A 72,089-nucleotide genomic window follows, 5' to 3' on the forward strand; every position below is an offset into this window, starting at 1 on the left:
TAAATAATCTGAGGAAACAGGAGATATATATGCATTAGTTGAAGAGAAAAAATATGTAGAGCCTATGAACATCCCAGAGGATTTGGAACCATTATTGCAGGAGTTCAAGTCAGTTGTGCTTAATAAACTCCTTAATGAATTACCTCCCATACGAGACATATAAGACCACATTGATCCCATCTTAGGGGAAAGTTTGCCTAATTGCCCATATTATAAAAAAGAATGTAAGATCTTGAAGGTAAAAGTGAAGGAACTGATCGATACTAGTCAAGTCAAGGAAAGCATGAAGACATGTATTGTGTTAGCTAAAAAGCTTAATGCCAAGTACAAGAAAGGGCTAATAAACATCGACGTCAGAAGTTATCTTAGAATCATGAGTCAAGTCCCTTGAATAACTCGAGGACGAGTTTTTTTTTTCAAGGGGAGGAGTCTAATGTAGAATATGTCACAGATACGTTCCCAGCATAGTTGGGCCAAAAGAAGGTGGACCGTAAATTAACCGTAACTTTTGATCCGAGTATCTTTATAGGGCGCACAACCTATCAATCTTTATTGAAATGGGCCATCCGAGGTGAACCGACCCACAAAGTGAGTCGTATCTATCCGTTTCATCAGAAAACGCGCGCTTTTAGTTCAAAAATGAATTTTTAGGAAAATTTTACTATTTTTACTAATTCTGATTCATTACTATTTATTCTATTTTTAGATTTTTAGATTTTCTTCCCTTTTAGAAATAACTTTTAATTATACTAGGACTCTTTTAGAGAAAGTTTATTTAAATTTTTTATTTTTAGAAATTAGGTTTTAGAAGAGTTTTATTATAATTAGGATTTTTATTAGAGTTAGAATTTTACTATTTTTGGTAATTACGAATTTTGATTTATTCTTTTCTTTATTAATGGTGTAAGGAGTCACATTATCATTTATTTATTAATCAATTTCGATTTTTTTTCTATTTTCTAGCTTTCTTTCCTCTTGGATTCGAGAAGTCTCTGTGAGGAGTCCAAAGAAGTTCCGTGGATTTGGAATAATTATCCTCTTGAGGAAGACAGTGCTCGATCGACCTCACGTCCTCCCCAGCATCACTAGGGCTAAGCATTGGGTGTCCCACCTATTAGAAGGAGTGGGTGTCAAATGCTTGTGGCAGGCAGGTTGTATTATACAACTATCTATTGTAAGTTAAGTCACATTGAGTTTGGTCAGGTTAGTCGCCAGCTTGACCAGAATACAATCAACTAGGTGAGGTTTGTTTGGGCTAAGTTTTGATAAATTTTAAATGGGTTGCACATGAGAATTCTTGGTCTATTTATTAAATGGGTTGGGCTTGGACTAACGCGGCATGACCCATTGCCATCCGCACATCAACCATCAAAGGTCCATCAGGCCGCACCAAAGGAAAAAACTTTAGGAGAGAGATGTTCACCCTTGATTTCACAGGGCCCACCATGATGAATATGAATTCCACTCTAACTATTACACGCACACCAATATTTAGGCATTGTTCCTAACATCAGGTCCATTGATGATTCAGGTGTGGCTATACCAAAGGAAGTAATTTTGAAGATGAGGTTTTGCCTATACATTATTTCTAATTATGTGGTCCACTTGAATCATGGATGGGGCTGATTTTTAGGCTCACATGTGCCTGGTTGTCGAGGTAGATTTTACATATACATCTCAGCGAGGCCAACCCAAGCTACCAACCCTTTTGTTGGGGTGTTAAAAAATCTAACCAAATGTACTCTAGTGATTAGTACTTAATGGAACTACTTATTGAAAACCCTTTTCGTTTTTAAATGTACCAGAATCTAAATTAATTTTATGTAGATTTCTCATTTTAAAATGATGGTGACTTATGAACCCCATGTATTGCAAACATATGTATTTTCTAGACTATCCAAATTGTTGAGGCAAATATTTGGTTCACCCTCGCCAAGCTCCGAGCATTCGATCAGAGTCCTATAAGCCTGCACAAGAGAAGAACAAAGGAGACCCTGGCTAGGGCAAGGAACCCTCCGATGCCAAAGTGATGTAGAGCAGGTCGCGGACAGTTTCATGGCCAAGATGGATCAGAAAAGGCCCGGTCGACGACAGAAGTGATCCGGACCATCGGACCTTAAATCGAGCGTATCTCGTAATCCGGAATGAGTTAGCTGACGTAAAATATATGATTTTGGGGTAGAACGAGCTCCTTTAGCCAACCAACCCCGCTACGCCGGGTTGCGCAGCCCGAAATTGCAAAAAACCCCTTGATTGACGGTCGTTTCCCTGTTTTAATTTTGTTTTTACTATAAATAGTAAGTTTTAGTTTGATTATAACTCTTCATCCGTTGGGCTTTAGGAGTTGCGCCCAATGTGAAAAGAGCTTAGAATAATTAGGGGAACGGTTTGGTGAAGCCAAATAGGACACTTACTATTTTTGGCCAAAAACCTTGCGCACTAGTAGACATCACGACCGTCTATAAATAGTAAGTTTACTATTTATAGTAAGTCGCGGATTCTAGGAGTTTGAGTTGTAGTTTGATTATGATTTCTTTCCCATTGCTTGATACCCTTATTTAAAGGGTTGTGAACTCGTTTTTAATAATTCATCAATCAATTTCGAATTTATTAGAATTTATTTCTATTTTCTGCTTTCTTTCCTCGTGGATTCGAGAAGTCTCTGTGAGGAGTCCAGAGAAGTTCTGTGGATTCGGAATAGTTATCCTCTTGAGGAAGACGGTGCTCGACCTCACGTCCTCCCCTGCGTCAGTTTGGTATCAAAGCGACGTTTCTCCTCGGGTTGATGGCTTCTAACGACGGGTCGGGCAACAATCCCATGGGCGGTGCTCCAGGGAATTTACCTTTAACGGTGGCAGCTTTCGAAGTAGCGCAACGAGAGAATCAGCAAGCCATGCAAGGGCTGCAGGCTTCCATCGACCGCATAGCGGATCTCTTGGCGGAAAACCTAAGGCAACTTCGTGTTCCTGGTAGCAATCCTCCACCCCCAATTAATCGCCCTGATCGCAGGATAGTACCGACAGTGCATCCAAGGGTCATTCCTGAGGAAGGGGGCTCCAGTGAGGAGGAAATCGACGACATACTCTTCCAACACCCCAGACATGGCGGCGATCGAGTAGATCGAACGGATCGAGAATTCAAGATGAGGGTTGATATTCCTAGCTTCAATGGCCAACTACATATTGAGAATTTCCTCGATTGGCTTTCTGAAGTTGAGCGATTTTTTGACTATATGGACATCCCTGAAGCAAAGAAGGTCAAGCTTGTGGCCTACAAGTTGAAAGGAGGAGCTTCAGCTTGGTGGGAACAACTGCAACTCGGGCGAACCAGGCAGACGAAAGCACCAATCCGCACCTGGCAACGGAAGCAGGTACTACGTGCCCGATTCCTCCCTAGCGATTACGATCGGGTATTATTCTAACAATACCAAAATTGTCGCGAGGGTAGTCGGTCGGTGAGAGAATACATAAGAATTTTATCGCCTGGTGGCGCATAACGATTTGGTCGAGACTGATCGCAAGAAGTCGCCCGATTCAACGGTGGATTGCGTATGGCTATCCAGGATCGGGTCCAGATGCAGTCCGTCTGGACGATGAATGATGCGATCAAGTTGGCTACTCGTGCAGAAGTGCAACTTGAACGTCCTAACACACGGACCTATCCTACTGCAAGGATTCCTGTGGCAGGTCTGCCCCAGGGAACTGCACAGCCTAAAAGGAAGGAGCCCGTAGGAGCACGCACTCAACCTCCTACGTTTGAGAACCGAGATCAGGGAAGTGGGCAAGCTAGACCCCAAAGGGGCGTATCGACTGCTGCTGGTCCAAGTAGAATCCCAAACCCCTATGCTCGGCCAAGGCCCGATAATTGCTATCGTTGTGGCCAACCGGGCCACCTATCAAATACTTATCCCCAGCGAAAAGTGGCAAACCTCGTCATCAATGATGTAGTGCTGATAACGCTTATGAAGATCCAGATATTGAAGAACCGGAGCATACCACCGAGGACGAGGCAGATGATTCAGGTTGGATTCAGCAAGATCACGGCGAGTCGCTTGTCGTGAGGCGACTATTATATGCGTCAAGAAAAGAAGTGCATCCACAGCGGCATAACATCTTCCGCACTAGGTGTACGGTGAATCGAAAGGTTTGTGACGTAATCATTGATAGTGGGAGCAGCGAGAATATCATCTCCAAGGTCATGGTGGAAAAATTACAATTGAAAACAGAGCGTCATCCCTCTCCATATACAATCGGTTGGATCAAGAAGGTCAGCGAAACAAAGGTAACTGAACGGTGCACCATATCCTTTTCAATTGGCAAACATTATAAGGATGAAGTAGTATGCGATGTGGTCGACATGGAAGCATGTCACATACTACTCGGTCGGCCCTGGCAATCTGACCGTGATGCCACTCATAAAGGGCGAGATAATATATATATCTTCGTCAAGGACGGCCGGAAGACCATATTGGCCCCTATGGATCCAGAGGGACCACCTGAAACTTTTAAAGTGGAGGGCCGTTTTCTCTTAACCATACGGGACTTCGTGGAAGAATTAAAGGAAACAGGACAGACTTATGCATTAATTGTAAAAGGGGAAGAACTCGAGCCTACCAACATCCCTGAAATACTAAGGCCCCTGCTACATGAATTCAAAGAAATCTGGCCAGATGACCTTCCTGATGGGTTACCCCCCATGCGGAATATCCAACACCATATCGACTTTGTCCCTGGGTCCAGTTTACCGAATCGTCCCCATTATCGAATGAGTTCGAATGAGTGCGAGATTCTGCAGGGACAAGTAGAGGAGTTGATCCGTAAGGGTCTTATTCGAGAGAGCATGAGTCCATGTGCTGTACCAGCTCTATTAACTCCAAAGAAAGATGGGAGTTGGCGCATGTGTGTCGACAACCGAGTCATCAACAAAATCACCATAAAATACAGGTTTCCTATATCACGGTTGGACGATATGCTGGACATGCTAGAGGGTGTAAAAATATTCTCTAAATTGGACCTAAGGAGCGGCTACCATCAGATTCGAATACGGTCGGGTGATGAGTGGAAAATAGCCTTTAAGACCAAGGAAGGATTATACGAATGGATGGTCATGCCCTTCGGGCTTTCGAATGCGCCTAGCACATTTATGAGATTGATGAACCAAGTTCTGAAACCTTTCATTGGGCGGTTCGTTGTGGTTTACTTCGATGATATTTTGATATACAGTCAAGACGAAACCACCCATATGGAACACCTCAAGAAGGTCCTTCAAGTGCTCACTAAAAATAAACTGTATCTCAATTTAAAAAAGTACAGCTTCATGACTGATAGTCTATTGTTTCTGGGTTTTGTCGTCACATCCACGGGCATTCGGGTGGATGAGAAAAAGGTGAAGGCAATCAGAGAATGGCCGGTTCCTACAAATATTCACGAAGTGCGAAGTTTTCATGAACTGGCAACATTCTATCGTCGGTTCGTGAAAAATTTCAGTACCATTGTGTCACCAATCACAGATTGCATGAAGAAAGGGCAGTTTCAGTGGACTGACGAAGCCGACAGGAGCTTTGCCGAAATCAAGAGCAGATTATCCACGACTCCGATTCTTGTACTTCCCAACTTCGACAAACTATTTGAAGTCGAATGTGATGCCTCATATGTCGGAATTGGGGGAGTTTTGTCTCAAGAAGGTAGGCCGGTAGCCTTCTACAGCGAAAAACTTAGCGATGCACGTAAGAAGTGGTCTACATATGAGATCGAGTTATACGCGGTGGTCCAGGCACTGCGGCATTGGCGACATTATTTGATTCAAAGGGAATTCATACTTTACACGGACCATCAAGCTCTCAAATTCATTAATAGTCAAGCTAACATTAACCATGTGCATGCTAGATGGATCTCGTTTTTGCAGAAATTTACATTCGTACTAAAACATAAGTCAGGGCAACAGAACAAAGTAGCTGATGCGTTGAGTCGCCGTGCAACTTTGTTAGTCACTATGAGCAATGAGGTTGTCGGGTTTGAGCGCCTCAAAGACATATATGCCGATGACGACGACTTCAAGGACGCATGGGTTAGATGCCAAGAAGGTCACCCCGGTGACTTACATATGCAAGATGGGTTCCTTTTCAAGGAAAATTGACTGTGCATCCCAAACAGTTCGCTAAGGGAACAAATAATCCAAGAGCTACATGGAGGTGGCCTCAGTGGACACCTTGGGCGAGACAAGACGCGAGCTCTTGTGGAAGAACGGTATTACTGGCCGCAATTGGTACGTGATGTGGGAAAGGTAGTCCAACGTTGTTATATTTGTCAGACCTCTAAGGGGCAATCTCATAATACATGCCTTTATACTCCATTACCCGTACCTGACGGCCCTTGGGAGGATTTATCTATGGACTTCGTGCTTGGTCTCCCACGAACACAACGCGGCATGGATTCGGTGTTCGTGATAGTAGATCGTTTCTCCAAGATGGCGCACTTTATTCCATGCAAGAAGACTCTCGATGCAACACACGTGGCGAATCTATTCTTCAGAGAAATTGTGCGGCTACACGGGGTTCCCAAGACTATTACTTCTGACCGTGACACGAAGTTCATAAGCCACTTTTGGCGGATTTTGTGGACTCGATTCGATACACGACTTCAGTTCAGCAGCGCCTACCACCCACAGACTGACGGTCAAACTGAGGTTGTGAATCGCACGTTGGGAAACCTCCTTCGATGTATTTCAGGAGAAAAACCGAAGCAGTGGGATTTGGCTTTGTCTCAAGCGGAGTTTGCATTCAACAACATGGTGAACCGCTCGACAGGGAAATCCCCGTTCCAGGTTATTTATGGACGAGTCCCTCGCCACACACTAGACTTGGTCCCTCTGCCCAAGCTCCCAGGCATGAGCATTGCAGCGGAACATATGGCTGATAAGATCATGGGCATTCATGCTGAAGTACAAACCAAGCTACATGCCTCGAACGAAAAATACAAGGAGCAAGCCGACAAGCATCGGCGACAAAAAGTGTTCGAGGTGGGTGACCAAGTAATGGTCCATCTGCGCAAAGAACGATTTCCGACCGGAACGTACAACAAGTTGAAGAATAAAAAGATTGGACCGGTACCAATCATCCGAAAGATCAATGACAACGCTTATGTTGTTGATCTTCCAAATGACATGGCAATCTCACGGACTTTCAACGTCGCGGACCTGACCGAGTATCATGAACTAGCGCAGGATGAGAACTCGAGGACGAGTTCTTTTGAAGTGGAGGGGACTAATGTAGAGCAGGTCGCGGATAGTTTCATGGCCAAGATGGATCAGAAAAGGCCCGGTCGACGACAGAAGTGATCCGGACCATCGGACCTTAGATCGAGCATATCTCGCAATCCGGAATGAGTTATCTGACGTAAAATATATGATTTTGGGGTAGAACGAGCTACTTTAGCCAACCAACCCTGCTACGCCGGGTTGCGCAGCCCGAAATTGCGAAAAACCCCTGAATCGACGGTCGTTTCCCTGTTTTAATTTCATTTTTACTATAAATAGTAAGTTTTAGTTTGATTATAACTCTTCATCCGTTGGGCTTTAGGAGTTGCGCCCAACGTGAAAAGAGCTTAGAATAATTAGGGGAACGGTTTGGTGAAGCCAAATAGGACACTTACTATTTTTGGCCGAAAACCTTGCGCACTAGTAGACATCACGACCGTCTATAAATAGTAAGTTTACTATTTATAGTAAGTCGCGGATTCTAGGAGTTTGAGTTGTAGTTTGATTATGATTTCTTTCTCATTGTTTGATACCCTTATTTAAAGGGTTGTGAACTCATTTTTAATAATTCATCAATCAATTTCGAATTTATTAGAATTTATTTCTATTTTCTGCTTTCTTTCCTCGTGGATTCGAGAAGTCTCTGTGAGGAGTCCAGAGAAGTTCCGTGGATTCGGAATAGTTATCTTCTTGAGGAAGACGGTGCTCGACCTCACGTCCTCCCCTGCGTCACAAAGTCAAGCTAAGAATTTGGGTCTAAATATCATGGGTAGGTTTCAAGTGAGAGATATTGCGTACCTGTAACAATGGGGTCCCCTGGTATTTATACCTGTGGTCCAGACGATCCACATCTGTCAATCTCGTCATGATTCACTCAATCAACGGGATATTATGATCGTGGAGATATTATTCGCAATCTTTGGATCGCGCGGAGTGTCATATCTTAATGGCGTGTATCTTTAGGCGAGATTGTCGGTCACGTTTGCATTTAGGTCGATCTCCAGACTCGGCGGGTGAGGTACCACCACGGGCTCGTCCTCAGCCCCAACACGTGATACGCCCAAGCCTGGGCTCGGCCTCAGCCTCTATGCATGTCCTAGCTCGGCCTCAACCTTGGCATATGGAATATTCGTACTCTGGCTCAGCTTCAAATCATACGGATATGAAGCCGAGTTCCAAAGGTCGGAGTCTGTCAATAGGTTACTGAGGTCAAGATTCGTTGTTTGATTACTGAGAACGAAGATCAGGGCTCGGCTCAACCATTCCTCTTCGGATGAGGACGAGGGTTCACACTAGCGAATCAAAATGGCAATTCCGAGTCGTGATTTGGGAGTCGGCCCCTGATGTCATGTTCTCCCTCCGAAGCTCTATCATCCGAGGCAGGTAGCTCAGGCTGATCCCGATTATCCTTGCACAGATTTTTCCATAACACAAATCATTAGGCCCACTGGGTATGGAAACTAACTCACTGATTCCTTGACTTTTAAATCATAAACTCTCCACATTAAATTTTTTTTTTTTAAAAAAAGGTACCCTTAAGTAAATTAGTTTTATGTAAAAAATTTGTTTTTAAATGATAGTGACTTTCTAACCCTACGTGTTACAAACAAGTATATTTTCCATGTATCCAAATAATCAGCCCCACTGGGGATGGAACAAAATTTATTGATTTTCTGACCTTTCAATCCTAACATCTTCCAATTAAAAAGCTACTGTAATGTAAATTAGTTTTATGTAAAATTCTCATTTATAAATGATGGTGACTTATCAACTCCATGCATTGCAAACAAATGCATTTTCCAGACAGTCCAAATAGTTAACCCCACAGGGGATGGAATATAACTCATTGATTGGTGACTTTTCAATCCTAGCTAGTCTCTCTCATTAAAAAGGTAGAACGTCAATTAGTCTTAAGTAAAATTTTCATTTTTAAATGAATGCGACTTGACGCGTTTCCAAACAAAGTACATGAATGGCCAAATCATTCACTCCACTAGGGATGGAACATGACTGATTCCCTTGACTTTTCAATTCTAAACTCTCCCTTCAAAAGGTACCAGAGAATAAATTAGTTTTAATTAAGAACCATTCAAGTGGGAGTATATGGAGGTAAATGGAAAGAATTGGGAGGGTATATAAGTGAAAGTAAATGACATTTGAGGTGTGCTTGGATAGTAATGCATGAAAATGAAATGAAATATAAGTAAATGGGCTTATAAATGAAATTATCTACTGGAAAGGGAATTTGAAATTAAATGGGTTGAAATGCCTTTTTGAGCTTCCTTGGAATGTCACACAAGTAAACAAGGAGATTACTACACATGGCATGATGATGATACTCCAAAACAATCTAATTGTAGGCTACATCACTAAAATCACACCATGATAGAGTGATCCAAACTGTCCAAAGGTTGGCCATGTACATGGACAATTAAAAATAAGTTGGCAAGTTGCATGTTTGTTATCCTTACATTTGTGGCCCACCCAAGCTCAAAATTTCCTCTGTTTTAGCTAAAATATATATCTCAATGGACTTATTACATTTATTCTATTAAATATATATCACATATGTACACTAATGTGGGATATTAAAGCTAATTTGGGATATCAAAACTAATTTGGGATATCAAATATGTTCCAATGAATATATTGAAATTTTCCAATGCATTCTAATTCCTCCCATTTTCTCCCATCCAAATAGATTATTTGGATTTTTAAATGCATTTCATTTGCTACCTTCCAAACACAACTAAGTCATTTACTCGCAATTCATTTACATCCAATTTCATTTCTCATTTACCTCCATTTACAAGCTCCTAAATGAGCCATTATGTAAAATTCTCATTTTTAAATGATGGTGACTTACCAACCCCTTGAATTGCAAACAAGTATAGTTTCTAGACCATCCAAATCATTGGCCTAGGGGATGGAACATGAGTTATTAATTCCCCTAACTTTTCAATACTAAACTCTCTCTCTCTCTCTCTCTCTCTCTCTCTCTCTCTCTCTCTCTCTCTCTCTCTCTCTCTCTTCATGTAAGTTTCATGTACCATACCTCCTAGTGACTATGAGGGGTTGTTTGGATGCCTTTAACTTTTGAAAATTGTAAGAAAGTTACAGGTAATTAGCTTCTTTCGGTTTGTGTTTGGAGGAGAAATCTTATAGGTGACAATGTTTTAACTCGTAACTATGTATTAGGTAAGGAAGCAAGAAATGTTATAGGACAGTGTGGTGTTTTTCCACTCACAGGTTACTTTCTTCCCGGAAACAGTTACTTGTTTTGAATTTGGAAAAGAGAGCTAGAAACACAACTTGCATCCCCTTCTGTTGTTTGTTTTTTTATCCCTCTTCATCATTTTTTTCTCCCAAGTCAGGGCATCACTGATGTTGTTCGGCTAATGACGCTGCCAATAGTCCGGTGGCCACTGGTTGGTGCCCTATAGGCCCCACCATATTGTATGTGTTTTATCCATGCGGTTTGCCCATTTTTCTAAATCATTTCAGGGCTTGATCTAAAAAAAATGAGGCAAATCTAAATCTCAGGTGGACCATACCATGGGAAAACAATAGTGATTGAAAGCCCACCGTTAAAAACCTCCTAGAGCCCACATAATGTTTATTTGACATCCAACTTGTTGGTGAGGTCATTAAGACCTAGATGAAGTGGAAAAATAAATATCAATTTTATCCAAAACAAATATAGTTGTTTATGCATACGTATGGTTCAATAACCTCAAATTTTGGAATTTGGACCTTATGGTCCCATCTTAGCATTTCTTTCTGTATTTTCAGTATAGTTATAATAATCAATTATGCACTATTGGTAACTTTCTTCTACTCCTTTTATATCTACTCTAATTAATTGCCAATCCACTTTGTCCATTATGTTCTCCTCATGCTCACTGTAGAAATGACAAATCAAGTTGATCAAAAGCTTAGGTGGGTCACAACTTAGAGAATAATGTCAAATCATGCCTAAGACATCAAAGATCACATGGTCTGACCCACCTGGGTTTTAGAATGACCTGATTTCTTTCACTTCATCATACTGAGGCTAGCGTGATGAATGGATTAATTATTTGGCATATAAACAACATGGTGAGCTGTATAAACAATGAAAAAGTAGGCCCTTTGGCTTTTACAAGCATTTCGAATACGCTGGCTCACTTTTATGACCCACCTAATAATTAGTTTAGTCTAATAATCAGTACAACTGTTCATCTAGATGGGCTTAATAAAATGACATACTTTTATCCAAATTTTCTTATGCATCAATCTAATTTTTAAATGATTCTTTACTCCAAACTTTGGTTAGTGTAAATGTATAACATATTATCCATAACTAACTTATATATATATTATCCAAACACAATAATAAATTATTTATAAATTACAGCTTACATCCAAACAATATTATCTGTAACTTTCTTTCACCTTTAAGTAAATCATTTGTAACTTACAACTTAAAAAACTTAGAACATTTAAATGTGGTGTAAATGAGCTAGGAAGTAGCCCTGATGGAATAAGAAAATAAATCAAATTGTAAAGATATTATGATAATGCCAATTGTTTTCAAGATGCGCTGATCCACAGCAGCGCCTACAAATCGATTTATTTTAGATGGATGTGCATACTTGCCACGTATCTGATTAGGGGTGCAAATGATCCGGGTCAACCGGCTTGTCACTGGACCCGGATTGATAGTAAACGGGTCTGGATCTGAAATTTGACCCCCCATGTTAGGTGTCGCCTAAACAACTACCTCAATTATTGAATATGACGAGGCTACAATCCTTCAAAGTGGATCCGACCCCACCTGTGTGATTCACACTCATTACGAAAAACGTGTCCTGCTCCCTTTAATACAATTGTCAAGAAGAGACATGCACCACAAAAATTGTGAAGCCCATTGCAATGTCTTTATGAAATCTAGGCCGTCCATCATTTTTGCTAACTCATTTTAGGGCTTGTATCTAAAAGGCAGGCCTTTTCAAAACTTAGGTGATCCACACCACAAGGAAAAATAAGGATAAGGATGCCATTGAAACTTTCTTAGGCCTGCCAAAGTTGTGGACCAGATTTTATATGGACATTTCCTTCATCATGGTGGGTCTAACCTTACGCAGAAAGGTATCAATGGAGGCCATCCCATTCCCATTGATCCCCGTTATGTTATGATTGTGTTGGCGGTTGCACAAAGGAAATTATTACCCCCTTATGCACTACACCAGTGAATCCGTCTATTATGAAAAAAAATGATCATATTGGCATTGTTACATTCCAATATGAGATTAAATGGCCTATTATAGAAGTTTCTATTTTTTATTTTTCTCTTGTTTGTCTTTTTTTTCTTTTTCTTTTTTTTTTTTTCTAAAAAAATTCATTTCAATTATGGAGGAAGTTTGAAAAAGATATCAGCAGAATGGGTAAAACATCAGCGTATGAATGTCTCCCTTTTACCAATGTTGTTATATCGTTGTTGAACTGTACAAACCATAACACTTCTTTTCATTACATAGCCAAAAGAATTCATCAGAGGCATGAATCTCATTTTCTGTAACCCTTGGCTGGATAGATGGCCCGGTCAATATGGAACTCAGTTTCTTGGTATATTTGGCACTGGAAGTCACATTGTACTCGGTTCTATTCGAGCTACATTTGGCTCTAGCATGCCCAACACATACACACATGCGCGTCATAATTACATCAGTGACTGAATTTGACCCAAACAGAAGGTAGAAACAAACTCGGACGGAAACTTCTCCTTCTCTCATCCTTTCTCCACTGGTTGCTGACTCTGCGCCTCTTCTTTTATATGCAACCAGAAACAAAATTGCATGGAATCCAAATCCAAATAAGTAGCTGCCATGAATACACTTCAAAATGCACTTATTTTCATTTTTCTCTGCCTTTTCTCTCTTTCCTCGCACACATCAACAACATTGTCAGCATCAGCTACAACAGAAGCAGAAGCTCTCATGAAATGGAAAACTAGCCTAACTTTCCATTCCCTGAATTCATGGTCCATCATTTTCACCTAACTCATTTTAGGGCTTGAACCACCAAAGCAGGCTTATTCAAGACTCAGGCAATGCCACAGCACAGGGAATAGCAGTAAGGATAAGGACATGCACCACCACTAAAACTTTCATGCACCTGCTAAAGGCGTGGACCAGGACTTTATATGGGTTTTTGCTACATCATGAGTTGTCTAACCTTATGAATGGGTTACTCCTTCACCAGGAAAGCATCAATAAAGGCTGTCGCATTCCAATTGTTCCCCTGGTGTGGGCTTGATTTCTAGGCTCCTATCCTAACATGGAATGGAGAAATTGAACGCAGAGTGTATTTTATACAAACATGATGGTGACTCACCAACACTGTGTTTTTTGTTGCCTGTGTCTTGGTATTTAAATAATAATAATAATAAAATTTGGTAGGTAATGGCCTTATCATCCATTGCATAATGGAAACTGTCACCCCCCTAATGCAACACAGGAGTGAGTTGGTCTATTATGGGAAAAAAAAAAAAGGGCCATATTGGTACTGTTACAGCTATGAAAGTTTTTATTTTCAAATTTTCACACACTCTCTCTCTCTTTTTTTTAAACCTTTTTTTCTTCATTTCAATCATGAAAGAAAGAAGCTTAGAATATAATTTTAAACTAAATCTTAACCTATTTTGAGAATCAAAATACAAAATCGAGTGAGATAGAATTGAAGTCGATGGACCAATTTGAAAAATATCAGAAGTGGTCAGGAATTCCTGCTCACATTAAATATGGTAGTACACGTTGCATTACAAGATTGACTTGTCATGGCATTACTCTTGGAGTCAGGCAAACAGCGAGTGGCAACCTGATGGACGATGTAGATCTCCTGCACACAGAGTCCTCATCCCCCTTAGAAATCTAAGGTAGGCACGTGGGGCCTACGTTTCACGTGCCCACCCAAAGTCAGGCAAGAATTTTCTTCCTTAAAATGTGACCAACCATTGTCTCCAACCAAGCCTGAAATCTTGACCAAATTATCAAACCTGTCGCGTCAGGAACTCGACCCTTTTGCAGAGCTGAAACAAGTCAAAGACGTGTGGAAAGTTTAAACATGCTCGGAAGGAAACTTCCCCCTTTCTCATCCTTCTCAGTTTTCACACTGCTTGCTCTGTATCTCTCTTATCCAATCTCTTTTATATGCAACCAGAAACAGAACTGCTAGGAATCCAAATCCAAAAAAGCAGCTGCCATGAAACCACTTCAAAATCCGCTTCTTTTAATTTTTCTATGCCTTTTCTCTCTTTCCTTGCACACATCAGCAACATCATCAGCATCAGCTGCAACAGAAGCAGAAGCTCTCATCAAATGGAAAACCAGCCTAACTTTCCATTCTCTCAATTCATGGTCCATCACCAATGCCAAAAATCTCTGCCATTGGATCGGCATCCGCTGCCACCACAACTCTTCCACTGTTGTCAAAATAAATCTCCCCGACTCCGATCTCAACGGCACTCTCGATGAATTCGACTTTTCATCTCTTACCAACCTCACCCACCTCGACCTCAGTTTAAACAACCTCCACGGTGGGATCCCACCCAACATCTCTGCTCTCTCGAAACTCACCTACTTGGACTTCAGCAGCAACTACTTCTCTGGACAAGTCCCACCCGATATAGGAAGCCTCTCAGAGCTCATCGAACTCCGTCTCTCCGAGAACAGCCTCACAAGCCCAATCCCGCACCAGCTTCTCAGCCTCCAAAAGGTACGGCACCTCTCACTCTCCTTCAACAAGATATCATCGGAATTCCCGCCATTCATTCTCAGTTGCAGGAATCTGACATACCTTGATCTTAGAGCCAACTCGTTTAGCGGACCGATTCCCACCGATCTTTCTAAACTTCCTGGGCTCAAAGTCCTCCTACTGGGGAAGAATAGATTCACCGGCACAATCCCACCACAGCTGGGATCAATCTCAAGTCTCCGTGCCCTCGAACTTAATGAAAACCTGTTAGGTGGACAAATTCCGTCTTCTCTAGGTCATCTACGATCACTTCGACGGCTCAGTCTCAACAGCAATGGATTGAATTCTACCATCCCCTCTGAGCTCGGCTTCTGTGCTAACCTTGTCTTCGTAGATCTCTCTATAAACAGCCTCACAGGCATCTTACCTCCTTCTCTGTCCAATCTAACCAAGATATCTGAGCTCGGGATCTCAAACAATAAGCTCTCAGGCGAGATTTCACCTTACTTAATCACCAATTGGACGGAGCTGGTCTCATTGCAGTTACAGATCAATGAACTCAATGGAAGGATCCCGCCTGAGATCGGCGGATTGTCCAAGCTCAAAATCCTTTTCCTCTATCGGAATAAGCTCTCAGGTCCGATCCCACATGAGGTGGGGAACTTAAGGAACTTGTTAAATTTAGACCTTTCCGATAACACGATTACCGGTCAGATCCCACCAAGTTTAGGAAACCTGAAACAGCTCAAGATCTTGAATCTCTTCTCCAACAATCTCACAGGAAACCTCCCACCTGAGATAGGAAGCATCGCATCCCTACAACACCTTGAGCTTCACACCAATCGGTTGCAAGGTGAGCTGCCGAAAACCATCTCTTACCTCAAAAAACTGAAACTCTTCTACATCTACACCAACAACTTCTCCGGCAGCATTCCGAAAGATTTTGGGCAGAAGAGTTCCCTGGTCAATGTCAGCTTCTCCGACAACAGCTTCTCTGGCAAACTGCCACCATCGATATGCAGTGGACTCTCCCTCATGCGTTTCACGGTGAATGGAAATAATTTGTCGGGTCCGTTGCCGAATTGCTTGCGAAATTGCTCGAATTTAATCAGAGTGCGGTTCGAAAGGAATCGTTTTACAGGGGACATCTCGAAGGCATTCGGAGTCCATCCGAAACTAGGGTACGTCGATCTCACCGGGAATCAGTTCACAGGCGAGCTTTCACCTGAGTGGGGAGAATATAACGCACTCACTAAGTTGCATATAGCAGAAAACAGAATTTCAGGCAAAATTCCAAGAGAGCTTGGGAACCTTACTCAACTGCAAGATCTGAGCCTGTCCTCAAATCGCTTGACAGGAACCATGCCTCCTGAACTGGGTAACTTGAGTATGCTATTCAAGCTTAATTTGAGCAACAACCAGATATTAGGCAATATCCCTTTCAAGATTGCCGACTTATGTGAGCTCCAAGATCTCGATTTGTCAGCAAACATGATTACTGGCAGTATTCCTGAAAACCTTGGAGATTTCATTCGCTTAATAAATCTGAATTTAAGCCATAACCGATTATCAGGAGAGATACCGTTTCAGCTTGGCAATTTGGTTTCTTTGCAGTCACTTCTAGACCTCAGCAGCAATTTTCTATCTGGGGTGATCCCTGAGAACCTGGGGAAGCTAACATCACTCGAAAATCTCAATCTCTCTCATAACAATCTCTCAGGCAGAATTCCATCGGCGTTGTCTAGGATGATTAGTTTACAATCTGTCGACTTGTCATATAACAAGTTAGCGGGTCCCATCCCAGACACCAAAGCATTCCAAGATGCTTCATCGGACGCATTCATCGGGAACTCCGGCTTATGCGGTGATGATGCCAAAGGAGTGCCCCCTTGTTCTACTACTTCCCACGGCAGTTGGAAACTGAAGAATCACATGAAGATCATCTTACTCGTCACCATCCCAATTGCCACCATTACGTTACTAGCGACCGCCATCTTAGTATTACTTCTAAGTAGGAAACCAGTGCGATCAATGGCCAAGATCGAGAGTCCCAAGGAAGAGACAATCCAAGTCTCGATATGGGAAAGAGAAGGCCGATTCACGTTCAATGACATCGTAAAATCAACTGATCGCTTCGACGAGCGTTACTGCATTGGGAGAGGCGGGTTCGGGAGTGTCTACAAAGCAGAGTTGCCAACGGGTCAGATTGTCGCAGTGAAACGCCTCCACATATCGGATTCGGGCGACGTCCCGGCCCACAACATGAGGAGTTTTGAGAATGAGATCCGAGCATTGACGGAGATCAGGCACAGGAACATAGTCAAATTGTACGGCTTCTGTTCGAGCAACGGGCGCTTGTACTTGGTGTATGAGTATATGGAGAAGGGTAGTTTGGGAAAAGTGCTATACGGAGAGGAAGGGAGTGGGAAGTTGGATTGGGTGACGAGGGTGAAAGTTATCCAAGGGCTGGCGCACGCTATCTCCTACATGCACCATGACTGCTCGCCTGCTATTGTGCATCGGGACATATCGGTAAATAACGTGTTGTTGGAGGCCGGATATGAAGCTCGGCTATCCGATTTCGGAACTGCGAGGCTGCTGCGCGCTGACTCGTCCAACTGGACTACTGCTGCCGGGTCTTATGGCTACATGGCCCCAGGTGTGCGTTTCTTCTACACATTCTTCACATTGCTTTTTCATCATACACTTAAGCTTGCTTGCTGGCTTCCAAGCTTATTACTAAGGGAAAACGCGCTAGCGCGCCTGAATTGATAGTCGTTTTGAAGCTGGTTCCTTTTCATTCATTCATTGATTGATTCAAGATAGCTTTACCTTGCTTCCAAGTCGAAGCGCTAGCTGTAGAAGCTAGTCGCCAGAAGCGAAGCGATCTTCCCGGCCCGGAAGGAGGCCTTTTTTCTGGCGCGGAAGCTACCCCTTATAAAATGAATAAGGAAGAAGGAATTAGCATTAGAAAGACTACAGAGGCATTCCGGGCCGACTACAAGACTACAACTATACAATACAAGTCATGAGCGATAACAAACCCAAGCCGGATAGGCTGAAGCCTTTTTTAATTTTTAATGTCGAAAGCCCCACAGCTTGTGCTAATTCCACGCGTGGCCCAGCTTACACACTTGATGCCACTTCTGCAATATCGGATCTGTACATCAGGTGGGTTTCATTCCATTTGCTGCCTAGATCAAGAATCTGGCGAGGCCGTTTATCAGGTGGATCACAACATGCGAAAGGAGTGTATGGCTGAAGAAACGGGACCAAGTTTCATATAATTCAGCCCGCCTGATGAGTGGATACTCTGATTGCACTCTGATTGTCGGGAAAGAATTTCTAAGCAGTAAGCCCCATCTGATGAACATATTAGGTTATGCTAGATACGTTGTGCACGCACCCTTTCCGATTTTCGAAATGGTAAAGCGGTGCCTGAGAAGGGATTCTTAGCAAAATAACCACATGGTATGGCCATGTAGCAAATGGCCTCCCTTACAAAGTATTACTTCTTTTAGTCACTTTACAGTAAATGGAAATTTTAAGGGACAATGCCCTGCGTGGGGCCCAACACCCGTAATGATGCGGGAGGAATTTGGACTGCATGTTGCGTAAGTGCGTGGGGCCCAACACCCGTAATGATGCGGGAGGAATTTGGACTGCATGTTGCGTAAGCCTAGGGGGTAAACACTGTGGAGGCCACCATGGTGTTTATGAGAAATCTATGCGCTTCACGCGTTTTGCTAAATTATTCTACCACATGACACCAAAAAAATGAGTTAGATCTAAAGCTCAAGTGGGCCACACAACAGAAAATTGTGGAGATATTACGCCTATTGTTGAAACGTATGTATGGATGTAGAAGCTTTGAATTAGGCTAATATTTTTATTCTTTTAGTTCATCCCAATTATAAGGACTGTGTGAAGAATATTCGGGCCATTTTATAAAGGGTTACAATTGCATATAAACATCACAGTAGAACCCAAAAAGGTTTGAATGGTAGGCAATCCCTTTCCACCATTTCCAGTCATGTGGCCCATTTAAGTTTCAGATCTATCTAATTTTTGTCTTACATTAAGACATGATCTCCAAAGATGGATGGACAGAGTGGATTTCCCACAAGCATCACGGTGAGCCCAACATAGCTTTGGGTGGTAGAAACTTCCTACGAAAGGCTTTTGCTGGAAATCCATGTCATGTCATGGGACATAAAGGGAACTGGGTAACATGACCTAGCTAGAGATGTATGGCCCCATGGGTCCCATTGTGATATATATAGTTTATCCATTGTGATATGCCCCAAAATTATGTATATTAGAGGCTCAAGTGGACCACACCACAGAAAGCAGTGAGATTTAAAACCTACCATTGAAAACTTCACGGGGACTATAAAATTTTTTAATGTAACTCATTATTTGGCCCATGCCATGGTTTTAAATTAAATTTTGAATCCAATGGACAGAGTGGATTCGACACATATCTCATGATGGGCCACATAACCATTATCATACGACAACCATGACCCAAACCCTTAATTGACACATAACTACTTTGATTGACATATGTTAAAGGTTGAAGTTGATATAATTGTTCACCTAAAGTAGTGCATTACAAAATCCAAATTATATCTCCTTCATTGTCTTACACATGACAACCACAACCATTCCTCTCACCTCAAACCTCTTCCGACAATCACTTCTTCTCACGACAACAACCATGACCATCCCTCTTTATCCACAACTCAAAGTGACTTTCATATATAAGAAAATACTATTTCGCAAAAAAATAAAATAAAACAATCCATTCAAAATATCTTCCATATATCAGTGGCTTTCATATCTAAGAAACGTGGTTGTCGAAGCAAAAACAACACTCGTTTTTAAGGTATAAAAGTTGTTGGTTGTGCCCATACATCAAAGAAGTTTATGGCAGTGACTATGCGCCTGAAAATGCAGTTGAAGGGGTGGTGGTGGGTCTTAGAAAGATGCATTTGAAAAAGAAGAAGAATATTTTCAAGAAAACAAATGAAGAAGAAGAAGGAGGTCCGTATGATTATTAGGTTCCAAAGCAGGGGCATTTTCGTTCGCTAATTCTCCAAAAAGTAGTTAGAAGACTAAAGAAAGAACATTTTGTAGAGAGATATGTGGGTGCATATATCCTTGTCCAAAGTAACTTTGATACTCTAATGGGAAGCTATCACGAGAGGATAGATGGGGATTGAACGACCACCGTTGAAACATTTATATGGCCACCTAAGTTTTGTATCAAGCTAAGTTTTATGTGTTTTCAGTTTATCTTAGCGTGGTGGAGGTCATATAAACATACAATGTGAATGGCAAGAAGGCTTCAACGTAGGCATTTCTTTCCCCACTTTTCTCTCCCGTGGCCTCCCTTAAATTTAGACCCATCTCATTTTTTGTCTTATGTCCTGAACGGATGGACAAGGCAGATTTCTCACAAGCATCACTATGGGCCCCGCTTATTTCCCAACACAGGAACTTCTCACCAAAGCTTTTCCCAGGCAATTCGTGTATAATTTTATTCATGTTAGATAATAAAGAGTTGGTGCACTGGTTTGTACTAATGGATCCATACTCCCTAGGTTGGTGGAAAAAGGGAGTGGATTGGGCGTTGATTGGGTACTACCCCCACCAAGACCTAGCTAGAGATGGGCAGTCCTGTTGGGGTCCCCTCCTTTTTAGGTTCATGCCCTAAGATGTTCTGTTAAAATGGACAGACAATGTGGATACAACATGTAGATTACAGTGGGCCCCATAGAGCCCCTGATAGGTTTGTCCATCTCTGGATAGGTCCAGTACCCAATTTGCATTTGAGCAGATTAGGTGAGACCCCAGACTCACCCTAAAGAGTGGGGCCCTTACCGTGGGGCCCACCTTTATGTATGTCTTTTGTATCGACATCGTCCTATGGTTTTTTCCAAATCATTTTAGGGCATTATGCAAAAAATGAAGCAAATTCAATCATCAGGTGAACCATACCATCAGAAACGGTGGTGATTCAATGCCATATGGCTAAAGACTTCTCAATGGGCATATCATTAAAAGCTTCTTAGGATGCACTTTAATGTTTTCGTAGCATTTATTTGCCATCCAATTTGTTGATAAGGTCACATAAGCCTGGATGAAGGGAAAAAACAAATATCAACTTGATCCAAAACCTCTGTGGCCTAGTAATGGCTAATCACCATTGTTTCTTATGGTATGGTCCACCTAATCATAAAAAACTTCTGTGTAGATAATGCCATAAAATGATGTGGAAAAATAGATGGACGGTGTGGATACGGAATACATACATTTAGGTGGATCCTGTGGTAAGGGCAACACCATCTTGAGTGAGTCAAAGGTCTCACCTAATCCGGTCCTATGGAAGAGGCCACTAATTTATGGGCCCTACTTAGAAGCGTGATGCCTCAATGAGACCTTTTAAATTACTGGTATGCATTCCTTCCGTCAGTGCCCCATAAATAAATGGTTAAAGAAAAAAAAAAAGTATAGCAATGATCAATTAGAAGGCGCAAAAGAATTAATGGCTAAAATCTTTCAATCATAAAGGTATTTGGTTCCTTGTGAGAAAATTGAAGAAGTTTTATATTATCATAGAGTGGGATGGAAGATATGCACATACTTAGAAATAGTTGGTTCTAAAATACAAAGATATAGCAGAAAATCCAAAATAATAAACCACAAATAACAAGAGATGAATCTAGAGAGGTGAGGAACGTTATTGTCACTATCTTAAAGACATATTTGCCCCCGTAGGAAGACGACCCCTGATGCACTAGGTCCAAGAAAGTCTGCCCCAGGATACAACAACTCTCCTCCAAGATAAGCAGCTTGGATCAGGTACACTCACGATCTCAGTCACACGAACTCAAGAAAACTATAGTTATTTTACCTGGAAAGAACTCGGAAAAAAACCATAGAGACGATAGATTTTCTGAATAGATTTGTAATGGTGAGGAGATGTCTTTTGTTAAGGAAAAGTAGGTGATCGTTGGGATCGAGGCGCATGTGAGCGGTGTAATAAATGCATGTCGGCGCATACCTGCTCATTAATTATCAAGTAGATGTGTAACAGCTCTTTATCTTCTCATACATGATTAAGCCAAAACATATGCAGAGAAAATCAAAAGTATCCTATCAATGACACACCACACCTTGCCGCGGCGCATATGCATGAGGTTTCTCCCATGCCATACCTTTGTTTTCCAATGCATAGGATAAGTGAGGGGTTTTAATATAAATACTTAGTTTTCGTAACAACTTTCTAATGTGGAATAAAACTAAACATAATTAAGGTAAGTTAGTTAACAAAGGCAAAAACCAATTGTTTCTAGATTTTTCAAATCTAATTTAAAAACATTTCAATCCAACTGAAATTACTTAAAAATTGCACACGTGGGGTACAAGTTAAACTCAACTATCTAAAAATTACACTATTTAATTACCTAACTATTAGATTGGTGGATATTTATTGTACGGATGGGAATGAAAAAAATATAATATGACCCCTAAATATCTGGAAATCTTTGCAGGTTAGCTTTAACACCTAACCCAATAGCGCAATGTGTGTTTTCTGTGGTCCACTATGATGAGGGCATGAAAACCAATCCATCTGTCAAGTGTGCACCGTGTTGTGGGCCACACCACACGGTACAGTTGGGATGGAGAGGCTCACCATTATAAGCCTTCCAGATGATGTGTGGGCCCATTGTTTTTCTTATATGTCATCCAATCCATTTAGAAATTGTCCCCCACCAGGGTTAACGCACACTAAGCGCTTTAGCATCTCCACTCTAATCCAATAAAAGCTTTTCAAATAAGAGCCACTCTAATAAGTTTTTTTTTTTTTTTAAATAAAAATAAAAAATTCTAACTCTTGTTTTAAATAAGCCTATTTAGTAAACTAGTTTTTAAAAATAAAAAATAATAATAAAAACAAAAACTCTTATATGAAATAAGCATGTTTGGTCAAACATTTAACTAAGAGTCTTTCTAGGGGTAGTTGATATCATTTTTAAATATTACAACAACTTTGGTATAAGAGTAATCTAGATGATTGTTTTGATAGATCTTATCATAAATTGACCGTGCCCCAAATGGCAAAAGAATGAATGCGTAGTACCTTCATGTTTTAAGACATTTGGGCCATCCATTATGTTGAATGTTGGATGTGGATCCTCCATTATATGGAGCCCACCTTTGATGTTGATCCTCCGTCATATAGGCTAAACCTTCAAAGTGAGTCGTCTATCATGCGAGGCTTGTCTTGGATGTAGACCGTTCATCATTAGGGGTTGACCTTTGACGTGGACCATCCATTATGTGGGGACCATCTTGATATAGGTCATCTATCATGTGGGGCCTACCATCAATGCTAATTGTCCTTTATGTGGGGCTCCTCAATGTCCAGTACGCACCACGTGGAATCTACATTTGATGTATCCATCGTGTGGGTCCGACTTTCAAAATGGGTTATCCATCATATAGGGCCCACTCTTGATGACCACCATCCATCGTGTGGGGCACACCTTCTATGTGGATCATCCATCATGTTGGGCCACTTTGCATATGGGTTGTCCATCATGCGAGACCTTGGATATAGACCATCCATTAGGTGAGGCCCACTTAATATGGATTGTCCATCACAAGGGACCACACTTTGATGTGGAACATCTATCATGTGTGGCCCACTCCATCCATTATGTGGGCCACCTTGATGTGTACCATTCATTATGTGGGGCCCCCCTTCAATACTGATTGTTCATCATATGGGCCCACCTTTGATGTCAACAGTCCATCACGTGGCCCCACCTTTGATGTCCATAGTCCATCATGTGGGCCCACCTTTGATATCCATCATACATTATGTGCGTCCCGCCTTCGATGTGGAACGTTCATCAAGTGGGGCCCACTTAACGTGTATGGTCCATCTTGTTGGGCCACCGTTTGATGTGGGTCATCCATCATGTGAGGCTCACCTTTGATGTGAACCATGCATTATGTGGGCCCACTTAATATGGACCATTTATCATGTGGGAGGCACCTTCAATATGGGCCGTTTATCATACAAGCCCACCTTTGATGTCCATCATCCATGTGGGTCCCACCTTTTCTATGAACTGTCCATCTTGTGGGGCCCACTTGATGTAGATAGTCCATCATGCAAGGCCACATTTTGATGCAGGTCATCATCATGTGGGACCCACCTTAATGTTCACCATCCATCATGTGGGTCCCACCTTTGTTGTTGACCGTCCATCATGTGGAGCCCAACCTTCAACATGGGTTTTTCATCATATAGGCCCACCTTTGATTAGAGGTGGGCACTGGACGACTCGATCCGTCTAACTCGACTCATCTAACTCGTTCAAATCCGACTCAACCCAAATCGATTGGGTGAGTCGGTCTGAACCGAGTATGCTTCGCCCAATCCAAACTCAAACCAAGTTGAGTTCGAGTTACCCAGTAACTCGACCCGAAACTCGATCCGTTTAGACTCGACTCAATCCAAAACCCGACTCTCTAACCCTACCGCCTCACCATACCCCAACTCGATCCCAAACACACACACACACACACACACACACACACACTCTCTCTCTCTCTCTCTCTCTCTCTCTCTCTCTCTCTCTCTCTCTCTCCCCCTCCTCCTCCTCCTCTTCCAAGCCCGACAACCCACCACCATCACCCTCTTCCTCCTCTCTCTCTCCTCTTCACTCCCTCCCTCATCCTCCTCCTCTTCCAAGCATGTCAATTACCCACCACCATCACCCTCCTCCTCCTCCTCCCTCCTCTCCACTCCCTCCCTCCCTTCATCATCTCTCAATCCGACTCGATGCCAACTCAACCCGACTCAATTCTTCTGACTGGATCGGACTTAGTCCGAATCAATCCAGGCCAGATCGAACTTAAATCAATTCAGGCATGCTGAACTCAGTATCAAGTCAGATCGAGTTTGGGTCAAGCCTATTTCAAAACCAAATCGAGTCGAGTCAGCCCTAACTCGGTCCGACTCGACTCGATGCCCAACTCTACCTTTGATGTCAACCTTTTATCATGTGGTCCCACCTTCAATGTCCACCATCCATCATATGGGTCACAGCTTTGATGTGGGTTGTCCATCATGTGGGTCCACACTTTGATGTGGGGCATCCATTATATAGGGGGCCACCTTTGATGTGACCATGCATTATGTGAGCCCGCCTTGATCTAGACCATTCATCATGTGGAGCCCCACCTTCAAAATAGGTTGCTCATTATGTGGGTCCATCTTAGAGAGACTGTAAAGAGAAGACAAAAGGGTAGGATGGGAATTACTTCAAAAGTTTGAGGACAAACTTGTTCAAAAATTAAGTAAAAATGTTTACCGGCTTAAGCCAAACAAGCTCTAAAAGAGAAAGTAACCTCCCCTCACTTATTTTTTAAGAACTTTTAAACTTATTTCAAAAAAAAAAAGCTCTAAAATTAGAGATTTACCAAATACTTTAATTAAAAAATAAGAACTTTTTTAAATTAGTAAATATTTTTAGAGTAAACAAATAAGCTCTTATAAATAGAGATGCCAAACACCTCCTAAAATCAGCCCATTCAAAGGTTCAGGTGGTCCGCACCACTAGATTTTAGAGGTTTAGCATGATTTAAATGGTGTGGCCCATCTAAGTTTTGGATTTACATTATTTATTTATTTTTATTTTTTTTGGGCGCCAAGGAAAACTTAGGTGGAGAACATGATCAACTGATTGCAGGTGATGCACGAATTACTGTGGGCCCCACACATCGGATCGTAGGTTAAACTCAACCTACAAACTTCTTGTTCATTCGGAGATGGACTAGTCTGGATTCATCACCACGTGGTTGTACGATTGATGAATCCAAATTCTCTATTTGGTGGGCCTCACTCTAGATGGTCCACAATAGGTAAACCACAGATCAGGCAGTCCCAATCGATGGGATGGTGAAAACAGAATGTTTTATCGCCCAGATTCAAATGAAGAAACTCCATCAATTATAAGATAGCTAGTATAATGCATTACTTGAGGGTCCTACCAGGTGGTCTAGATTCAGTGAGCAGAAATTTTCTAAAATCGAAACCAATACAACCCAAAAGACATAAGCTTTCTTTTATAGGTGTTTTAACCTTTAATTAGCAATTCTAGTGATATTAGTGTGGTAATGTGCAGAGCTTGCTTACACAATGAAGGTTACAGAGAAATGCGATGCATATAGTTTTGGTGTGGTAGCACTGGAGGTTTTGATGGGTGCACACCCAGGGGAGCTCATCACCTCCCTATCATCATCATCAACATCATCCAATGCCCAAGATGCATTGTTGAAAGATGTACTGGATCAACGTCTTCCGCCCCCGACTGGCCAGTTGGCAGAGGAGGTGGTCTTCACGGTTAAGATGGCCCTTGCATGCACGAAGGCCAACCCTGAGTCACGGCCCGCAATGCGTTTCGTGGCGCAAGAGATGTCTGCTCACACCCAGGCGTATCTATCTGAGCCCTTCCGCACCATTACCATCAGTGAGTTGACCAGCTTTCAGAAGTGAGCCTACATTCTCTCTTGGGTGCAAAGATTAAAAAAAAAAAAAAAATCCGCTACGTTACACCTTATGCGTCGCGTGAACGGGTTGCGTCAGGAGGGAAGCAGATTACATGCTCAGTAAACTCTATGGGGCTCACTGTCTTTTATGTATTACATTCATTTTATCAATATTACATATTACTTTTGTAGTTGGAATGTTATGCAATATTACATATTGCTTTTGTAGTTGGAATGTTATGCATGCATCTTTCCTATCAGTAATGCATCATTGGATAGATATGAAGAATGTATTTTGTTATCAGTAAAGGATATAGGATTTTGGACTCATATATGGAAGGTATGACTATTTAGAGTTTGTTGGATATTCATATGCATATTATGCTAGCTTCATTGATACTAAGAAGTTCACCTCAAGTTACATCTTTATGATGGTTGATCAGTTTGTGTTTTGGAAGAGTGTGAAACAGCCGACGACAACCCCATCTACTATGGAAGCTTAGTTTATTGATTGTTATTGTTGATGCAAAAAATCGGTACACCTCCTTCTGAGTTGTCACCTACACAAGAAAGATAGAAAAGGGACCCTGGCTAGAGCCGGGGAACCTGCGATGCTTAAGTCAATGACTGGACAAGAAAGGAGGAGTTTTTGAAGTATTTTTTTGCATACCTTTCATCTTAGAAAGTCCTTCTTTTATAGGAGCAAGAGGTCCTAGCGTGCGAGGATTCTCTTTCCCGTTTTTAGGAGATTTGATTTGGTTATAATCTATTCATGGATTCTGCCCAATTCCGAGATCTTCGAGGTTGGGAATCCTTTTACAAGATTTCCTGGACAGCATTTGAATTTACACTGTCTCTTCCTTACTTGGCTCGGCCGCAACCGACTCAGCTAATAACTGAGCCTCGGCTAACCATAAGGTTTATGCTTTTTGCCTTCTGTCGGACGGAACAGAATCGACCTATGACCGATGTTCTTCCTTAATTCGATAGCCGACGCTATAATCGACCTCATATGGGTCGGTTTTATAGTCGGTCAGGTGGCTTTTAGTTTTAGGGCCTTAATCGGCCTCTTTAAACGTTGCTACCTCATTAGCTGAAGCAACTTCATATGTCTTATGTATCTCGCCTATGGCTCGTGACTCTTTTACTCTCGGTCAGGATTCATTTCCTACGAATCCGAGCTAAGTCTCTGCTTTAGGCTTCGTTTTTCCTCGGTCACCCCTGGAGCCTCAGATTCTTGGACAGTGTTAGTAGAGTTGGTCTATTACATAACCGGATCTCTAGACTTATCATATTTTTTCCCCAACAGTAAGCGCCCTACTCCTTGTGTTAGCCATGTCGACACTAAGGAGTAACGAGCTTTTAAATCGGTGTGCATTGAAAACCGAGGTTATGATGGAGCATTTAATACTTCTTGTGTCGTTCTCAACGTACATCGGTTCGTTACTCAAGGTCGCACGAGCGGACAGCCGTCAGACTGTTCTGTTCGCTTATGAGAGTCGGACACGTGGCGAGAGCGTTAGTTACATCAATCGGCGTGCGCCACGCGTCGGGCGGGGGAGTCGAAGAAGGCGTTGATTCGACTCCTCCTTAAATGCCTCTGCCACATTGCAGGGCTACAAAAGGGAGGAGTGAGATTCATTTCCCATTTCCGCACGTCCGCTCCTTCAATTCTCGTTTGCTTTCCTTCTCTTCTTCCTGTCCACGCATCCCGCCATTTTCTCCATTGTTTTCGTCCTTCTTTTCCTTTTTACTTCTCCAGCTGTACACTTTTTGCCTCTTTGGTGAGTCCTTTCCCTCCCCTTCCTTTTCATTTTTTTAATGGCAATGCATTCTTCAAGTCCCCGGGAGGAGATTTCTGGTGATGAGGACGAAACGAGACATGTCTAGAATGTCTCAGAATCGCCCTCATTGCTGACGGAGATGGCAATAGGCGCTAATGAGGCCTTCCAGTACTCTAAAAGAGTGTTTGGAACTTCAGCTGAGCGTCCCGCTTCGACAGGTCCTTCTGGCGAAGGGGCGTGTCTGGTGACTGCCCCTGGTAGACCTAACCCCCGTTTTCCTGGGGATGAATTGGAAGAAGAGGATGAAGAGTTCGAGGAAACCACTGAATCGGTTCCTCTTAGGAGATCAGCACGCACCGTTGAGTCGGCAGATGTGGAAGAAGAGGAAGCTGAGGGAGGGGAGGCTAGAGACGAGCAGAGGGGTCCGATTCCCTCGGTTTTGACCGAGGCAGACTAGGACAAAATTCGAGTCGGGTATCACATCCCCGACTCAGTAATTCTTCGTCTTTCCCTCCCGAGCGAATTACCCAACCATCCTCCTCCTGGGATGGTCGCAATTTTCAAGTTGCCATGCAATGTGGCCTGCGTCTGCCCCTTAAACCCGTTGCTCGGGATTTTCTTTCCCGACTCTAAATTGCTCCCGAGAAGATAGTTCCAAGTGGGTGGAGGAACTTATTCGGATGTTTAGTGCTGTGGGCTAAGGCAGAGCAGCCCCCACTGACCATTGATGAGTTCCTCTATCTGTACTAAGTACAGCCAAACCCTCAGCAGCCCGGATGATACTTTTTGAGCACTTACGGAATAAAGGCGGTTCTTTGATAACCGACCCTTTTACCTCTAACAAGCACTGGAGAGAGAGGTGGTTCTGGGTATGTGGTCGTTAGGTGATTGCCGAGTCTGGGCTCTTTAAACCTCGCATTCCTCGGCCATTCTCTGAAGCAGGTGACTCGGCAGTCCTTTTTGTGTCTTTTCTTACTATGATTCTTCTGAGTCTGACTGAACGCGTCTTTGTAGACATTCCCAAGAAAAGGCCGAAGTTAGGCGCCAACGCTTTAGATCGGATCAAGGAGCTGAAGGCGCTTAGTCCGAAAGATCGGTCTTGGAAGAATCTTCTCCAGCCAAAAAGTCTTCTTCTCTCGAGCCTTGACTCCTCCGTAATAGGTATCCTCTAATTATTCCGACGTGTTTCTTCTGGATTTTTCTTAACTTTTTTACCTCGTCTAATACAGATATAGCTGAAGCTCAGCCTCTTCTGAAACCAGCGTCCAAGATGAAAGCTCCACCAAGGTCGGTGCTTCTTTCGGAGTCTCGACCATCGAAGAAGCATAAGTCGGCCCCCAAAGCTATGGAGCCATCCGCTCCGGCCGACCCTGCTCCGGTCGTCCCGACCATTGTTGTCCTCTCTGACCATGAAGAGAGGGCGGAAGAGGTGGACGCGGTTCCTGCCGATTCCCAGGCGGCCCCTGAGCCAAGACCCGTTGCTGAGCGGGTCTCGGAGCCGAGAGAGGAGCAGAAAGGGGAGCCCGCGGGAGGGAGGGCGATTCAACAGGAGTCTTCGCCTTTCTAGCGGATCGTGTCAGGGATGGTCCCTTAGGCCATTGGTCATGGGAGCGAGAGAGACTTTGCTAGTCTCTACAATGCTCCTTCGACACAAACTCTCGGTCATGCGGCAAAGATACTCCTTGAGGTAACGCTTGTGGTCTTTTTTTGTTTATGATTTCTTATATCGGTGACTTAGTCTTGCTTCACATTCTTCTTTTACAGTTGGCCCCTTGTTTGGTTAAGGCCTGCTCAAATCTAACTGTGGCTCAAAAATAGACAGCTGAGGCGGAAGCTAAAGCTGAGGTTGCCATGACTTGGGCTAGCATTCTGTCGAGTGAGTTGGGACTCGCTAAGAAGGCCACTGATGACGCCAAAGCCGAGTGTACTCGCGTGGCAGTGCTACTAACAGAGGCTCAAGAAGAGAGTCGGCGAGTCCATCAAGCTCATACCTCTTACGCGGATAAGTTAGTTCAGACCAAGGGTGAGGTTGAGGCAGCCATTTAGAAGGCCATAGACGAGGCTACGAAGGCCAAAGAAGCCAAGGATCAGGCTGTACATGCCTTTCTTGAATTCCAAGAGTTTGAGGAAGAGAAGGATCGCTTGTATCAGAGTGGATACACAGCTTGTATCATGGTGATGAAGGAATCCTTTCCTAACCCCGATCTCTCGGGATTTGAAGAAGGTGTCGCAGATTCTGAGGAGCCGGAGGCTGAGGCCGCTGAGTCTGCTGATGCTGCGGCTAGTGTCGAGGTCGAGGCAGCTCCTGAGGTGGCTGAGATTGCTCCAAGTTGTGGTAGCTGAGTCTGAACTACTTAGCTCCTGGTGGACCTTGGAGCTAAATTTTTGGTACCATCATCAGCTCTATTTTTGCACTCACACTAGCTTTTGGCACTGACACTAGCATTTGGTTTTTGGCACTCACACCAGCAAGCATACCAATCTTCAAGGCCGACTCGAGAGCATCCGCAACCAAGAGAGGATTTCTCATGTTGAAGTCGAATATCTCTGCCTTTATTTTTGTTACTTTCTCAATGTAATGCGGCAGTAGAGCCTGATGTAACCCAATGTAAAATACTTGGAGTGATCAATGAACATACCTGGTTTTATTCAATTGACTCGATTTACATGTTTGTAGTTTTTGAGTTCTCTCTTTTTTTAAAAAAAACATATTGCTAGGCCGACTTAGGGGTAGTAGATTTTTAGATGCTCGCATTCCACGGATGAGGCAGCAATCGTCCGGTTAGGTCTTCCAACCGGTACGTTCCTGGTCGGATGGTGTTTGAGACGACATAGGGTCCTTCCCCTGGTGTGCCCGTGCCAACTCCTTAGTATTAAGGAATGTTTTCTGGAGGACCATGTCCCCAACTCGAAAACACCTGACTTTGACTCTGGTATTGTAGAACCGAGCTACTTGTTGCCGTCGAGCCATTATTCGTAGCCAAGCTTTTTCCCTTTGTTCGTCCACAAGATCGAGTCTAAGGGCTAAGAGTTCTTCATTATCTTCTTCATTGAACGGATTGACTTGAGTTGAAGGCAACCCGATCTCGACTGGAGTGACAGCTTCCAAGCCATAAGCAAGGGAGAAAGGTGTTTCTCCCGTAGCTGTTTGAGCCGTAGTTCAGTATGCCCATAATATTTTTAGGAGTTCTTCAGCCCATGCTCCTTTGGCTCGGTCAAGCTTAGTTAGGGCCTTAATTGGCCTCATTAGACGTTGTTGCCTCGTTAGCCGAGTCAACTTCATGCGTCTTATATATCTCGCCTATGGCTCGTGACTCTTTTACTCTTGGTCGGGATTCATTTCCTACGAATCCGAGCTAAGTCTCTCCTTTAGGCTTTGTCTTACCTCGATTAGGCTTTGTCTTACTTCGGTCTAACATGGTGCCTCGGATTCTTAGGAAGTGTCAATAGAGTTGGTCATATTTTTTCCCCAACAGTAAGCCCCCTACTCCTTGTGTTAGCCATGTCAACACTAAAGAGTAACGAGCTTTTAAATCGGTGTGCATTGAAGACCGAGGTTGTGATGGAGCATTTAATGCTTCTTGTGTCGTTCTCAACGTATATCGGTTCGTTACTCGAGGTCGCACAAGCGGACAGCCATCAGACTGTTCTGTCCGCTTATGAGCGTCGGACACGTGGCGAGAGAGTTAGTTACGTCAATCGGCGTGTGCCACGCGTTGGGCGGGGGAGTCGAAGCAGGCGTTGATTCGACTCCTCCCTAAATGCCTCTGCCACGTGGCAGGGCTATAAAAGGGAGGAGCGGGATTCATTTCCCATTTCCACGCGTCCGCTCCTTCAATTCTCGTTTGCTTTCCGTCTCTTCTTCCTGTCCACGCATCCCACCATTTTCTCCATTATTTTCATCCTTCTTTTCCTTTTTTACTTCTCTAACTGTGCACTTTTTGCCTCTCCGGTGAGTCCTTTCCCTCCCTTTCCTTTTCGTTTTTTTATGGCAATGCATTCTTCAAGTCCTCGAGAGGGGATTTCCGGTGATGAGGACGAAACGAGGCCTTCCAGTACTCTAAAAGAGTGTCTGGAACTTCAGCTGAGCGTCCTGCTTCGGCAGGTCCTTCTGGCGAAGGGGCGTGTGCGGTGACTGCCCCTGGTAGACCTAACCCTCGTTTTCCTAGGGATGAATTGGAAGAAGAGGATGACGAGTTCGAGGAAACCACTGAATTGGTTCCTCTTAGGAGATTGGCATGCGCCGTTGAGTTGGCAGATGTGGAGGAAGAGGAAGCCGAGGGAGGGGAGGCTGGAGACGAGCAGAGGGGTCCGATCCCCTCGGTTTTGACCGAGGCAGACTTAGACAAAATTCGAGTTGGGTATCACATTTTCGACTCAGTAATTCTTCGTCTTCCCCTCCCGAGCGAATTACCCGACCATCCTCCTCCTGGGATGGTCGCAATTTCCAAGTTTCAATGCAATGTGGCCTGCGTCTGCCCCTTCAACCCGTTGCTCGGAATTTTCTTTCCCAACTCTGAATTACTCCCGGGAAGATAGTTCCGAATGAGTGGAGGAACTTGTTCGGATGTTCAGTGCTGTGGGCTGAGGCAGAGCAGCCCCCACTTACCATTGATGAGTTCTTCTATCTGTACCAAGTACGGTCAAACCCTCAGCAGCCCGGATGGTACTTTTTGAGCGCTTGGCGGAACAAAGGCGGCTCTTTAATAACCGACCCTTCTACCTCTAACAAGCACTGGAGAGAGAGGTGGTTCTGGGTGTGTGGTCGTTGGGAGACTGCCGAGTCTGGGCTCTTTGAACCTCGCATTCCTCGGCCATTCTCTGAAGCAGGTGACTCGATAGTCCTTTTTGTGTCTTTTCTTACTATGATTCTTCTGAGTCTGACTGAACGCGTCTTTGCAGACATCCCCAAGAAGAGGCCGAAGTTAGGCACCAACGCTTTAGCTCGGATCAAGGAGCTGAAGGCGCTTAATCCAGAAGATCGGTCTTGGAAGAATCTTCTCCAGCCAGAGCATCTTCTTCTCTCGGGCCTTGACTCCTCCGTGATAGGTATCCTCTAATTATTCCAACGCATTTCTCCTAAATTTTGCTTAACTTTTTTACCTCGTCTAATGCAGATATGGCTGAAGCTCGGCCTCTTCCGAAACCAGCGTCCAAGATGAAAGCTCCACCGAGGTCGGTGCTTCTTTCGGAGCCTCGGCCTTCGAAGAAGCATAAGTCGGCCCCCAAAGCTATGGAGCCATCCGCTCCGGCCGCCCTTGCTCCGGTCGTCCCGACCATTGTCGTCCTCTCTGACCATGAAGAGAGGGTGGAAGAGGTGGACGTGGTTCCTGCCGATTCCCAGGCGGCTCCTGAGCCAAGATCCATTGTTGAGCGGGTCTCGGAGCCAGGAGAGGAGTAGAGAGGGGAGCCCTCAGGAGGCGGGACGACTCAACAGGAGTCTTCGCCTTTCCAGCGGATCGTGTCGGGGATGGTCCCTTGGGCCATTGCTCATGGGAGCGAGAGAGACTTTGCTAGTCTCTACAATACCCCTTCGACACAAACTCTCGGTCATGCGGCAAAGATACTCTTTAAGGTAATGCTTGTGGTCTTTCTTTTGTTTATGATTTCTTGTATCAGTGACTTAGTCTTGCTTCACGTTCTTCTTTTGCAGTTGGCCCCTTGTTTGGTTAAGGCCTGCTCGGATCTGACTACGGCTCAAAAACAGACAGCTGAGGCGGAAGCTAAAGCTAAGGTTGCCTTGACTCGGGCTGGCATTCTGTCGGGCGAGTTGGGACTCGCTAAGAAGGCCGCTAATGACGCCAAAACCGAGTGTGCTCGCGTGGACATTCTACTGACAGAGGCTCAAGAAGAGAGTCGGCGAGTCCGTCAGGCTCATGCCTCTTGCATGGATAAGTTGGCTCGAACTAAGGGTGAGGCTAAGGCAGCCATTTAGAAGGCCATCGACGAGGTTATGAAGGCCAAAGAGGCCAAGGATCGGGCTGTACCGGCCTTTCTCGAATTCCAAGAGTTTGAGGAAGAGAGGAATCGCTTGTATCAGAGTGAATACACAGCGTGTATCATGGTGATGAAGGAATCCTTTCCTGACCTTGATCTCTCGGGATTTGAAGAAGGTTCCGCTGATTCCGATGCGCCGGAGGCTGAGGTCGTTGAGTCTGCTGATGCTGCGGCTGGTGTCGAGGTCGAGGCAGCTCCTAAGGTGGCTGAGGTTGCACCAAGTGGTGGTGGCTGAGTCTGAACTACTTAGCTCCTAGTGAACCTTGGAGCTGGATTTTTGGTACCATCATCAGCTCCTTTTTGGCACTCACACCAGCTTTTGGCACTGACACTAGCATTTGGTTTTTGGCACTCACACCAGCTCTCCAAACAGACTGAGTCTTCAGGGCCCGGGAGAGGATTTCTCATGTTGAAGCCGACTGTCTCTGCCTTTATTTTTGTTACTTTCTCAATGTAATGCGGTGGTAGAGCCTGATGTAACCCAATGTAAAACACTTGGAGTGATCAATGAACATACTTGGTTTTATTCAATTGACTCGGTTTACATGTTTGTAGTTTTTGAGTTCTCTCTTTTTTTAAAAAAAACATATTGCTAGGCCGACTTAGGGGTAGTAGATTTTTAGATGCTCGCATTCCACGGATGAGGCAGCAATCGTCCGGTTAGGTCTTCCAACCGGTACGTTCCTGGTCGGATGGTGTTTGAGACGACATAGGGTCCTTCCCCTGGTGTGCCCGTGCCAACTCCTTAGTATTAAGGAATGTTTTCTGGAGGACCATGTCCCCAACTCGAAAACACCTGACTTTGACTCTGGTATTGTAGAACCGAGCTACTTGTTGCCGTCGAGCCATTATTCGTAGCCAAGCTTTTTCCCTTTGTTCGTCCACAAGATCGAGTCTAAGGGCTAAGAGTTCTTCATTATCTTCTTCATTGAACGGATTGACTTGAGTTGAAGGCAACCCGATCTCGACGAGGGTGACAGCTTCCAAGCCATAAGCAAGGGAGAAAGGTGTTTCTCCCGTAGCAGTTCGAGCCGTGGTTCGGTAAGCCCACAGTATCTTTGGGAGTTCCTTGGCCCATGCTCCTTTGGATCGGTCAAGCTTGGTTCAGAGATGTTGTTTGATGATCTTGTTGACTGCCTTAACTTGTCCGTTCGTCTGAGGATGATGAGGTGATGAGTAGACATTTCTGATTTCGAGTTTATTGCCTATATCACGAAAGCTTATATTGTCGAACTGCTTCCCATTATCGGTAACAATGGTCCAGGGTATCCCGAATCGGCAGATAGTGTTCTTCCACACGAAGTGTCTGATCTTCTGCTCAGTTATCTTCGCCAAGGGCTAGGCCTCGGCCCACTTTGAGAAGTAGTCTACGGCTACGACAGCAAACTTGGTTTGGCCTTTTCTCACAGGGAGTGGCCCTATGATGTCGATTCCCGACTGTGCAAAGGGCCAAGGACCGATCATCGGAGTTAGTTCTTCGGGAGGTTGTCTCAGGATAGTCGCGAATCTCTGACACTTGCACATCTCTGAACGAGCTTACGAGCGTTATGCTGGATAGTCGGCCAGTAGTATCCCTGATGTAAGACCTTGTGTGCTAGTGATCGTCCGCTTGAGTGATTTCTGCAGATCCATTCGTGGATTTCCTGTAGTACGTACTCAGCTTCGCTGGGGTTTACGCATCGTAGCAACGAAGCGTAATAACATTTTTTGTATAAAGTCCCGTTAGGTATAGTATAACGGGAGGCTCAGATTTTCAATCGCCGAGCCTTAGCACGATCTTCGGGTATTTCTCCATTGTCGAGGTATCGTACAATTGGGTCGAGCCAAGTAGGTCCCGAATCAATAATAAGTACGATCGAGCTAACTGGTTCATTAATACTTAGCTTAGCGACGTACTCAATTGGAACGAACCTGGGTATGTCGTCTTCATCGGCAGGCGAATCTTGCTAATAGATCAGCTTTGGCATTTTCTGTTCGAGGGATCCGAGTGACGACACAAAGCTGAAAGCCGCTGATTAGTTCTTTAGCTTTCTCCATATACGCTTTCAGTTGTTCCTTTCGTGTTTAATACATGCTGGTGACTTGATTGACGACTAGCTGTGAATCGCTGAAAACATTGAGATGCGTGACACCTAAACTGGCTGCGAGTCAGAGGCTGAGCAGTAACACTTCATATTTTGTTGTATTGTTCGAGGCTTGAAATTCAATTCTTAAGGCATACTGCATTAGGTTTGATCGGGAGTTTTCAGCACTACTCCTGCCTCGCTTGCCTTAGTGTCAGAGGAGCCATCGACATACAGCCTCCAGAGTATTGGGTCGGGAGCTGACTCGGGTGAAGCGGTCGTCAATTCTTCCATAGACTCGGTAGCATGCTCCACTATTGAATCGGCTTATGATGTCACCTTAATCCAATAACTGACGCTGTAACTGGCCTCATATGGATCGGTTTTATAGTCGGTCAGGTGGCTTTTAGCTTTAAGGCCTTAATCGGCCTCTTTAAACGTTGATGCCTCGTTAACTGAAGCAATTTCATGCGTCTTATGTATCTCACATATGGCTCGTGACTCTTTTACTCTCGGTCGGGATTCATTTCGTACAAATCCGAGCTAAGTCTCTCCTTTAAGCTTTGTTTTGCCTTGGTCGCGCCTAGAGCCTCGGATTCTTGGGCAGTGTCAGTAGAGTTGGTCCATTCCATAACCGGGTCTCCAGACTTATCATATTTTTTCCCCAATAGTTATGAAGCATCAAATTAGGTACTATGGTTACAACATTTCTTCTTAGGGTTTGCATGTATTAGAGCATGTTCCGAAACTATTGAGAATCTTTTGTGATAACTTTTTAAAAAAAGGAGGGGTCTTACCCCTATGATTGATAAAATGAACAGGGGGTGTACAATTCACAAATTCAGGTCGGGCCTCATCTATCATATCAACAAAAAAGCAAAAAATGGAGGCTAAAGGAAAACTTCTGGCATCTGCACAGCAGCCTCTCCAATAAACAAAACCACCTAACCATTCACTATTACTGCAAAGGATGGCCACAAAACCCACAAGAAGAGGCTGCAGCAAGCAAACCTCCCTCACACAATCAACCAGGGCGCAGCCCGAGGAGAAGCCCCTGGTGGACACGCTAGCAATGCTAACCCACTTCCATTTTCAGTTTACCTCTCCTCAGCAGCCCCACATTCGCTTTGTCTAGCAAAAGGGATCCCCTGATGAGATGAGGAAGCGAAGAGCAGGTGAAGAAGATCATGTTCGCAGCTCCACCGCAGGCAATCTTAGCTAGGCCATCCGCCACCGAGTTACCCTCGCGAAGGGTGTGGGAAAAGCGAAAGTTGAGAGACTGAGAGAGCTGATGAATGATACTAAGACGATACCACAGGTTCTAGCCACTAGAGCAAGGAGTGGAGGATACAACTTCAAAAATGATGCAGGAGTCAGTTTCTACGATAATGTTGTTGAGGCCCTTCTTTGAACAGATTAACAGCCCGTTAACCATAGCCTGTGCCTCAGCAATGTTATTCGAGACGAAGCTATACTTCTTATGAAAAGCAAAGATTAGATTGCCAAGATGGTCCCTGCAAACACCTCCCCCTCCTCCTGCTCCTGGATTACCCCTAGCTAAGTCATCTACATTAAACTTCATCTAGCCCTTATCTAATTTTACCCACTTGATAACTTGAGTCGAAGTGCTAGAAGATGAAACGCAGTTTTGAATGCCCAGAACTTGCATGATCAGATCTTTTGTGATAACACAATTATGATTTTTTTCTCAAGTAACAACAAGTATTCATCAAAGTTGAGGTATATCAATATCGAGTATCTTGTTGTGAAGGAAAGATATCAGAATCCTCTAGTGTCCATGAAGTTCATCAGCACTAATAAGATGATTAAAAATTCACTCTCTAAAGGGCTCCCTATCACGATATTTTAAGAGCATGTAACATCCATAGGAGTTATCGATCCCACAGATGTATTCTGTTAGTGGGAGTTGAGTGTGATTTCTTTTGCACAGACATGTATAGAGATCTCATTTATAAAGTTTTGATGATTATGAAATAAAGTTTGTTTCTACTTTTCCTTAAGTAATAGCAGTTTATTTTGAAGCAGAACTAAAGTCTTGTCTCATTTTAGATATTTAAAAGCTCTAAGACATCTTGAGGATAGACACATAATCACACTGTGTGTGTAATTCTCAGGCCATACTTCTTCCTCTCTGATCTATGTCGTTAAGGTTAGTGGTATTTGTGACCATGCTTAGTCTCACTTTGCAATGATTAATAAATGTTGTGTTGGCTACCGCGTTCCAATACTAGTAGTCTTGATAGACTAGATTTGTAACACCCCATGGTTTCCAGTACTCGGGTACTACCAAGTAACCTAACTTAGTACAAACACTAACTTAACTTGGACATTCACGTTCATTACAGCTTAAATCCAATCATCGCAGACAGTCTCAATCCATATATTAAGCCACCCACCCATTAATGTTAAGATGAACCATCACATCATCAGCATAACCTACTTTAGGATTCCAACCACCCTAATAGACTAATCGCTTGATGAACGAATCAAACCGTCCATTGCCATCATCGAACCCTAGATCATCAAATTCACTATTCCTCAGACCTCATCACTCAATATTGAAATCCCTAGCATAACTAGATAATCCAATCATCTGATTAGGATAATAAGCGTTAAATTCTTCTAGAATTAACTAAGAACCACACGAATCATTAATGATCAGATTTAGAATTGATCTGACCATCAAATATTCCCAAATCATAAAATAAGCATCCGATTTTGGACTATGATAACTCACGACACAAATCGTAAGATTTAAGATCGATCTGTCCATTTAACCACCACAACGTGACTAAATTGACCAAGTACTTAAATAAATAAAAATCTCATTTTAGAATCTTGATCATGATGATGTTCCAAAATACACCTACTTACTACAATTAGAACATATAAAGAAAATTAGGGATAACGGTCACAAGATCCACCGTCCATCAAGTTACAACACCTCGTTGGACAATCCATCCTTTAGAAACACAAACTGGATCACCTACGCCCATATTCGACTACCAGATCACACCTAATCACTTCTTAGGATTCCTAGGACTGCTAATAACTAAGGATGAGTCGATCCAACTGTTGAGTTATTTGAATCATTAGGATGTCGAGATTCGATAAGTGGACATTCACTTGGTATGGCTCACTTACCAACCTAAAATGATCTAATCCTTCTTATCAGAGCCCTATAGGCAGCTAATTGAGTAAATAAACGGCATTGATTAAGATGCAAAATATGATAAACAACTTAGATAAACAACTTAGAAAGTAATAATAATGAAAATAATCATAATAATAACAACAAAGGTAATGATATTAAAAACATTGCAAAGGAGGATATTTAATATTATAAGCGATCCACAATCCAGCCACAAAATTTTAGTTGAGTGGTCCCGTGGACCTTTTTATCATTGATGATGAGTTTGGATGCAATCTGGCCATTGAATTGAGGCGAATCCTCAAATAGGATCTGAATCAAGTCGTGGGGCCCACCTAAGCCTTGGATCTGCCCCATCTTTGGTCAAGGGCACTACTTTGGACCCCTAGAGCCTAGTGGACGGAGTAGATTTCATAGAACATCTCTGTAGACCCCATGATGGACTAGGTGTACACCACCGTGATAGTACACTCGCAGTGCACTGAGTTGAGAGGCTCGGTCAGACTGCGCTGACACGCAACTTCTCTAAAAAGAGATTTTTCTCTCTCTCCTCAGTTGCACCAATCGACGGACGTACGTCCGTTCTTTGATCAGTGGCCCACCTACACTATCCATCTGGACAATCCAAACCGTCCATCATGTGAACGACTTGAGGCTGACCAAGACTCCAGCTATTTCACACAAATATGAGCGTGCTTGTGACCACAAATCCAGCCGCTTACGGGCTGTGAAAAACCAACGTTTCCAAAAAAAGAAACTGTTCTCCTTGCCACAAGGGCAATCCACGTGAAAACTCTCCCCTTTCCAATCCCAGCCGTCCATTCTAGAGCATTCCTATCCCTACAAAGTTAGGGTCTCAAGCAAAGAAAGAGAGAGGGAAGCCATAGCCGCACCAACACCCAGTTTCTCCAAAAACAAGCTGCTTCTTCTCAAGCTCGAACCCACCTGCCGATCTCTCCCAACCTTCAAAACCTCACGTCCGTGAGCTTCATGGAGTCCATACGGACTGTCTGGAAGAGGCAGATTGGAGGAAGAACCATCGGCTTCAAAAACGCCATTAATGGCAGCCGTCATCTCCTCCACCAAGCCAAGTTCGGGCCGAGTCAGGCCGGGCCTGATGGCCATTGCTGGATGCTTCCAGCAGCAACGAATGGAGGAAGCACATGAAGAAGAAAGAGAGAGAGAGAGAGAGAGAGAGAGAGAGAGAGAGAGAGAGAGAGAGAGAGAGAGAGAGAGAGAGAGAGAGAGAGAGAGAGAGAGAGAGAGAGAGGGGGAGGTTGCGTGCGTTCCAACCCAAGCTCGAGTCGAGCTCGACCGAGGCTGGTAGACCCTTCCCCTCTATCCTCTTGGATTGAAATACGGCCCCAGCTAGACATCTGGACTGAGGAACGAGCCGAGTTTGGGGCCGGACATTGGACCGGAAACTGGGCTCTAAGACAGTTCGAAATGGGCCTCACCATGCACTACAGTGGGCCAAAACCGGTCCATCAACAGACCGCAAACCACCTTCTCGTAGGCTGCCGTGAGTGGGCCCCAAAACGAGCTGCAAATGGGTCAAACGTGGGTCGTACATGAGGCTGAAAACAGGCCTTTAGACAGACCATGAATCCAAATAGAAGCAGCTCTCAAAGTGGGCCTGGATTCGAGCTAAAAACAGGTCAGGATCTCAGCTGAAACCAGGCCTGGGATCATGCTAAAATTAGGCCTGGAATGGGCCCAGAATCATGCCTGGGATGGGTCTCTATCTGGGCCGAAACCGGCCCAAACCTTGGGCCAGGTTCAGCCAAAACATTGTGGGCCTGGGATCAGCCCCACATACACAAACAGCGGGCCTCACCTTGGATAGTCGTGGGCCGCACCTGAGATCCAATCTCAGTGGGCCGCACGTGGACCACACCACCAAAATCTGGTGGGCCTCACGTCAAAATTCAATGGGCCGCACCACGGGCAGCTGGTGGGCCTAAATGAACCAGCCCACTCTGGGCCTTGCTTGTGTAACGCAAACTAGGCCCAATCTGGACCATGAATAGGAAATAATCTAGTGGGCCTAGCCACTCTAAATCGGGCCCAAATGATCTTAATCATGGGCCCTTCAAACCCCACCAACTTTCAATATGCTTAAGACCTTAGGACTTGTTGTCTAATGCCAACTAATTCTCTAGGAAGCTATTTGCGTAACTTGGGGCCACTAACTACACGCAGGAATTCGGATCAAGGGCAAGACTACAACTACTCAGGTGATGATTCTTTCCCTTGATCTTTCCATTTTCCCATTAGCTTAAGCGATAGTTTTCATTTTAATTTCAATTGATAAATGATATTTCCATGTTATAATCATATGTTAATTATTAGAATTAGATTGCTATATTACCTGCTTATTATTGATCACACATATTGATTTCATGTTTGTGGCTTATTTGTGGATTACTTATGAAACTTAAACTAGTACATCAGTGGAAAACCCCCACTTATAAATGTACACCCATACTTGGGATGTAACTCGATTGATTATGATTGTAATGGACATTCAACTTAGTGGTTATTAAATGGTAGTTTAAATCGAATATTGATGTGGGCCTACCATCAAGGGGTTGTTGTGCCTAAGTAGTTTTTAAGGAGGGTCTTTTATTGCATGGTTTTAATACTTGTCATATGTGGCTTATTTTGATATTTGCCATATGTGGCTTGTTTTGATATCGCCCTAGGTGGTTTTGTTTTGGTATTTGCCTATATGGGTTCGATGTTTTATATTGTGTAACCATGCGATGATAAGCCCCATATATTATAGTATGATTGTCCACTAATCGATGGGTTTCCATTAAACATCCTAAGGTGATAGTATCATGAGCCGGGGATGGTGGTATGAGACCTATGCCTGAGCCGTCGGCTTACGCTAGGTGATAATCCCCCCATATTGATCTTGAGCTTATCTAAATTGGCTGATTGTAATTGGACTAATAAAAGCTTGGCTAATCATGCATGCATGGCACAGACCAGAGTCTATCGCTAACATACGTGATGTATGATGGAGAGTTTGGCACTACGTACGTACTATGTACTTTCGCTGGTGACCGGTTATATTGGTGAGTTTGGCACCACGCACGTACTATATACTTTCGCTGGTGACCGGCCACATTGGAGAGTTTAGCACTACGCACGTACTACGTACTTTCGCTGGTGACCGGCTATATTGGTGAGTTTGGTATTATGCACGTATTATGTACTTTCGCTGGTGACCGACCACATTACATGGGTGACAAGCCCAACTTCTGCACGAATAAGTATCCTTGGGGCGATGATTGCATTCAAGTGTCCATGTATCTAATAAAACTCCATCATGTATTATTTTATATGCCTTGTTAAGTTTTGTATAACTGTGCTTACCTAATGTGGCGGTGTGTAATATTGAGAAAAATTCACACTGATTTGGCTACTTATCCATCAAATATATAACCGTACAAGTAGCATAAGTGATTTAATTGATTTTCAGGTTGAGACTGGTGAGGAGTAGAGTACCACTGTTGAAGATGCATGATTGTATTATCAAGAGTTGCTATGTGGTTTTACAGTTTCAAATTTGTTATAATTTGCTTTGTTTACATGTAACATTATTTCACTTTGTAATTGTAAGTTTTGGGACATTTGTTTATATAAGTCATTATGGGCAACCTCTTGTATATTTTAAATGTAAATGTAAACTTTCATTTATGTTGATTTGTCCATCCTACGCTCATCTACTTACTCTGAATGGAAAAAAAAAATGTGTACTCAAATTTGACCATCATTTAAGGTTAACACTCGAGTTTTTGGGATACGGGTTATATACTCAGGTCCTGAAGAATTGGAACGTTACAAGATTGTAGTAGTGCAGCTCATATTATCCAATAATTGCATTGGTTAACCATTCATATGTTTTATTCAAAATCATAAAATATGTTTTCAAAATATTTTAAAATAAATCTTGAACATTGATTAATGTAGCCCAAGTAGGAGAATTAATATAAGACTTCTATAAGATTGGCCCAATTGATCAACGGTCTAGATCTAGCTAAGGGTTGGATATTGTGATCGAACATACTGTTTGAAATGGAAAGCTTGTGATATCCTGAGGGGGGGGGGGGGGGGGGGAATGAATAGGACAATGTCAAATAATCGAAACAAGTGTTGAATATGTAAATAATACAAAGATCTCAATTACTTGAGTATTGAAACCTTGATTTCAAATAATTCGTAAGACAACCTTCACCTAAAATTTTACGTAGGATAACCTTATTTCACGAATGTTTTCAAAATCAAAACTTCAAACTAGTAAGAGTAAATTAAATAATTATAACATTCACCATACAACTAAAATTAAATACATCCAATTCACCAAAAATAAAAATAAGGCATTCACCACATGACACAAAGAATTATAGTAGTATGGTGCTTTAAAAACAGTCACACTTACTCCACTCTCAAAATTACTTCCCTCGTAATTTTGGCTTTCACTATAAAAAAGTTTTCACAGCATCACCTTAATAACCTGATACATTTCCTTATAATTCTCACGGGCTATCACAATAAAGACCCAAACTAAGATTTTACCAGGCTATCTCAAATAAAACCTTAACTGAGATTTTCACACGAGATCTCAGAAAAAACTAAAAAGAATTATAGAAGATATACTGATCTTTAACCGTAAAAGATGTAGCAAAATCTTATAGCTGAATGACCTTTTTCTTGAATGTAGATAGTCTCGTGTTCAATCAGATAGAAAGGGTCTACGGTTATTTTAATTTTAATTTTGTTAAACTCAAAAACTACTTAATTCAATTCTCTTAGATCTCAAAGAGGAGTGTAATTTACTCTCTTAGATTAAACTTAAAAGATTTGAGACTAAAGGTAATTAAATAAACTATTTAAATAAATTATAAATACCAACTAATAGCTTGTCAATGACTTGAGCTTCTCTCTCTCTTGCAAAAAAAATTTTGATAAGTAAATTATGTAATTTGAAATTAGAAAAAACCTGAATTTATAGGCAAAAAAGTTAGAACTTTGGCTAACCCGAGATGGGCTTCAACTAGCCCAAGTTCAGCAAATTTTGTTCAACGAATTTCGGATATTACGGGATAAGAATTATTCAAAATTTGACTGGCTCAAGATCAAGTTCAGCTAGCCAAACAACACAATTTGGCTAGTCGAATTTGCCCTTCGACTAGCCGAATTCTCACAAATTTCAAAAGTTGATGTTGCTAGAATTTGACCCGAACTTTCTCGAACTAGCTGAATTTCAAGTTCTGGCTAGCCAAACCAAAATTCGGGCTAGCCGAATTTTCAACAAAATTTGTTATTTGCTTCGGGCTTGAACTTGAGCTGGCCAAAGAAGCTTAGGCTGGCCGAACCAGAAGTTAGGTTGGTCGAATTTTAGACAAAAACAAATGTAAAAATCCATGATTAAACATTTTTGAAAGCACACAATCATAAAGTCTTTCTAGGGTTTTATACTACCTGAGATATATCAAATATCTGATTCACTTTGGCTTAAACTTTGTCTCAGACTTCATCTTGAATTTGGGCTTGAACTTTGTCTCGGACTTCATTTTAAATATAAGCCAATCTTGAACTTAATCTTTTCTTGAACATAAAATGATCTTTGAGCTTGATCTTCTCTTGAACATAAAATGTTCTTGAGCTTGATCCTCTTGAACAGAGACCGTTAGTCTTGAAGTGGTTTTTTCTTACGAAATTTGACAACATATTTATGCTCAACATCCTAACACTTACAATCTTGGACCTCAATAAGGTTGTGATTAGTCTCAAATATGCGTAGGGGGTGGTGCGCTTGGATCGTGACTCACATGTAGTGTTCAAGTGGACTAGGAAGCCTAAAATGTGTGGAGCCTTTGAGGAAGAGTTTCGATTGGTTACAAACTCTTCCCTCCTACGATTATTTAAACTAAGTTAGCACCTCAAACCTACACATGTATGAAGCCTTTTATTTTCATCCCATTGTTTCTCTAATGTGTAAGGTGTGAAAGATCATGACGATCTATTCCACAATAGTTTTTCTATTAGGTATGCCTTTATTTAATTTATTTGATCATCATACTTGATGCCTAGCATGATCTATTTCAATTCCGTACTATAAGAAGCTTAATTTTAAACTAAATCTTAACCTACTTTGGGAATCAAAGTGTAATTTTGAGTGAGAAGGAACCCAAGTGGAGTGGACCAATTTGAAAAATATAAGAAGCACTAAAATATCATTTTTCCTCTTTGTTTTTGGATTACAAGCACCGGACAATAAACCACTAAAACAACGCTTGAATTGTAGAATTCTCACAATTTTGAATTTTTACCAATAATTTCTGAATTTTTTTTCAGGTATAATAAGACCCATGCGAAGCCGTATCATTTCCGCCAATAAGCTGATATGGTACGGCACAGGCCTGAGAAGAATTCCTACTTGCGTTGGGTATTAAAAAATTGAATTGTCAGGCATTATTCTCGGAGTTTGGTAAACATTGAACGGCAACTCGGTGGACGATGTGGATCTCCTTCACACGAAGTCATTGCCCCCTTAGAAACGGTAGGCCCGACCCAAACAAGCCAGGCAAGAATTTTCATCCTCACTGACGCTGCCAGCATCATGGTGGCTACTGGACAGTGCTCTGTGGGCCCGTCCATGATGTATGTATTCTATCCATGCCGTCCATCTATTTTTTCAGATTATTTTAGGTGATAACATAAAAAATGAGGTAGTTCGAAATCTCAAGTGGACCACACCACAATAAAACAGTGGTGATCAAATGCCCACCATTAAAAACTTCCCATGGCCTACGGTAATTTTTACTTGCCATCCAACCTTTTTATTACGTCACAGAGACATGGATCAAGGGAACAAAAACAAATATTAGCTTCATCCAAAACTTTTATGGCCCTAAAAAGTTTTTAACGGTGGCCTTTCAATCACCACTCTTTTGCTATAGTGTGGTTGACATGAGATTTGGATCTGACTCGTTTCTGGGTTCCTTCACTGAAATGATACGGAAAAATGGATGGACGGAAGGGATAAATCACATACATCATGGTGGGGCCTACATAGTACCGTCCAGTAGCTGCTGGTTACCGTCTTTAGGCAACCTGCGTCTATTTGCATCTTCTAAAACAGAGCCAAAGACTTCGAGGAAATTGAAACACGCTCGGAAGGTAGCTTTTATCAGAAAATGTAAGCGAGTCAAAGACGTTGAGGAAATTGAAACAGGATCGGAAGGAAGCTTCTTCTTTTCTTATCCTTTTCATACTGGTTGCTGACTGTATCTCAAATGTAGAGCCGGTCACAGACACTTTCATGGCAAAGATGGACCGGAGAAAGCCCCATCGGAGGCAGAAATAATCCTGACTGTCAATACTTCAAAACAATCTTATCTTGTAAATAGGGATGAGTTTTTCGACATATTATAAATGATCTTGGGTAGGAGAACTACTTAAGCCAACCAACCCCACTATACAGTGTTGCCCAAGCCAGATTTGCAAGATTCCATCAGTTCGACGGTCAAAAGTCTTATTTAATTTCGTTTTTACTATAAATAATAAGTTGTAGTTGGAGTATAACTTTTGATCCTCTGTGTTGTGGAAGTCGTACCCAACATGAAAAAATGCTTAGAAAAATTGAGAGAATAATGTGGTTAGGCCAAATTGGACATTTACTATTTTTATTTTTATTTTCGGAAAACCATGAAGCCTAGTAGGAATAGAGGTTGTCTACAAATAGTAAATTGACCATTTATAGGAAGCCAGGTGTTTGAGTTAGAGTCTAAGTCTAAAACTTCATCCTAAGTTTGAGTTCCTTATTTAAAGAGTTGTAATTTCATTTTTTTTTATCATCAAAGTTATTTCAAATTTATTAGAAATTATTTCAATTTAATCCTTTGCTGATTCAAGGAAGCTCTTTGAGGAGTCTAGCTAGACAGCTTCGTGGATTCAGAGTAGAAATCCCTTGAGAAAGATGGTGATCGACCTCATCACGTCTCTCTCTGCGTCAAGTAGTATCAAAGTGAGGACTCCCCTCAGGCCGATGGCAACTAACGATAGAATGGACTAAAATCATGTGCACAGTGATTCATGAATTCATTATCTATAGAAACCTATATAGCGCTTCCAGAATTAAATCATAAGTTTACTATTTATACTAAGCCGCATAAAATTATGTTCTAGGTTTGAATTCTTTATTTAAAGATGTGTAATTTCTTTTTCTTTTTTTCTTTTTTTTTTTCCCTTATTGATCAAATTATTTTGAGTTTATTAAAAATTATTTCTATCTTATTTAACGTGGATCACGGGAAGCTCTTCAGGGAGCTCCGTTGATTCAGAAGTAGCTATTTGACCTCGTAACGTCCGACTCTGCGACAATCTCTCGTACAAAATCTCTTATATATGCAACCACAAACAGAAGTGCAAGGAATCCAAATCCAAACAAGCAGCGATGAAACCACTTCTTCTCATTTTTCTCTACCTTTTCTCTCTTTCCTTGCACACAACAACAACATCATCAGCATCAGCTGCAACAGAAGCAGAAGCTCTCATCAAATGGAAAACCAGCCTAACGTTCCATTCTCTCAATTCATGGTCCATTGCCAACACCACCCATCTCTGCCGTTGGATCGGCATCCGCTGCGACAACAAATCTTCCACCGTCCTTGAAATAAACCTCCCCAAATCCAGTCTCACTGGCATGCTCGATGAATTCGACTTCGCTTCGCTACCCAACCTCACCCGCCTCGACCTCAATTTAAACAACCTGCATGGTGTGATCCCATCCAACATCTCTGCTCTTTCCAAACTCACCTACTTGGATCTCAGCAGCAACAACTTCTCTGGACAAGTCCCACCAGGTATAGGAACCCTATCGGAGCTCCTCGAACTCCATCTCTTCAACAACATCCTCACAAGCCCCATCCCGCACCAGCTTCTCAGCCTCCAAAAGTTACGGCATCTCGACCTCGGATCAAACTACTTAGAGCCCCCAGATGCTTCGAAGGTTCCGAACATGCCTTCTCTGACACACCTTTTGCTCGACGACAACAAGATGGCGTCTGAATTCCCACCGTTCATTCTCAGTTGCAGGAATCTAACATTCCTTTCTCTTTCACGAAATCATCTAACGGGTAACATCCCCTCCGAGCTCGGCTTCTGTACTAACCTTGCCTTCTTAGATCTCTCTTTTAACAACCTCACGGGCATCTTACCTCCTTCTCTGTCCAATCTAACCAAGATATCCCAGCTCGGGATCTCAAGCAATAAGCTCTCAGGCGAGATTTCACCGTACTTAATCACCAATTGGACGGAGCTGGTCTCATTGCAGTTACAGATCAATGAACTAAATGGAAGGATCCCGCCTGAGATCGGCGGATTGTCTAAGCTCAAAATCCTTTACCTCTATCAGAATAAGCTTTCAGGTCCGATCCCGCATGAGGTGGGGAACTTAAAGAACTTGTTAAATTTAGACCTTTCCGAGAACACAATTACCGGTCAGATCCCACCAAATTTAGGAAACCTACAACAGCTCAATTCCTTGGTTCTCTTCTCCAACAATCTCAGAGGAAATTTCCCGCCTGAGATAGGAAACATCACTTCCCTACGAGTACTCGATCTTACCAACAATCAGTTGCAAGGCGAGCTGCCGAAAAACATCTCATTCCTCAAAAACCTTCAGCTCTTCTACATCCACGACAACAACTTCTCCGGCAGCATTCCGGAAGATTTCGGGCAGAACAGTGTCCTGGTCAATGTCAGCTTCGCCAACAACTTCTCCGGCAAATTGCCACCATCGATATGCAGGGGACTCTCCCTCGTGTATTTCACGGTGAATCGAAATAAATTTTCAGGCCCATTGCCAGATTGCTTACGAAATTGTTCGGATTTAGTCAGAGTGCGGTTGGAAAGGAACCGTTTTACAGGGGACATCTCAAAGGCATTTGGAGTCCATCCGAAACTGGTGTACATCGATCTCACCGGGAATCAGTTCACAGGCGAGCTTTCACCTGACTGGGGAGAATGTAGCGCGCTCACTAAGTTGCATATAGCAGAAAACAGAATTTCAGGCAGAATTCCAAGAGAGCTCAGGAACCTTAGTCAACTGCAAGATCTGAGCCTGTCCTCAAATCGCTTGACAGGAACCATCCCTCCAGAACTGGGTAACTTGAGTATGCTATTCAAGCTTAATTTGAGCAACAACCAGATATTAGGCAATATCCCTTCCAAGATTGCCGACTTATCTGAGCTCCGTGATCTCGATTTGTCAGCAAACATGATTACTGGCAGTATTCCTGAAAACCTTGGAAATTTCATTCGCTTAATTAATCTGAATTTAAGCCATAACCGATTATCAGGAGAGATACCGTTTCAGCTCGGCAATTTGGTTTCTTTGCAGTTACTTCTAGACCTCAGCAGCAATTTGCTATCTGGGGCGATCCCTCAGAGCTTGGGGAAGCTAACATCACTCGAAAAGCTGAATCTCTCTCGTAACAATCTCTGGGGCAGAATTCCATCGGCGTTGTCTGGGATGATTAGTCTACAATCTGTCGACTTGTCATATAACAAGTTAGCGGGTCCCATCCCAGCCACACAAGCATTCCAAAATGCTTCATCAGACGCATTCATTGGGAACTCGGGCTTATGCGGTAATGATGCCAAAGGACTGCCCCCTTGTTCTACTACTTCCACCGGCAGTCGGAAACAGAAGAATCAGAAGAAGATCATCATACTCGTCGCTGTCCCAGTTGCCGCCATTACATTACTAGCTACTGCCATCTTAGTACTCCTACTTCTAAATAGGAAACCAGTGCAATCAATGGCCGAGATCGAAAGCCCCAATGAAGAGACAACCCAAGTCTCGATTTGGGAAAGAGAAGGCCGATTCAATTTCAATGACATCGTAAAATCAACTAATCACTTCGACGAGCGTTACTGCATTGGGAGAGGTGGGTTCGGGAGTGTCTACAAAGCAGAGTTGCCAACGGGCCAGATCGTTGCGGTGAAACGGCTCCACATGTCGGACTCAGGCGACATCCCGGCCTATAACATGAGGAGCTTTGAGAATGAGATCCGAGCATTGACAGAAATCAGGCACCGGAACATTGTCAAACTGTACGGCTTCTGTTCGAGCAACGAGCGCATGTACTTGGTGTATGAGTATGTGGAGAAGGGTAGTTTGGGAAAAGTGCTATACGGAGAGGAAGGGAGTGGGAAGTTGGATTGGGTGACGAGGGTGAAAGTTATCCAAGGGCTGGCGAACGCTCTCTCCTACCTGCACCATGACTGCTCGCCTGCTATTGTGCACCGGGACATATCGGTAAATAACGTGTTGTTGGAGGCTGGATATGAGCCTCGGGTATCCGATTTCGGAACTGCGAGGCTGCTGCGCGCTGACTCGTCCAACTGGACTACTGCTGCCGGGTCTTATGGCTACATGGCCCCAGGTGTGTGTTTCTTCCACGCATTCTTTACTTTTCCTTTTTCATCGTACACCTGATATGCTAATTCCACGCGAGGCCCAGCTTCCACACATGGCGCTACGTGTGAACGATCGAGCCTGTATATCAGGTGCATTCCATTTGTTGCGTAGATCAAGAATCTGGCCCATCCATTTATCAGGTGGATCACAACATTTGGAAGGAATGTATATGGCTGAAGAAACTTAACCAAGTTTCATGTAGTTCAGCCCGCCTGTTGAGTGGATAATCTGATTGTACTCTGATTGTCGGGCCAGAATATCTAAACGGTGAGGCCCATCTTATGACATCTTTAGGTTGGAGACGATTTGCACGCACGCTTTCCGGTTTTCGAAATGAGAAAATGAGTGCATGATAGCCGGTTTTCGAAGTGAGGAAGGTAACTTCGATACTCTGGCAAGTGTGATTTGCGTGTGACTCTATGGCTCAGTGGTAGACTCACAAGAGTTTCAACTGAGGTAATAGGTTCGAGCACCCAGTGTGATGTACGTGTGCAGGGGTGTGTGAGTGCGTGTGAAAAAAAATAAAAAAAGAAGGTTTTGCACCATTTGAATGGTGTGGCCCATCTGAGTTTTTGGATTTGGCTTTTTTTTTTTTTTTTTGCGCCAAGGAGAACATCAGGAGGTGCACATGATCAAAAGATTGGAGGTGATGGACTGCTCTGGATTCATCACTATGTGGCCGTACAATTGATGAATCCAGATTCTCTATCTGGTGGGCCTTACTCTAGATGGCCCATGATAGGTGAACCACAGATCAGGTAGTTCCAATTGATGGGATGGTGAAAACAGAAAATGTTTGTGGTGCAGATTCAAATGAAGAAACTCCATCAATTAGATAGCAAGTATAATCCCAAAAGACATAAGCTTTCTTTTATAGGTTTTTTAACCTTTAATTAGCAATTCTAGTGATATTAGTGTGGTAATGTGCAGAGCTTGCTTACACTATGAAGGTTAGAGAGAAATGCGATGTATATAGTTTTGGTGTGGTAGCACTGGAGGTTTTGATGGGTGCACACCCAGGGGAGCTCATCACCTCCCTATCGTCATCATCAACATCGTCTAGTGGCCAAGCTGTGATATTGAAAGATGTACTGGATCAACGTCTCCCGCCCCCGACTGGCCAGTTGGCAGAGGAGGTGGTCTTCACAGTTAAGATGGCCCTTGCATGCACGAAGGCCGACCCTGAGTCACGGCCCGCAATGCGTCTCGTGGCGCAAGAGATGTCTGCTCGCACCCAGGCGTATCTATCTGAGCCCTTCCGCAACATTACCTTGAGCGAGCTGGCCAGCTTGCATAAGTAAGCCTGCAAACTCTCTTGGGTGCAAAGATAGAAAATCCGTAACGTTACACCGTACTGAGTAAACTCTGTAGGGCCCACTGTGATTTATATATTTTATCCACTCCGTCTATACCTTTTACTAGATAATTTTATGGCTTGAGAGGGAAAAAGGAAAGAATATCCAAAGCCCAAGTGGACCACACCACGGAAACAGTGTGAATTGAATGTCTACCGTTGGTAGAAGTTTTGGATAAAGATGATATTTATGTTTTACATTTATTCATGTCCATGTGATCTTATGAACAGGTTGGATGACAAATAAACATCACTGTAGGCGCTAGGAAGGTTTCAACGGTGGAAATTATTATTCCCACTGTTTCATGTGGTGTGGTCCACTTGAGCTTCGGATATGTTTCAATTTTTGGGCTCAACCCCTAAAAAGATCTGAAAAAACTGGTGAATGGTGTGGATAAACCTCATACATTCAAGGTGGGCCCAACAGAGTTAACTCAATACCCAATCTGATATCAGTACTTAGTACTGTGGGCCCACCATAATGTATGAGTTTTATCCAGCCGTCCATCCATTTTTCGCGTTAGCTCAAAATTTAAACGTATCCAATCCTCACTTTAGGGCGTGAGCTCGGAAGAGTTGGAATTGAATGCCTACCATGGATTGCTTCTTTGGGACCATATAAGTTTTGGATCAAGCTGGTATTTTGTGTTTCTGTCATCCATGTATGTATAACCATATGATCAGATTGGATGACAAATAAACATAACTCTATACCTTAGGAAGGTTTCAACTGCGGGATGACGCCCATCCCGTCATCCCATATTTCTTGTGGTGTGGTCCACCTGGGCTTTGGATATGCTTCAATCTTAGGCTCCTACCCTAAAATAAGTTGGAAAAATATATGATAGGAGTGGATAAGACACGTACATCACAGTGGGCCCCACATAGTTTATTCAGTACACAATCTGCGTCCATCTGTCACGGATCGTCTTTACCTGTGTGGACCGTATCGGCCCGTTTAGGGGCCCGGAGGACTGGTATAGCAGTATCATTTACTTTAGGGTGGGAATTGTGATGTGCATTGTTAGTGAAATCCTTGTTACATGTTACCCTACTTTATTATCGTGATTTGGTGTAATATAATTTCTATCGAAGGACGTGTTTGGATGCACAAACATATGGAATTGAGATCATGTAGTTTGATCGATATAGAAGGACATTTAATGATAACAGATCGATGCATGGCTCAGATGTGTGAAAGGAAAGTTAATGGTGGCCCATCTGATGCATGGCTCAAATATGCGAAGGAGAAGTTTGCGCGTGGGCTTCCTAGGCCGTATACGAACTGATATGATATGGACTTCCCTGTCATGTTATGGTAATTTCACTTTCACCACCCACGTGGCAAGGTAAATGGTGGATCAGGACCGTACAATCCGAAAAATCTACAATGGATAGCCCATGGTTAAAATCTTGTCTGTGGCCTTTAAATGAAAGGTAGAAGGTAAAAAGAGTTAACGGTTTGCAATTCAGAGGAGAAAAGGAAAGAGAAAGGACTGGCTACGATTGTCTCGAACATGTGGTTTTTGACCCATGACACATCCAATTTAGAACTTACTAGGTGGGCAGTCTCGATCCACTGTCTACCCGTCCACGTGGGTTGTGGAAGGTGGCTCTATTATACTATAATAGATATGCTAGTAATCTACCATCCAACCGGTGGGTAATCTCCATTCTCTGATATTAGTGTAACATACAATCCATCCAAAAGGGTTGGCCCCACTATAAAAATCACATTGGACAAAAATTAGTTTGATGCAATCATCAAATGGTCACATATGTATTTTTATATATCAACGGCTATTCTTTGTTTCTATCTTATGGTCCACCTAATAAGTTAATCAGGCTGATTTTGTCCATTAAGCAATCCTCATGATGAGCAAAAACAAATGGAAGGGTTGGATTTTGCATAGACAGTACAGTTTGGAACTTATTTACTGGTCGGATGGTAATTATATTTTCCATATAAGGATTTCTGTATTGGGAAACGGATTGGCTACTCCCCCTGACACCAGCTCCGTGGCTGGTGTTCGGTACTCTGTGGGCCCCACCATGATGTATGTGTTTCATCCATTTCGTTCATCCATTTTTAAAGATCATTTTATTTTTTGATCCTAAAAATGAGAGGGATATAATCTCAGGTGGACCACACCACATGAAAACAATAGTGATTGGATATCAACCATTAAACTTCTCCTATGGCCCACTATACTGTTTATTTGACATCCAATCTGTTGATTAGGTCTTACAGGCCCAGATGAAGAGAAAAAAAAAATATCAGCTTGATCCACAACTTTTATGGCCCCCAAAATGTTTTTAATGGTCGACCCTCATTCAACACTGTTTCCTGCAATGTGGTCCACTTGAGATTTGGATATAACTCATTTTTGTAATTATACCGTAAAATGATCTTTAAAAATAAATGGATGGCATGGATGAAACAAATACATCATGGTGTGGCCCACATAGCACCGACCATCAGCCATTGGCTGGTGTCAGGGGGAGTAGCCAATCCGTTCCCTCTGTATTGGTATCTTGAATATTCAAGTACCGTTACTGGCACCTGATCCATGTACTTCAAGTGAAAGATTCCCTGTTTCAACGCTGACGTCTTAGTATCGATAAGTGTGAACTGACAGGGTTGTACTAACAAGCTAACATTAAAAAATAAAAATAAAAATAAAATACCATTACTAATTGGGCTTAACTTGGTTGGGTTTATCTGTTTTGAGGCTAAGTCAAGCCCATCTGCAAAATACCGATCCTAAGGCCAACATGGCAACTGAGCATCTATGGGCCCAAGCCCATCGAGACGATCTCCATTAGTCTAAAAAGAACTTCGTCCGGCAAAGATTCTCAAATCACAGCCGTTGAGAAAGTTAAGGGTCCAAAGAAGTGGCTACCACTCCTCCCACATTGTTTAAGAACTGGGCCTTGTTGCTTGGGCAAGAAAGAGTCTATCCTAGGGCTGAATTGCACCATTGAAATAGCTAAGGTCCTGCATCAGAGCTCGAGAGAAATCCAGTGGCTGTGATGAGAAGGAACAACGAATGGCATTTTAACTGCTTAGATAATTGAAGAAATTTCTTTAAATAGGATTAATAATTACTAAAACAGCTTTTCTTCTAAACAAGATAAACAATAAAGCCTCCAAAAATAGTAGGGACGCTAAATACAGACAAAAATGGCCTGGGCAGGCTAATCAGGCTTTTAGGCCCGTGGCTTGGGTCAGTTTTTGCCTGGTGAACATTATTAGAGCGCAGGCCCTGGGTTTCACTCTATTAAGGCCAGCTAGAGCCTATATACAGGCCCACTAACAAGTGAATTGGGTAAGGGACCTTCATTCAAGTCTGCTTAATAAATGGGTGGGCAGAATTGGGTCAGGGGCCTTCATTCAGGCCTGCTTAATAAATGGGTGGGCCCAATTAATAAACGGACTGCATGCAACTGGTTGAGTCGGCCAGTCTCCTCCATGAGATGATGGGTCCCAGTCATCTAAGTTCAAAAAACCAATACTTTCATTGTGAATGATGAAATTTTCGGTGAGTAGATTTACTGCCCTTAGTTCAAAAAACCCTGAAAATTTGACTAAATCTATAATTCTGTTGGTTTGACTCGAAGACTTAAAATAATCTTAGATTGACTTAGATTAAAATATAAGTTTGGAAATTATTATTGTATTAGAGGAAAAACACTCTCTTTATAGTATGATTATAACTTATTGATAGGCAATATGCATAGCTGTAAGAAAGATCCTAGGTGCTAAATATAGGATATTACATAGCTAGAGAGAATATTACATAGCAGAAGATTTACAATCTAATACTCCCCCTCAAGTTGGAGAGCGAGCATTAAAGACTCCCAACTTAGAGCTCAAATGGTGGAATAGTTCTTTTCCCAAAGGTTTGGTGAATAAATCAGCAATTTGAAGACGTGATGGAACATAGGATGTCCGAAGTAATCCTGATTGAATCTTGTCAGGAACGAGATGACAATCAAGCTCAATGTGTTTTGTTCGTTCATGAAAGACATGATTAGCAGCTATATGAAGAGCAGCTTAATTATCGCAAAATAATAAGGCTGGGCCAACATTGCGAACATTAAGATCGTAAAGCAAATAAAGGAGCCAATTAAGTGAGTTTACAACTCATAGAGGCCATGGAGCGATACTCGGCCTCTGCAGAAGAACGAGAAAAAAGTTGATTGTTTCTTTGTTTTCTAAAAAAGAGGAGAGTCACCAAGAAAAGTGCAATAATCGGTCAAAGAGCGACGAGTCATAGGACAGTTGGCCCAATTAGAATCACAGTAGGCCTTCAAGCTGAAGGGACTGGAAGAAGACATAAGCAAGCCTTGTCCTAGTGTTTCTTTGAGATAACGAAGAATTCAAAGTGTTGCATGCCAATGTGGTCGTCGTGGTTTGCTCATGAATTGACTAAGGGTCTGGACCAATTAGACAATATCGGGTCGAGTAATAGTAAGGTAGATAAGGCGGCCAACCAAGCGACAATAGGGGGTCGGATCAGAGAGTAGATCGCCGATATCATTAGAAAGCTTGGTGTTAACATCCATAGGTAACTCAGTCGGTCGGGCACCAAGTAATCCAGAATCAGAAAGAATATCAAGGGTATATTTACGCTGGTTGAGATAAATACCGCAACGAGAACGAGATACCTCAATGCCAAGAAAGAATATAAGTAATCCAAGATCTTTAATCTGAAACTGGCGATGCAAGAAGGATTTAAGAGCATTAATGACAGAGAGATCGTTACCAGTAATAATAACATCATCAACATAAACCAAAATGGTAGTAAATGTTTTTCCATGGTGCCGAGTGAAAAGAGAATAGTCAGTCTTGCATTGTATGTAGCCTGCAGTATGCAAGGCGGTGGAAAATTTAGCAAACCATTGTCGAGATGCCTGTTTGACTCCATAAAAAGACTTGTGGAGAAGGCAAACTCGAGACTCCCCCTTTCAGAAAAAACCAGGCGGAAGAGACATATAAACCTCTTCATCCAGGTCACCATGTAGGAAAGCATTATGAACATCCAATTGGTAGAGGGGTCATTTGCGAATGGCAGCAATGGCGAGGAGGCAACGAATGGTGACCATTTTAGCGACAGGAGCAAATGTCTCATGATAATTCAATCCCTCTTGTTGAGTAAAGCCTTTAGCGACAAGGCAAGCTTTGTACCTTTCAAGAGTACCATTTGAACGAAACTTGAGTTTATACACCCATTTACAACTAATTAAAGTTTTGCCAGGAGGCAATGAAGTGAGAGTCCATGTCTTGTTGTGCTCAAGGGCTTTTATTTCAGCAGCCATAGCTTCACGCCAATTTGGGTCTTTCATAGCCTGAGAATAGCTAGTAGGTTCGACAAGAGAAGAAATACTAACAAGGAAAGATTTATGGGAGGAAGAAAAATTAGTGTAAGAAAAAAATTAGATAAGGGGAAGGGACGGACCTTCATGAAAATAGACAAGGCCTGGGAAAGAGGCATGGCGGCATTAGAGCACTCAAAATCACGAAGCCAAATTGGTGGATGTCTGGGATGAGCAGTGCGACGAAAGGGAGGAGGAGATGAAGAGGGTACCATTGGCAGTGAGGCAGGGGGTGGGTTGGATAAAGGTTTGTCAAGGATGGAGGGGTCCAAAATATTTGGAGTGGGAAATGGAAGGACTAGAGGAGTAGAGAGGGGAAGATTGGCCAAAGAAAAAATGTCCTCATGAAAAACAACATCCCAAGAGATAAAAAGTTGATGAGAAGAAAGGTAAAAAACTTGATAACCTTTTTGTGTATATGGATAGCCCCAAAAAAGACATTTTCGAGCACGAGACTGAAATTTGTCACGATGGCTAGACAAAGTGGAGGCATAGCAAAAACAACCAAAAACTCGGAGATGTGCATAAGCAATTCTTCAGGGTCGACAAAGCTGAAATTCGATGATGTGATCGGTCTAATTCTCAGTGAAGAATCTAGAAGAAAGGCATCAAGAGTTTCAGGGGATTCAGGGAATGCTTTAAACGTTGAAGGAAGAGAAAGATCGTTGAACAAAGGAGGCAATAAACACGAACGTTCTAAGTCGAGGAGAAGTCCAAGGGACCGAAAGATAAGGACGAGTGCTGGCATTGCGGGAAGAAGGGGCACTTGAAACGTGATTACAAGACACTTAAGAAATAAGAAGGAAGCTCTTAAGATGGGAAGGATTCAGTGAATCTATCTGAGGAGAGTGACACAGAGGCATTGATCTTGTCTCTTGATGCGAGAAATGAGTCTTGGGTTATAGACTTGGGTGCTTCATTTCATGTCACTTCGTATAAGGAAGTTCTACGTGATTATGTGTCAGGTGACTTCGGGAGAGTCTATCTGAGTGATGATGAGCCATGCAGTATTATTGGAAAGGAAGACGTTCATATAAGTCAGAAAGACGAAACGGCTTTAAAATTGAAAGATGTCAGACATGTACCGAATTTGAGACAGAATTTAATCTCAGTGGTGCAGTTGGCCGATATCGGATATGTGACGATATTCACTAGTGATTCCTGTAAGATAAAAAAAGGTACCTTGGTGATATCTTGAGGCAAGAAGGAAGGTACTTTATACGTGACTTTTGGATCGTATAATTCACTCGCAATCGCATCAACTGGAGTGAATGGGCAGTTATGACATCAGAGGTTAGGACATATGAGTGAGAAAGGGATGAAAGTGCTATTATCAAAAGAGAAGCTACTAGGGCTAAAGTCTATTGACTTGAAATTCTGCGAGGACCACGTTTATGGTAAGCAAAAGAGGATAAGCTTCAAGAAAACAGGACGCGCTCCAAAGACGCATCTATTAGAGCTTGTACACACTGATGTGTGGGGGCCGACACATGTATCATCTCTTGGTGGCACACGTTATTTTGTTTCTTTTATTGATGATGCTAATAGAAAACTGTGAGTCTATTTCTTAAAGCACAAATCGAATGTATTCGATTTATTTAAGATGTGGAAAGTAATGGTAGAAAATGAGACAGGTAAAATAATAAAATGTCTCAGATCGGATAATAGGGGAGAGTACTGTGATAAGAGGTTTGAGGAGTATTGTGTAGTAAATGAAATCAAACATCAAAAAATGATTCCATGGACACCGCAGCAGAACGGTGTGGCTGAGTGCATTAACAGGACTATCCTTGAGAGCGCCAGGAGCATGAGATTACATGCGGAGTTTACCTAAGATGTTTTGGGAAGATGCTGTGAATACTGTCCTATATCTCATCAATAGAAGTCCCTCAGCACCATTAGATGATGGGCTACCAGAAGAAATGTGGATTGGAAAAGAAGTGAACTTTGCACATCTCAAAGTGTTCGGTTGCACTTCATATGTAAGACCCGTATCCTAGTCCGTACCGTTCTGTTAACTTCCGCGGTCCTTCCGGTCGAATTTCGACAACCTTCGTACCGTATCCGACAATTGCGCGCAATCCTAAGCCGAGTCCTGCATACCGAAGACAGCTCGACCCGAAACTTGTATCTTAGCGACCGCACCGTTGCCGCGGCTCCAACGCCGCGACTCGTGCACTGAACCGATACCCAGGCCAGGAGATGTAGGCCAACATTTTTTTTGAAGAAAATGCCGCACGTTGTGAATATCGAAGGAATCTCTACGATATGTCTCATCAATCAATCAATCAATGTCAAGTACAACCTTTAACCCAAGGACAACACCCATCCCTCCTTTTCCATAAGTCAACTCTCTCTCTCCCCTCACCATTCCTCCTTTACCAACATTTTAATCCAACCCATACCTCTCCTTACAACCACCACTCCACCCATCCCCTCATCCATTAATTCCTCATTTCTCTTATTTCTTAAAAAACTCTCTCCCAAGCAACAACATTCCATATGTCCAAGCTTCTTCCTTCTAAATGCCAAGTATGACCCACTTTCCTTACCCTCTCATCTCCCATCTCAACCATTCATCTTTCATCAACCACCATCAAAAGTGAAGGCAAGAAGCATAAAAGGCTAAGGGAGCAAGGAGGAGGTCTAGAGGTGGGTGATCGACCGTTGAATTCCATTATTTTGGGCCCACATGTTGTGGGACCCACTTGATATTTGTATTGCATTTGGGAGGGCCCAATAGTGGCGAGGTCCCTCCCCTTCTCGTGTCATCTTCTCTTTCTCTCTTTCTCTCTCTTTATCCTTCCCCTTCAATGAAGTGGGCCTCACCAATTCATGTTAAATCTACTCCATCCATTAAATGGTGTGGCCCACCACATTTCAAGCGAGATGATATATAACATATTATATTATATTAATATTATGTGTACATATATATACATGCATGGTGGGCCACGTCCCTGTGGGACCCACCATGATGCTTGTATTGTATCCACCTGGACGCTAGACGTGGGTCCAAGTGAAGTGTGAACTATCATGGAGTGCGTGTACTGTCATGGGTACGTACTTGCAAGCTTTTTTTAAAAGAGAGAGAGAGAGAGAGAGAGAGAGAGAGAGAGAGAGAGAGCTTATTGGGTGGGCTACTTAAGAGGGCCCTATCTTGATGTAGAAATCAAATCTACACCGTCCATTCCATTCTCCAGCTCACTTTAGGCGTTGAGCCGAGAAATAAAGTCATTCAGATTATCTAGCAGGCCATAGTGTAGAGAACAAGGGTTCTTACTATTAAAATGTACTTTGAAGTCCTCCATACGCCAAAATACCTTGGATATTGGGCTCATTTAGCCTGTAATGAGCCGTAGGATCCAATAGTTGGAGTGGATCTGACTGATGCGGGCCCTACGTATGAAAAACCCCAAAGCTTCCTGATTTTCTAAAAAAAAAGATCAGCAACAGCAACGTCTGCTGCTGCTGCTGGCAGAGGACGCCAGCGGCGTCCTGCGCCACTGACGGACGGACGGTTGGGCTGGCCCTCACGACCCCAGTTGTGGGCCCCACCGTGATGCGTTTCAAACATTGACACCATACATTTGATGGGTCCCCTCAGACCAGGAGGCCGCCCCAAAAATCAGCTGTACACGGAACTCAGGTGGGCCACGCCATTTAAAATCATGTGAAGACATGCCTAAACATATAAAAACACTTCGTGGGGCCTACTTGAAATTTGGATGCGGCTGAAACTTGGTCTGAACCCTGGTCTGAACCCTCAGCCAAGTGGGACGCACATAATGGGTGGACTGGATTTTGTGAGCCACATTACGGTGGGCCCCAGGCCCACCCTAGGTCCATGTGACCTTATAAACAGGTTGAATGGTAAATAAATATTACGGTGAGCCCCTCCCTGATGTGGGCCCCATGGCAAATGAACATTACGGTGGGCCCCAGTCCCACCCCAGGTCCACGTGACCCTATCAACAGGTTGGCTAGAAAATAAAACATCACCGTGGGCCCCCTGGTCCACGTGGCCGAATGAACAGTTTGGATGTCATATAAACCGTACAGTGGGCCCTAGGTCTAAGTGACCTTGTGAACAGTTTGGATGAAAATAAAGATTACGGTGGGCCCAGGTCCGTGTGACCTTATCCACAGGATTGGGTGGAAAAATAAATATTTTGGTGGCCCAGGTCTGCATGGCCTTATAAACAGGATTGGGTGGAAAATAAACATTATGGTGGGCCCCACATGGGACCCACAGATGTATGTTTTATAATTCACACCTTCCATAGCATGTGCGCCACCATGAGGTATGTACCTCATTTATGTCGTCCATCCTTCCCATATGGAATCCGCCATGATGTATGTGTTGCATCCAAAATGTCTAATCATTTTTAAAGGACCATTTTTAAGGCTTGAGACAAAAATAAGACAGATCTATTTATCATGTGGACCTCGAAGCATGGTGAGGATTGAACGGCCACCATTAAAATCCCTTGGGACCTTATGATCAGATTGAATGGGAAATAAATGTTATGGCGAGCCTAGGGAATTTTAATGGTGGGAATCATTATCACCACTTAGATTTGGGCGTGGCCCATTTACCATGTTTATGGCCAGGTTATGGGGCCCATTATGATGCATGCAAGGCCCATGGGTTATGGCCATTGCAATGTAAGGCCCAATTGGCGCAGCCTATTCGATATACATATATGAGGCCCACCTTAATATAGATATGGGGCTCATGCTATGCGGCCCATTTAATGTATTTGGGTCCATGGGTCGAGGCCCAATAGGATATACATAAAGCCCATTGCAATATGTGATTCATGGCGGGCTATGCCTTGGAAGCAATGATGGTTTGATGTCCACATTGTAAAGATAATGTTGGTTAAATGTCTGCATTGTCACTCTCTCCCTAGGGCCCATTAATAAGCCCATACCCGTAGCATATAGGCCGTCTAGGCCCATCTTCGTTTTGATCAGAGCCCATCACCACATGACATGTTTAGTATAAATTCATGATTCATGATCATACGCATCATATGTATGTCTGATATGACGAGTGACCGATTATAGCAAATGCCTTCAGGCGGCTTGTTTATGGGCTCCCTGAGAGGTGAAGTTGCCCTACATGAGCGCGCGGCACGCGCAGGATTGTTCCATGTTTGGTAGGGTGATTCATGCACTTGCATTTGTGTAATCATGATTATTGGATGCCCTAGTGACATCAGGGCCAAAGCCTCCACAGACACATCATGGGTGGCTGGATTGGATACCGAAAATGTTTGGTTCTAGCATACGGGCGCCATTGATGTCCCTGGGTGAAAATTCCTAAACTCGATGGTACCAGAGGATGACTCCAATGTAGAGACCGAGTGGATATATGAGCGCACGAGGGCCGAATACTAGGATGTGGCCTTACTGTGTCGTGGCCGGTTGGAAAGGGGTGTGGCCTTACTCGCCCGAGGGTAGGGGGCAATACTAGGCTGAGTTTGACCAGCTCGTGAATGGGTCCGCTATCGATGTGCCGGATAGGTATTGGCAGACTATTGGCCAGGAGGATAGTGAGGTTTCTTACACTCACTTGGACTGTGCGGCTAGGAGAGCGACAGTGCCATTTGGAGTGTACAGAACCTCGGTGATTATCCAGAATGAGAACTGTACTGATATATGATGAGGATTGGCATGCTTGAGTTGCATCTCATATCGCATGGCCGTGTTATGGCCGATAGCATTCATATCTTGCACCGCATAACCTTGGTACGGCTGATTGCATTCATGTACTCATCACCATGATTCCACATTACTCTGACCTTGCATTCTGAGCACACTTATATTGCGCATACACTTACACCACCCTCTAAGCTTTCTATAAGCTTATATACGATTGATGCGTGCAGGTGAGCCAGGACGCAGCCGTAGCATAGTAGCAGATGGAGTGTGTAGCCGAGCTTCTGGAGTTTTGTTACTTTCGTTATATTGTATTTTTCCTTCATACGCACTGTATCTAAAAGTTTCTTATCATAGTAATTTTTGTGATGGTGTTCTTGTGGTTATTGTTCGTGGGTTATGCTTTTGGTTATGCTCATTACAATTAAACTGATAATTTAAAATCCTCCTTGTAGCATCCCAAGATCGGAACCTGGTGTATGAGTGCCGGGAGCCGAGAATGGGTATTACGGAGGCTGTCGGCGCCAGATTCGGCGATCAAAAATTTTGTGAGCCCGATTTCCGAGTTTGGGGTGTGACAGAAGTTGGTATCAGAGCATAACTTGGGAATAACCGAGAACAACATCACATGTTTGCTATGAGTTTAGGGCGATTAGGTTCCGAGTGTGAAATTTTCCGTTTGAGTTCCCTAACGTGCGATTCTCAAGGTTGATTGGCGTTATTGTTCTTTCCTATAGGACATGCCGCCCAAGAGAGCGACCAGAGCGCACCCCACTCCACCACCTGAGGCTCCAGCTTTACCACTTGCGCCTCCCGTTCCACCACCAGAGATCCCTGCTCCCCTACCTGAGGATGACGTTCCTCCACCTGATGCCGATGCGGACCCGACCGTGCCTGTAAGTGCCTGCAGCTACAGCAGATGTTACAGGCTGTGACGGCTGCACTTCAGGGGCAGGGTAGGCGCTCAGTTATTTCTCCAGCTCAGGCCGAGCAGGAGCGCGCGAGTGCCCTTCTTCGTGAGTTCCGACAGCTCAATCCTCCACGTTTTCAGGGCGAGTCAGATCCGACAGTAGCTGAGAGATGGCACTCCGATGTGGAGAAGATTTTTGATACCATGTCATGTACGACCGAGTAGCGAGTCCGGTTGGCAGTGTTTCTTTTCCAAGGAGGGGCCGAGCACTGGTGGACCTCCGTTACCTACATCGCAGGACCTGATTATGTCTGGACGTGGGATGACTTTATCGACCGATTCGAGGAGTAGTACTTCTCCGACCACATACGACGTCAGAGAGCACTGGAGTTTGAAACTCTGATGCAGGGGGATATGACCGTAGCGCAATACGCGGCCCGTTTTGTGGCGCTATCGAGGTTCGCGCCATATATGGTTGATGATGAGGAGCGGAAGGCCCGCCGTTTTGAGAACAACTTACGTTACGGTCTTCGAGGCCGTGTGATTGGGCACGAGCTCCCGACTTTTCAGGCGGTAGTGCGGAGGGCCCAGATTTACGAGACTGAGTGGGCCTGCTCGCAGAACGACCGAGATCAGAGGAGGGGTCAGAATCAGAAGAGGCAGGCCCCCTCTAGTAGCTCCCAGCAGCATCGACGGCCATAGAGGTATAGGAGTCACCCACCTACTAGAGTACCAGCAGCCCCAGCAGCACCTCCAGTGCCACCCCAACAGCCGTTTACAGGGGCTTGTTTTGGATGCGGTGGGACAGGGCACCGCCTGTCTGAGTGCCCTCGCCCTCATCTCCAGCCGCCGAGAGCACCATAACAGCCTTCACAGCAGCAGCAGAGAGCACCGCAGCAGCCTCTAACACAATAGCAACCCCATCAGCAGCGTCTACAGCCACCTCAGCCGTCGAGACCCCAGTAGTAGCAAAGACAGCAGTACAGGCCGCCGCAGAGGCAGCAGCAGCACCAGGGACCTCAGAAGGGACAAGCACCTCCCCAACCAGCTCAACCTAGATTTTATGTGGCTCAGCAGGACCCACAGACCTCCGGAGGAGTCGTTGAGGGTATACTTTCACTCTCTTCATGTATCGTCCGAGTATTGTTTGATTCCAGTGCTTCGCACTCATTAATGTCTGAGGATTTTTGCCGATCGACTGGATTACCGACCAAGTCTTCTAGCAAGGGATTGACCGTATCGACGCCCTTAAGGAAGACTACAGTATTGGGTCATTTCTGTTCATCTTACCCCGTGTTAGTGGGAGAGGTTTTCTTGCCCACTGACTTATTTATATTGTCGATGTCTGATTTCAACGTTATCTTAGGCATAGATTGGCTTGCCAAGTACCACGCCATCTTGAACTGTTCCGCGAGGACATACTCGCCGAGCCTAGAGGAGAGTCGTTATCTTGTTTGATGTCCTGCACAGTCGATGAGCCTATTGCCGCTTGTATCGATCAATTGCCAATGGTCTGTGACTTCCCCGACGTATTCCAGGAGATTCCGGGATTGCCGCTCCGCCGTCATATTGAGTTCCAGATAGATCTTGTGCCTGGTACCGTGCCTATCTCGAAGGTCCTGTACCGTATGGCACCGATGGAGTTGCTTGAGCTGTAGCGACAGTTAGACGAGTTGTGTGAGTTGGAATTTATTCGTCCGAGCAGTTCGCCTTGGGGAGCGCCGGTACTCTTCCTCAGGAAGAAGGATGGTTCATTGAGGCTCTGCGTGGATTACCGCAAGCTCAACCGGGTCACAATTAAGAACAAGTACCCACTCCCGAGGATAGACGACTTATTTGATCAGCTGCAGGGTACACAGTTCTTTTCGAAGATTGACCTGCGTTCTTGTTATCATCAGATTCGGGTTCGAGAGGAGGACATCCCGAAGACGGCTTTCAGGACGCATTACAGTCATTTTGAGTTTCAGGTCATGTCTTTTGGACTGACCAATGCACCCGCAGTCTTCATGCAGTTGATGAATGAGTTCTTCTGTCCGTATCTCAATCAGTTTGTTGTGGTATTCATGGACGACATTCTGATCTATTCAAGGACCCGTGAGGTGCATGAGCAGCATCTGGAGATCGCTTTGCAGACCCTCCGTGCCCACCAGCTATATGCGAAGCTGGAGAAGTGTGAGTTCTGACAGGAGGAGGTGAGATTCCTCGGTCACGTGGTGACGAGGGAGGGTGTCGCAGTAGACCCCTCGAAGGTTGAGTCAGTGCGTCAGTGGGGCCAGCTCACTACTGCGTCCGAGATCCGTAGTTTCCTTGGTTTAGAGGGATACTATCGGCGTTTCATTGAAGGCTTCTCCCGTATTGCAGCCCCGTTAACCAGGTTGACTCGGAAGGACACAGAGTTTATTTGGAGTGACGCCTATGAGCAAGCATTTGTTGAGCTGAAGGACCGTCTAACGTCCGCTCCTGTCTTCACTCTTCCCTCTGGGAGTGATGGATTTGTTGTATTTACCGATGTCTCACGTATTGGTTTAGGTGTTGTCCTGATGCAGCACGGCAGGCCTGTAGCCTCGCGTCTCATCAGCTCAAGGTCCATGAGCTGAACTACCCCACGCATGATTTGGAGCTGGCAGCAGTCGTCTTCGTACTAAAGGTGTGGAGACACTATCTCTATTGGGTCAGGTTCAAGCTCTTCTCCGACCACAAGAGCTTGAAGTATTTATTCTCTCAGTTTGAGCTGAACATGAGGCAGAGACGCTGGATGAACCTTCTGAAGGACTATGATTTCGACCTCCAGTACCACCCAGGCAAGGCAAACGTGGTGGCGGATGCCCTTAGCCGTCAGCCACGAGCCCTGGTGGCACATATGATGATTCAGGAGTGGAGGATGCTCGAGGATATAGTAGAGTACGACTTCGATTTTGGTCTGCAGTCTTCTATCGTTCAGCTATCGAGCCTGTCGATTCAACCCTCTCTTGTCGTAAGGGTAATTGAGGCTCAGCAGATAGATGAATCGTTACAGAATTATCGAGCAGAGGCAGCATCTGAGAGTCAGACAGATTGGCAGATTAGTTCTAATGGTGGACTTTGCTTTAGAGGCCGATTATGTATCCCGGATATTCCTGAGTTACACAGAGATCTTATGATCGAGGCACATCGATCGCGGTTTTCTATCCATCCTGGCTCAACAAAGATGTATCATGATATGAGGCGACAGTATTTTTGGGCAGGGATGAAGCGCCAGATTGCCAGTTTTGTGGCCGAGTGTGACACATGCCAACGTGTCAAGGCCGATCATTAGAGACCCTCTGGTCTATTGCAGCCATTGAGTGTCCTGATATGGAAGTAGGAGCACGTATCTACCGATTTTATCATGGGTTTGCGGAGGACTCAGCGTGGTCATGACGCCATCTGGGTTGTTGTGGACCGTCTAACGAAGTCGGCACATTTTCTTGTGATTCGTGCGACTTGGCCTTTGGACCGGCTTGCGAGGTTATTCATCGAGGAGATTGTGAGACTACACAGTGTTCCGGTCTTGATCGTTTCTGACGAGTGACCGATCATAACATATGCCTTCGGGCGGCTTGTTTATGGGCTCCCTGATAGGGGGAGTTGCCCTACATGAGCGCGCGACATGCGCAGGATTGTTGTATATTTAGTAGAGTGATTCATGCACTTGCATTTGTGTAATCATGATTATTATACGCCCCAGCGACATCAGGGCCAAAGCCTCCACAGACAGATCGTGGGGGGCTGGATTGGATACCAAAAATATTTGGTTCTAGCATACGGGCGCCATAGATGTCCTTGGGTGAAAATCTCTAAACCCGATGGTACAAAAGGATGACTTCAACGTCGAGACTGAGTGGATATATGAGTGCACGAGGGCCGAATACCAGGAGGCCACGTCTCCCACTGTGTCGTGGTCGGTTGGAAAGGGGTGTGGCCTTACTTGCCAGAGGGTAGGGGGCAATACTAGGCTGAGTTTGACCAGCTCGTGAATGGGTCCGCTATCGACGTGCCGGATAGGTATTGACAGACTATTAGCCAAGCGGATAGTGAGGTTTCTTATACTCACTTGGACTGTGCGGCTAGGAGAGCGACAGTGCCATTTGGAGTGTACGGAACCCCGGTGATTATCCAGAATGAGAACTGTACTGATATATGATGAAGATTGGCATGCTTCAGTTGCATCTCGCATCGCATGGCCGTGTTATGGTCGATAACATTCATATCTTGCACCGCATAGCCTTGGTACGGCTGATTGTATTCATGTACTCATCACCATGATTCCGCATTACTCTGACCTTACATTCTGAGCACGCTTATATTGCGCACACACTTACACCACCCTCTAAGCTTTCTATAAGCTTATGCACGATTGATGCATGCAGGTGACGCCAAGATGCAGCCGTAGCATAGTAGCAGCTAGAGCGTGCAGCCGAGCTTCTGGAGTTTTGTTACTTTCGTTATATTGTATTTTCCCTTTATATGATGATGTTCCAAAAGTTTTTGATCATAGTGGATTTTATGATGATGTTCTTGTGGTTATTATTCGTGGGTTATACTTTTGGTTATGCTCATTACAATTAAACTGATGATTTGAAATTCTCCTTGTAGCATCGCAGAATCGGAACCTGGTGTATGGGTGCCGGGAGCCGAGAATGGGGTACTACGGAGGCTATCGGCGCCAGATTCGGCAATCGGGAATTTTGTGAGCCCGGTTTCTGAGTTTGGGGTGTGACATCATATGTTCACATTGATGCAGAGCACAGAAACAAACTGGATGTGAAGTCCAAAAAATGCACGTTTATAGGCTACGGGCAGCATGATTTTGGCTACAGGTTTTAGGATTCAGAGAACTAGAAAATCATCAGAAGTAAAGACGTAGTCTTCAATGAAAAAGCGATACATAAAGACAGTGTGCAGCAAATTAAGGCCGATGAGAAAGAATTCGTAGAGTTGGAAGAGTTACCAGACACGGGTGTTAAAGTGCCACAAGATGAGCATGCACAAGAGCATAATGAGGTAGAGTCGTAGACATTAGTTGTGTGGAGGTCTACTCGGGAGAGGAGACCCAAGGTTTGATACTTACCCTCCTTACATTATCTACTACTGACAGATAATGATGAACCAGAGTGTTTTGAAGAGGCATTACAGTTAGATACACGGGTTAAGTGGGAGCAGACCATGGATAATGAGATGGACTCTCTTGAGTCCATTCGTACATAGGAGCTAGTCACTCTAGCTAAGGGTAAGAAAGCTCTTCATAACAAGTGGATTTACAGACTGAAAGAGAAACACGATGGTTCGAAACAGTATAAGGCCAGATTGGTTGTGAAAGGGTTCTAATAAAAGACAGGTATTGACTTCACTAAAATATTTTCATCAGTGGTGAAAATGTCTACAATTCGCATGGTCTTGAGTACAGTGGCTACAGAGGACTTACATCTAGAGCAGCTAGATGTTAAGACAGCCTTTCTCTATAGGAACCTTGAAGAAGAGATATATATGCATCAGCCGACAAGATACATGACACCAGGAAAGGAGAACAAGGCGTGTAGACTGAAGAAGAGTCTATATGGCCTGAAGTAGGTTCCAAAGCAATGGTATAAGAAGTTCGACAGTTTCATGTCAGAAAACGGCTTTAGGAGATGTCATGCAGACCATTGTTGTTATTTGAAGAAGTTTGATACGTCGTACATCATCTTTCCTCTGTATGTTGATGATATGCTTGTGACCAAATCAAGCATGAAGGACATCTCAGATCTCAAAAGACAACTGTCTAGAGAATTTGCCATGAAGGATTTAAGAGCTACAAAATAAATCCCAAGTATGAGGATAAAGCATGACAGGAAAAATAAGAAACTAGTTTTGTCACAGGCAGAGTACATAGCCAAGGTACTTGATCGATTCAGTATGAGAGATGCTAAGCCGGTTAGCACTCCATTAGCCAACCACATCAAGCTTTCTAAGGAGCATGGTGCAAAGACGCAGGAGGAACGAGACCACATGACTAAAGTTCCATATGCGTCAGCTATTGGGAGCCTCATGTATGCTGTGGTGAGCACGAGGGCAGATATTGCTCAAGCAGTGGGAGTTGTTAATAGGTTCATAAACAACCTCGGGAAGAAACATTGGGAAGCTGTGAAGTGGATCCTTAGATACCTGGTAGGTATTGCGGATGTAGGGCTATGTTATGGAGGATCGGATATCAAGCTACGAGGCTATGTAGATTCAGATTTGGCAGGAGATATCGACAGCAGAATAAGCACTACAGGGTATGTCTTTACTCTGGGTAGTGTTGCAGTCAGTTGGGTCTCTCAGTTACAGAAGATAGTATCCATCAGTACAGCGAAAGCAGAATATGTTGCAACTATAGAAGCGTGCAAGGAGATGGTATAAATGCAAGGTTTCATGAAAGAGTTGGGAAAGAAGCAAGAAGATTATAAGCTATACAGTGATATTCAGAGTGCAATACACCTAGCTAAGAATTCATCCTTTCATTCAATGACTAAGCATGTTGACATTAGATATCACTTCATATGTTCATTACTGGAAGATGGATCGATTGCTCTGGATAAGATCCATACAAGTGAGAACCCTGCGGATATGCTGACCAAAGCGGTCACACAAGAGAAGCTAAAGCTCTGTTCAGCTTTGAATGGTCTTCAGGCTTGAAGACGGGAGGGTCGTACAATCTAGATGTAGAATACGAAGGATTATGGTGATGTGTCTCCAAGTGGGAGATTGTTGAGGTGTGGAGCCAGCACACCAATACGCCTGTTGTAAAACAGAGGTCTTTCACCGCGCTGCTTGACCATTCGAGGGGACTACTCGACTGGTCGAGTGGGCCGGCGCTCGACACAAAGTCTAGAGAGTCATGTTTTTTTTCCTCGACTAGTCAAGCATCAGGCTCAAGTAGTCGAGGGGGTCCCTCGACTAGTCGAGGACCTGGCTCGACTAGTCAAGGGTTACGCGGATTTGGTGCGAACTGCGTAATTTTGAGGCGGTTTCACAGATGTGCGGAACGGAAGTTTCCTAAACTATAAATAGGAGTCCTAGGGTTATTCTAGGGTATGAAAAAGGGTTTTCTAAAGCAAGGCTAAGAGTTTTTTATACGTCCAAGGTGAGTATATTGCTTGTAATCTCGTTTTTCTTCATGGTGAAAGTTTGCATCCATGGTTTTTTTACCCTTATTGGAGTTTTTCCACATATATTTTGTCTTGTGGTTTGTTGGTATGCTTGGATTCTATTTCTAGATTATATTTCTTCCTATTTATCGTTTGTGGGTGAGACCGGAGATTGGATCTCGGTTCACTTGCATTGTTGGCGTGCTGCACAACACTCTCACCTCAAACCCCTTTTGACAATCACTTCTTCCCACAATAACAACTATGACCATCCCTCTCTATCCACAACCAAAAGTGACTTTCATTTCTAAGAAAATTCTATTTTGCAAAAAATTAAAAAAAATAAAACAATCCATCCAAAATATCTTTCATATATCAGTGGCTTTCATCTCTAAAAAACGTGGTCATCAAAGCAAAAAATTACACTCGTTTTTAAGGCCTAGAAATTGTTGGTTGTGCCCATACGTCAAAGAAGTTTAGGGTGGTGACTTTACGCCAGAAAATGCAGTTGAAGGGGGTGATGGTGGGTCTTAGAAAGATGCATTTGAAAAAGAAGAAGATTTTTTTAAAAAAAAAA

General features: G+C 43.5%; 2 protein-coding genes across 2 annotated transcripts; both read left to right on the forward strand.

Annotated features, from left to right (window-relative positions):
* The first annotated feature begins 14,404 nt into the window (after positions 1 to 14,404).
* Positions 14,405 to 26,596, forward strand: LOC131240528 (probable leucine-rich repeat receptor-like protein kinase At1g35710). The gene is made up of 2 exons (XM_058238807.1): positions 14,405 to 17,647; positions 26,196 to 26,596. Exons 1-2 carry the CDS (start codon positions 14,497 to 14,499, stop codon positions 26,564 to 26,566), a joined length of 3,522 nt encoding a protein of 1,173 aa, XP_058094790.1. The 5' UTR covers positions 14,405 to 14,496; the 3' UTR covers positions 26,567 to 26,596.
* Positions 26,597 to 47,938: 21,342 nt separating this feature from the next.
* On the forward strand, positions 47,939 to 52,524 carry LOC131240529 (probable leucine-rich repeat receptor-like protein kinase At1g35710). Its single transcript, XM_058238808.1, has 2 exons — positions 47,939 to 51,040; positions 52,006 to 52,524. The coding sequence occupies exons 1-2, from the start codon at positions 48,046 to 48,048 to the stop codon at positions 52,374 to 52,376; spliced, it is 3,366 nt and encodes a 1,121-aa protein (XP_058094791.1). The 5' UTR covers positions 47,939 to 48,045; the 3' UTR covers positions 52,377 to 52,524.
* Positions 52,525 to 72,089: the final 19,565 nt, after the last annotated feature.

Source organism: Magnolia sinica, chromosome 3 (genome assembly GCF_029962835.1).
Source record: "Magnolia sinica isolate HGM2019 chromosome 3, MsV1, whole genome shotgun sequence".
Classification (NCBI taxonomy): domain Eukaryota; kingdom Viridiplantae; phylum Streptophyta; class Magnoliopsida; order Magnoliales; family Magnoliaceae; genus Magnolia; species Magnolia sinica.

Excerpts from the sequence above, each read along its gene's own strand:
- LOC131240528 (XM_058238807.1), top strand. The coding sequence starts at position 14,497 with ATGAAACCACTTCAAAATCCGCTTCTTTTAATTTTTCTATGCCTTTTC. Across the intron at positions 17,648-26,195 it reads TTATGGCTACATGGCCCCAG|AGCTTGCTTACACAATGAAG; the intron begins GTGTGCGTTTCT and ends GGTAATGTGCAG.
- LOC131240529 (XM_058238808.1), top strand. The coding sequence starts at position 48,046 with ATGAAACCACTTCTTCTCATTTTTCTCTACCTTTTCTCTCTTTCCTTG. Across the intron at positions 51,041-52,005 it reads TTATGGCTACATGGCCCCAG|AGCTTGCTTACACTATGAAG; the intron begins GTGTGTGTTTCT and ends GGTAATGTGCAG.